This window comes from Rhineura floridana, chromosome 3 (genome assembly GCF_030035675.1).
Source record: "Rhineura floridana isolate rRhiFlo1 chromosome 3, rRhiFlo1.hap2, whole genome shotgun sequence".
NCBI lineage: Eukaryota > Metazoa > Chordata > Lepidosauria > Squamata > Rhineuridae > Rhineura > Rhineura floridana.
The window spans coordinates 222,136,607-222,208,695 of record NC_084482.1 but is presented as its reverse complement, the minus strand read 5'-3'; the positions used below and the strand labels follow the sequence as shown (position 1 = coordinate 222,208,695).

General features: G+C 43.4%; 2 protein-coding genes across 2 annotated transcripts; one reads left to right on the top strand and one right to left on the bottom strand.

Annotated features, from left to right (window-relative positions):
- Positions 1-8,499: 8,499 nt before the first annotated feature.
- Positions 8,500-19,652, top strand: LOC133381759 (zinc finger protein 436-like). The gene is made up of 2 exons (XM_061621178.1): positions 8,500-8,588; positions 16,933-19,652. Exons 1-2 carry the CDS (start codon positions 8,546-8,548, stop codon positions 18,081-18,083), a joined length of 1,194 nt encoding a protein of 397 aa, XP_061477162.1. The 5' UTR covers positions 8,500-8,545; the 3' UTR covers positions 18,084-19,652.
- A 36,534-nt stretch (positions 19,653-56,186) lies between these two features.
- On the bottom strand, positions 56,187-71,038 carry LOC133379028 (vomeronasal type-2 receptor 26-like). The gene is made up of 3 exons (XM_061613638.1): positions 70,298-71,038; positions 68,013-68,139; positions 56,187-57,085 (listed from the first exon to the last, which is right to left on the bottom strand). The coding sequence occupies exons 1-3, from the start codon at positions 71,036-71,038 to the stop codon at positions 56,187-56,189; spliced, it is 1,767 nt and encodes a 588-aa protein (XP_061469622.1).
- Between the last annotated feature and the right edge of the window lie 1,051 nt (positions 71,039-72,089).

Genomic DNA, 72,089 nt, shown 5'->3' with positions numbered 1-72,089 from the left:
ATAATCGGGCTTGGCTCCTTTAAACTACTAGGATGCTTGGGTAAGGTACATGTTATGTCTGCACCATGAAGCTTTTTAACCCCATGATCTACAGTCATTAGGATTTTTACTTCTGTAGACAGACTAGTGAAGAAATCCTTCGAGAACCCCAGGGTATTCTGATCAATATTGAGATGAAGTGGCACTAATGACACTCGTAAACAACACTCTTGTGATCTGCCCAACTCAGGACACACCTGCAATGCTTTGACTGTCAACATATTAGAATGTGCCTTTCTAAACATTTATTCACTACAGTAAAGGTATAGAAATTTATTCATCTGAGATATATCCAAACGATCTCTGTTCTCACGATCTTGAACCACAACCACTTGACAAGAGACTGGTTGCTTTAACAAGTTGACCTCACATTCTGATTCACCAGATGGATATACTTCAGGCTTGAATCTCACCCTGCTTAATTGTATTTCCATCAAGAAATCTGGGTTCCTTCCTCTTTCCCCACAGAATGTATTACACCCATGCCTTGTGGATGTATGAGAAGGAAAACTCAGGAGACTAATGTAGTTTTTAACCAAAGATGTAAGTTGTACATTTCCGAAGTCCTTCCCCCCATAAAAGTACCAAATGGGTGAGGTTTCTTTCACAACATAGCACACAAATGGAATAGGAAATCTTAGTAGAGCTTTTGATTTCCCCCCACTTTTCCCCACATGTTCACAGTGGTTCTCCCATTCATTAGGCAACCTCAGCCTGTACAACACACCATTCTCCCACACAGTTTGATCCCTCTGAGTTTCTGTAAAGAGAATTCTGCTTTGGAGGGCTTTTTCCTTCATTACATTCAAACTGCTATCATTTTTCAGCTCCTCTCTGAACTGCTGTGTCTCTGTGACAGACCCCATTTGTAACAATGTTTCTTTTGCTCTAGGCATACTAGCAGTTGTTATGGCAACCTCAGGCCCAATCACAGGTTCCACCCTGTTTTCTTTAGCCTCTGACAAAATGGCTTCTGCTGCTTTGCCAAGTTGTTGTCTAGTCACCACATAATTTTTTCCTCCTGCCCCTATAATATCTCTGCCCAGAATCACAGGTTCTTCTTGCTGAGCATTGATACCCACTTTGTACATCTCCTCCTTTCCCCTCCATTTTAGTTTTATTAGGGCCATGGGAATGCTTTCTGGTTCGCCTCTTACCCTTTGGATTACCAGCTTTTCCTGAGGTAAAATTTCTTCAGATTTTATTAAATCTGGCCTCAGTAAGGTCTGAGCAGCACCAGTATCTAGCAAAGCCCAATATTTTGCCCCTTGCACACATACTTCTTCTCTCAAGCTTGAGTCCAAATCTTGGACTTTTGACCAGCTTATTTGACAAAACTGTATGTTTTTCGGTTCTCCCTCTCTCAGTTCACTCTTTGCTGTCCTTCCTTGAACAGGATTACTGAGGGGGTTTACACTCTCACATTGAAAATGCAGATGGCCTGGCTTCCCACACCGGTAACAGATTTTCTCCTCTGTTTTAGGGAACGCAGACCCAAACTGAGGTGTCTTGTGCCCTTCTGGTTTTATTTGAGGGTTTACTCTCTGTGGTGCCACATCTTTTCTGCCATTGTTATTTGGTCTAGCTTTAAAATCTCTTAGTAGTTTTGCCACCCACCCAGATCTGTTTGAGGCAAAATGATCGGCCAGCTCCGCTGCTTCTGTTACAGTATTAGGGGAACGATCTTTCACTAGCAACCTAATTTCGGGCGGCAATTGATGGTACAACTGATCAATATCATGAGGTTTTTCACCTCTTCCACAGACTGAGCTTTTCCACTTGTCAGCCATTTCCCAAATATGTCCATCAGTTTTGCCCCCAGCTCCACAAAAGACCTCCCTGTCTGTATCTGGCAGTTTCTGAAAAGCTTTCTAAAATAATCAGGCCCCAGTCTGAATCTTTTAAACACTGCTTCTTTGAATTCAGCATATGTTACTGGCCTGTCTGAGGGGAAGTACTGATACACTTCAGCCAATTCCCCTTTAATCAGATTTGATAAATACTGCATGTATTTATCTTCAGGTAGCCCCCACATCTGAGCTGCCTTTTCAAACGTTGTGAGGTAAATTTGAGGATCTTGACCAGGCTCATAGACAGCAAAGTCCTTTGGAGTAATTTTTATTTTTGCTCCATCTCTCTTTCCTTGTTTCATCAGAATGAAACATCTCTCTTTCTAATTTTAACCTTTCCACTTGTATCTCAGTATCCATTCTCAACCTTTCAGTCTCTAACATTCACTGCTTTTCCTTTTCCTCCACCTCCATTTTAAATCTTTCCACCTCCATTCTCACTTTCACCATTGCAATCTCTCTGTCCTTATGTTTTTCCTCAGTTTCCTCTCTCAATTTCTCAGCCTCCAATTTTAATTTCTCTCTTAAATACTCCACATAAGCAGCATTACTTAAACACCCCTCTGGGGTCTCCTCTCCTGCAGGTTCTTTGGTTTGGATTGTCATATATGTTATTAATGCCACTCTCAATTCATCCACCCCTTTACCCTCATGAGGTAACTGGAACATTATACATTTTTCCACCAGCTCCTCTCCTCATCTTCATGAACTCAGCCATGTTTCTCGGAACTCACTCAATCTTTGCCACTCACTCACAAGTAATCTTTATGTGTTATTCCTTTACAGTCACACCACTATTTAGGGACTTTTGTTCGTATCCTCTTTTGTTCGTATCCTACCGCTACAGCCACCACATGTGACCTCCTTCCCTGGTTCTCCCTGTCAGGTTCCCACCTGCTTGTGGCTACTGCCTTTCACTAGGCACCACCAGGGACACCACCAGTCCAGACTGTCCTTTATATGGTTTCTCACTCTGCTCTAGCACAGTTCTCACTAGATCCCACTGCTAGGCAGCAGCACCAGTCACGTCCTGTAACTAATACTCCTAGAGACTTTGCCTCAGTCTCTCTCTAGCTGGTTACTTTTGCAACTGAGTGCTTATGCTGTTCCCAACCCCTTTGTATCTTTATATAAAAAGCAAACAACTCTGGGTTGCTCTGGATACTTGACTTGTTACAATTTCTCCCTTCACCGCTGCCACCATTAGATACAGTTTCTGTTCAGCCTTGGTAATTACCTTGCCCTCCCTTCTGGTCTGTATATTCCCCAGCCAAGGATCAGGCCTTTGGTAGACCAAATAAGTATTTATTTACTAATAACAGGAAATAACAAGATTACTTTAGGGATGTTTCACAAGCGTATGGTTTCATATACGGTCACTCTTTATGTTTCTGTTCATATATATCCTCTTTAAATATCAGCCAAATCCAATCCAAACTTCCCTCAGAACTCTGCCAACCAACTCATCAACCTCTCTCCAACCGACTCTCTCACCGACCTTCCAACCGACCCCCTCTCTCTCCTCCCTCTTCATCACTCACAAACCTCCATTTATACCTTCAGCCAGCCAGCCACTCAGCCAATCATCATCCAGCACACTTCAGCTTCTCACCCATGTACTCCTCTTTTCTCTCTCTGTCAGTTACCATACATCACCCAATAGACCCGCACTAACCATATTTACAGATGCTAACTTACAGGAACATCACAGGCACTACCAAAGAGATTTCTGGGGGTGAAGTTTTTATAGGTAATAACAAAATAAACCCCAATTTATGCATTTCAATTAGGAACTTTGACTTGTGAAGTTTACAAAAAAAACCAAATCAATTGAAATACAATATTTTCAACATGCAAAATAGTTGTGTAAACTAAATAACAGTGACCAGGAAGTAAATGTATATGCCCCCCCAAACACACACAATATTCCAGCTCCCCATTGGCTGGGTTACATTAGTAAGGGTCTCATTCGGCTTCCTGGGCTTTGGAGAGCCAGCTCACTCCCCTCTCTGCTTCTTCCCAAGTCCTGCAAAGGCCCAGGCACACACCCTAGATGCACAAATAATGCCCAACACCTACAGAGGCTGCCTCGGGGGGGGGGATATCCCCCATGCCTGACTCGGTTTGTTGCCACCTCCAACAGTGAGGCAGAGCATTGCTCTCAAGAGCCTTTTCCCCCAGTGGTTTGTCTAATGCTCTCTTCTCTTTTTGGAGACATATTTTATTGATTTTTCGGTAGTCTAATTTTCTTTTTAAAGCCACTCAACTGGTGGCCAACACAGCCTCTTGTGGGAGCGGATTCCATAGTCTAACCGAGTGCTCTGTGAAGAAGTCCTGAATCTTCCAGCACTCGGCTCCAGTGATAAACTTCTCCCAGTCCACTTCCTTCACAACATGCATAATTGTATATACTTCTGTCATGTTGCCTCTCATTGGCCTTTTCTCTAAATTAAAAAGTCCCAACTTTGAAGCCTTTCCTTGTAAAGGAGTTGCTCCATCCCCTTAAAATACAGCAAATCACAAAAACAAAAGCTTTTGCCCATCTAGGCCCATAGGGCTTTCCAGGCTAGAAAGTTAGACAAACTCCCTTCCTAAATGAGAGGGGGGGCTTTTGAAGTCTCCCTGCATGAAGGGAATTCCTGGACAAGGGCGCCCTCCTCTATGCAAACTCCCTCACTGTCTTGGGGCAGGACCCATTTTTCTCTCAAGCAGTCAGGCGGGGTCTCTGGAATAGGGAGGCGCTGCATCCTGGGCAGCTAGAGGCATCAGCACAGACATGAAGGCACACACCTCTCTTCCTGCCACTGGTCTGTTATCATTATGTGATAAGGTGATGCTCGGAGAAGCCCCCCCATCAGTCTCCTCTCTTCTGGCCACTAGGGGGCACTCCTTCCCACTATCATGGATTGTTTACAAGCACAAATTTAGGATATTGAAATCCCAACCGGGCAGCAGAACACATGAAAAGAAGGATCTAGATGACTGAGTCTGTTTATCACAAACTGAACATGAGACAGCAGAGTGATAGGCTGCATTAACGGAGGGGAGCCCAGATCACAAGTAGTAATGATAATTCCACCCTACTTTAAGCAGGTCAGACCACATCTGGAGCTGCCCTCAGAGCTGTCCAGTCACGGGCCTCACATTTTAAGAGCAGCATTGGCAAACCGGAGTGTATCTACAGGAGTGCAAACAGGAGAGTGAGGGGTGTGGAAACCACAAGGAGGAATGGTCAAAAGAGTTGGGCATATTTAGCCTAGACTCCCACCTTTCCCAACCTTTGGGTGCCCATATGTTTGTTATTTATTTATTTTATTTGTATCCCGCCCTTCCTCCCAGCAGCAGCCCAGGGCAGCAAACAAAGCACTAAGACACTTTAAAACATCATAAAAACAGATCTAAAAATACATTAAAACAAAACAGCATTAAAAACATTTTTTTTAAAAAAACTTTTTTAAAGGGTTAAAAACATTATTGAAAACCTGTTAAACAATTCTGACACAGATGTTGGACTGGACTACATCTCCCATAAGCCCTAGCCAGCATGGCCAGTGGTCAGGAACGATAGGAACTGTAGTCCAGCAACATCTGGGCACCCAGAGGTTGGGAACAGCTGGGAGAAGAGAAGATTAAAGGGAGACACAATACTCATTCTCTTCTGCTCCAGAGGTTAGGTGACTACAGCCAAAGTGTGGATATTGCAGAGAATCAGATATCTGGCTAAAGATTAGGATAAATTTCCTGTTTGACAACAAAACAGACTGCCTTAGGAGGGTGTGGATTGTCCTTCATTGGATATACATTCTAAACTTAATATGATCTTAATTTATAAATCTCAATGGCAATTTTATTAATGTTTTATAATTGTACTATATATATATATTTTTTCCACACTTGCTCATATTTTAATTGTGATTTTATTTGTTGTACACCGCCCTGAGAGCTTTCTGCTATAGGGCGGTCTAGAAATGTAATTAAATAAATAAATAAAATAAATATATTTAAGCCCAGTCTGGGCGGACATCTGTCAGGGATGCTATAGTTGCCTCCTGTATTGCAGGGCCAATTATGTTGTGCAAGAAGTTAGAGCAGATGACCTCCAAAGTCCCTTCCGTCTCAATGATCTGACAAAATGGCTCTAACTTAAGCAAACATACACCACAATAAGGCTGAAATAATCAGAAGTGCGCCCAGTTAAACACTAAGAATTACATCTAACAGAAAGGATTAGCCAGTTGCACATCTGAGACTCTGTTGTGTTTGTTTCATTGTGCATGTTTTCTGCAACATTAGTAGTAGTAGCAGCAGAATCATAGAATTCCAGAGTTGAAAGGAGCCTATAAGACCGTCGAGTCCAACTCCCTGCTGAGAGCAGGAATGCAAACTAAAACATACCTGGCCAGCTGCCTCTTGAGGGTCTCCACTATTGTGGAGCCCACCACCTCCCTAGGTCATTGGTTCCATTGTCATATGGCTCTGACAGTTAGGATGTTTTTCCTGATGTCCAGTAGAAAACTGGCTTCCTGCAACTTGAGCCCATTATTCCGTGCCCTGCACTCTGGGACGACCGAGAAGAGATCCCGGCCCTCCTCTATGTGGCAACATTTCAAGTACTTGAAGAGTGCTATCATATCTCCCCTCAGTCTTCTCTTCTCCAGGCTAAACATGCCCAGTTCTTTCAGTCTCTCCTCAGAGGGCTTTGTTTCCAATCCTCTGATCATCCTTGTTGCCCTCCTCTGAACCCGTTCCAGTTTGTCTGCCTCCCTGAAGCGCAGTGTCCAAAACTGGATGCAGTATCCAAGAGGAGGCCTAACCAGTGCTGAACAGAAGGGAACTAGTACTTCATGCAATTTGGAAACTACACTTCTGTTAATGCAGCCTAATATAGCATTTGCCTTTTTTGCAGCCACATCGCACTCTTGGCTCATATTCTGCTTGTGATCAACAATTCCAAGATCCTTCTTGCATGTAGTACTGCTGAGCCAAGTATCCCCCACCTTGTAACTCTGCATTTGGTTTCTTTTTCCTAGGTGTAGAACTTTGCACTTATCCCTCCTGAATTTCATTCTGTTGTTTTCAGCCCAATGCTCCAGCCTATCAAGGTCCCTTTGAATCTTGTTTCTGTCTTCCAAGGTATTAGCCGTCCCTCCAATTCTGTATCATCTGCAAATTTGATAAGCATTCCCTGCCCCTCTTCATCCAAGTTATTAATAAAAATGTTGAAGAGCACTAGGTTCAGGATCAATCTGTGTGGTGCCCCACTCATTACCTTCCCCCACTTTGAAAAGGAACCATTACTCTTTGAGTACGATTCTCTAGCCAATTGCGGATCCACCTGATAGTTGAGGTGGACAAACAAAAGCACTAAAAACACTTTAAAACATAATAAAAACAGTATTTAAAATACATTAAAACAAAACAACTTTAAAAACATTTTTAAAAAGCTTTCAAGACATGTTTAAAAAAAGGTTTAAAACATATTGTGTGTGTTTTTTTAAGGGTTTAAAAACATATTAAAAAGCAATTCCAGCACAGAAGCAGACTGGGACAAGGTCTCAACTTAAAAGGCTTGTTGAAAGAGGAAGGTCTTCAGTAAATACCAAAAAGATAACAGAGATGACACCTGTCTAAATTCCAAACAGTAGGTAAAGTTCTGTTTCCTGTGTTGTGCAGAACGGACCTCCTGATAAGATGGTGTCTGCAGAAGGCCCCCACCTGCAGAGTGCAGTGATCAACTGGGTGCATAAGGGATAAGACGGTCTTTCAGGTATCCTTGTCCCAAGCTGTGTAGGGCTTTGTGCACCAAAACTAGAACCTAGAACTCACCCAAGTAGCAAATGGGCAGCCACTGCAATTCTTTCAGCAGAGGGGTGACATGTTGGTGATACCCTGCCCCAGTGAGCAGTCTCGCCGCCACATTTTGCACCAGCTACAGCTTCCGGACCAACCTCAAGGGCAGCCCCACATAGAGCGCATTACAGTAATCCAGCCTGCAGGTTACCAGTGCGTGGACAACAGTGGTCAAGCTATCCCAGTACAGAAATGGCCACAGCTGATTCAGATGTTACAGAGAAACAGAGCTGGGTATCATCAGCGTACTGCTGACACGTTGCCCCAAAGCTCCTGACGACCGCTCCCAAGTGCTTCATATAGATGTTAAACAGCATGGGGGACAAGATGGTACCCTGCGGCACCCCACAGCACAGCTTCCAGGGGTTGAAAGACAGTCACCCAATGCTATTTTCTGGGAGTGACCCTGGAGATAGGATCGGAACCACTGTAAAACAGTGCCTCCGATACCCATCCCACGAAGTCAGCCCAGAAGGATACCATGCTCAATGGTATTAAAAGCCGCTAACAGGAAAAAGAGTTTAGGCTACCCTAAGCTGTCCCTTCGAAGCTTTTCTTAAAAATGTGCCTGGCATTTTTTATTTTTATTGTGCAGAAGGGTCACCGGCCAGAAAGGGGCTTCCCGCCTCCCCTCGCTCTCCTTGCAAAGTAGCCAAGGAGCTTCAGCCACTTTGCTCTCTAAGGGTTAACAAACGACAGCAGAGGGGAAGGAAAGAGCGCAACGGAGGGACGTCCTTTTCCTGCCCCGCCTCTCTGCAAGAAACGGAGGCTGGAAGCGCCGGAGGAGCCTCTCTTCGTGTGCAGCGATGTTGGCGAGCGGGGTTGCGCGGGGGGAGCCTCGAAAGAAAGGTATGCAATGGAGGCGGAGGGGAGGTTGGAAGAGGTCGAGGAACCCCTCATAAGCGCCCCCTCCCAACTGACCCTCCAGATCGGAGGATGCAGCTCTGCCTGGGGCCCCTCTGCCTCCTCCCTTCAGCTGGGCTGGCTGTGTTGGGGCCAGATCGAAGCATCCCTCGGGCACATCACGCCGCTGGATTTGGTTCCCAGTTCCCAATTCCTTATTTGCTTGAAAGTTCAAAACACTAAAAAAGAAGAAAATTGGCAGCTGCAGCAACTTCAAGCCAAAGTTAAAATGTCTGTGAACCCCAAAATATATGTTGGGGTACCCTGTATGATATATCGCTGTGATCGGGGGACTCTCCCCGTCAAGAATAACAATACATTTATGCAATCAAAATCATCAGGCTCCTGATATTATCATAAATGCATAATGATGTCATAAAATGATAAAAAATAAATAACTGGGGGTGCCCACCCCAAAATCTGCTCTGGGCCAGGGCAAATCATATACCCCAGGAAAGGGGAGGGTGTCCTCTAGGAGATGCCAGTGCATCCCATGTGCCCCAGAGGTTCTGCCAACCGCAGTGCACGGATGAGGGCATCTACACTAAACCAAAATAGACAAAAACATGAAGGAAAAAAATAAGTAACTGGGGTGCCACCTCATGATCAGCTCTGGGCCAGGACAAATCATACATCCCAGGAAAGGGGAGGGTGTCCTCTCTAACATACCAGTGTGTATAAAAAAATTAATAACTGGGGGTCCACAAGAAAAAACATTCCAGGCAGTATGCAGTAGCATCTCCTGGGACGTATGATTTGTCCTGGCCCAGAGCAGATTGTGGGGTGGGTACCCACAGTTACTTATTTTTTTCTGCCTCTTTTTGTTGCTTTTTTTTTTTTGCATGGATGCCCTCGTGTGTACTCTGCGCCTAGCAGACGCTTTGGGCCAGGCAGCATGCACTGGAATCTCATAGAGGACACCCAATTACTAATTCTTTATGATTTTATGACATTATTATGCATTTATGATAACCAGCTTCAGCACTGTGGGAAAATCTGTGTTTTTGATGATGATAATAGTTCCATAGCGAGGTTATTCTTTCAATGCCATTCTCCCAGCCCTCCCAGTTGCCTGTTCTGTTAGAATTACGGTCACCGTTTAATTTAGGGAAGCAGAAACGTGGCCCTGTCCTTCTTTTGTTAGGGTAGCTTGGCAGACAAACTGTTTAGCAAGTGACTTTTTCCTGAAATGGGTGCAAATTGGTGGGAGCTACTTCCGCTCCCTCTTCCTACATGCCAGGTGTAAGTTCCCTACTAAATCAGAGGGCATTATCCAGTTTCTCCACACCATGCACCTTTATGGCACGTTCACTTATGCACTCTGAGCGTAAAGTTGCTCGCCTGCGTAGCAGTCTTGATGACCCCTCCACATCTACTGTAGTCCCCAGTGAGGTGTCCAGTGCAACGTCTGCTGCAACTTCTTGGGAACAGTTTCAGTTGATGCGACGTAGACAAGGTGCTTGCGATGATGCGGCCAGCAACGTGTCCTCTCGACCCTTGCCCTTCTTGGCTTATTAAAGCTTGCCAAAGGGGTTTGACCGAGTGGATCCAGGGTGTGGTCAACGCATCATTGCAGGAGGGAGTGGTCCCAGCCACCTTGAAAGAGGCGGTGATCTGACCACTCCTGACAAAGCCCACCCTGGACCCATTGGTTTGTGACAACTACCGACTGGTTGCAAATACCCCCCTTTTAGGGAAGGTGGTTGAGAGGGTTGTGACGCAGCAATTGCAAGTACTCTTGGATGAAACAGATTATCTTGACCCATCCCAGTCTGGGTTCAGGCCTGGTTATGGGACTGAATCGGCCTTGGTTGCCCTGATGGATGACCTTTATCGGGAGAAGGACAGGGGGAGTGCGACCCTGTTACTCTTACTTGATCTCTCAGCGGCTTTTGATACCATTGACTATGGTATCCTTCTGGGCCGACTTGGTGAGCTGGGTATTGGAGGCACTGTTTTACAGTAGTTCTAATCCTATCTCCAGGGTCACTTTCAGAACAGCATTGGGTGATTGTCTTTTGGCCCCTTGGCAGTTGTGCTGTGGGGTGCCGCAGGGTACCATCTTGTCCCCCATGCTGTTTAACATCTATACGAAGCCCTTGGGAGCGGTCATCAGGAGCTTTGGGGCAACGTGTCAGCAGTATGCTGATGATACCCAGCTCTATTTCTCTGTAACATCTGAATCAGGAGAGACCGTGCAAGCCCTGGACCACTGCCTTGACTTGGTGGTGGGCTGGATGAGGGCCAATAAACTGAGCCTGAATCCTAGCAAGACAGAGGCACTGTGGGTTGGTGGTTCCCGAGTTTGGATAATTGGTCAGTTGCCTGCTTTGGATGGGATTGTACTCCCTCTGAAAGAGTGGGTCCGTAGCCTAGGGGTGCTCCTTGATCCATCTTTGTCACTAGAGGCCCAGCTGACCTCAGTGGCTAGGAGTGCCTTTTACCAGCTTTGGCTGGTAAGATAGCTGCGACCGTTTCTGGACCGGGATAGCCTGACCACTGTTGTCCTAGAACTGGTAAATGCTAGGCTGGATTATTGTAACGCACTCTATGTGGGGCTGCCCTTGAGGTTGGTCCGGAAGCTGCAGCTGGTGCAAAATGTGGCGGTGAGACTGCTCACTGGGGCAGGGTATCACCAACATGTCACCCTGCTGCTGAAAGAATTGCACTGGCTGCCTTTTTGCTACCGGGCCAAGTTCAAGGTTCTAGTTTTGGCGTACAAAGCCCTATACAGCTGGGGACCAGGATACCTGAAAGACCGTCTTACCCCTTATATACCCAGTCGATCACTGCACTCTGCAGGTGGGGGCCTTCTGCAGACACCATCTTATCAGGAGGTCCGTTCTGCACAATAAAGTAAACGGACCTTTGGTATGAACATAACATAAGAACATAACAAGAGCCTGCTGGATCAAGCCAGTGGCCCATCTAGTCCAGCATCCTGTTCTCACAGTGGCCAACCAGGTGCCTGGGGGAAGCCCGCAAGCAGGACCCCAGTGCAAGAACACTCTCCCCTCCTGAGGCTTCCGGCAACTGGTTTTCAGAAGCATGCTGCCTCTGACTAGGGTGGCAGAGCACAGCCATCACGGCTAGTACCCATTGATAGCCCTGTCCTCCATGAATTTGTCTAATCTTCTTTTAAAGCCGTCCAAGCTGGTGGCCATTACTGTATCTTGTGGGAGCAAATTCCATAGTTTAACTATGCACTGAGTAAAGAAGTACTTCCTTTTGTCTGTCCTGAATCTTCCAACATTCAGCTTCTTTGAATGTCCACGAGTTCTAGTATTATGAGAGAGGGAGAAGAACTTTTCTCTATCCACTTCCTCAATGCCATGCATAATTTTATACACTTCTATCATGTCTCCTCTGTCCCGCCTTTTCTCTAAACTAAAAAGCCCCAAATGCTGCAACCTTTCCTCGTAAGGGAGTCGCTCCATCCCCTTGATCATTCTGGTTGCCCTCTTCTGAACCTTTTCCAACTCTATAATATCCTTTTTGAGATGAGGCGACCAGAACTGTACACAGTATTCCAAATGCGGCCGCACCATAGATTTATACAACGGCATTATGATATCGGCTGTTTTATTTTCAATACCTTTCCTAATTATCCCTAGCATGGAATTTGCCTTTTTCACAGCTGCCGCACACTGGGTTGACATTTTCATCGTGCTGTCCACTACAACCCCGAGGTCTCTCTCCTGGTCGGTCACCGCCAGTTCAGACCCCATGAGCGTATATGTGAAATTAAGATTTTCCCTGGCAGAAGCCATGCTGGCTCTGCTTCAGCAAGGCTTGTTCTTCTATGTGCTTAGTTAATCTAGCTTTAATAATACTTTCTACCAGTTTTCCAGGGACAGAAGTTAAGCTAACTGGCCTGTAATTTCCGGGATCCCCTCTGGATCCCTTTTTGAAGATTAGCGTTACATTGGCCACTTTCCAGTCCTCAGGCACGGAGGAGGACCCAAGGGACAAGTTACATATTTTAGTTAGCAGATCAGCAATTTCACCTTTGAGTTCTTTGAGAACTCTCGGGTGGATGCCATCCGGGCCTGGTGATTTGTCAGTTTTTATATTGTCCATTAAGCTTAGAACTTCCTCTCTCGTTACCACTATTTGTCTCAGTTCCTCAGAATCCCTTCCTGCAAATGTTTGTTCAGGTTCAGGGATCTGCCCTATATCTTCCACTGTGAAGACAGATGCAAAGAATTCATTTAGCTTCTCTGCAATCTCCTTATCGTTCTTTAGTACACCTTTGACTCCCTTATCATCCAAGGGTCCAATTGTCTCCCTAGATGGTCTCCTGCTTTGAATGTATTTATAGAATTTTTTGTTGTTGGTTTTTATGTTCTTAGCAATGTGCTCCTCAAATTCTTTTTTAGCATCCCTTATTGTCTTCTTGCATTTCTTTTGCCAGAGTTTGTGTTCTTTTTTATTTTCTTCATTTGGACAAGACTTCCATTTTTTGAAGGAAGACTTTTTGCCTCTAAGAGCTTCCTTGACTTTGCTCGTTAACCATGCTGGCATATGGCGGCAGCTACCCTGTGGAATTCCCTCCCCTTAAATATTAGGCAGGCGCCATCTCTGCTATCTTTTCAGAGCCTTTTGAAGACTTTCCTCTACCAACAAGCCTTTTAAGTTGAGACCTATCCCAGTCTGTGCCTGTGTTAGAATTGCTTCTTAATATTTATTTTAACAATACATCTTTAACCCTTTTTGAAAGATGATTTAAAGCTTTTTTTAAAAAGCTTTTGTTGTTTTGTTTGCTCAACGTTTTGTTTTAATATAATTTAAGGTCTGTTTTTATGATGTTTTAATGTGTTTTTAGCATTTTTGTTTGCTTCCCTGGGCTCCTGCTGGTAGGAAGGGGTGGGAATATAGATTCATTATAAATAAATAAATAAATAAATAAATAAATAAATAAATAAAGTTATAAAATACACCCCTGTCTCACACCCTTTCCGATTGCGAACCACTCGATTTCTCCATATTTTGTCCTTACAACAGTCTCTTCTGTTGTCATTACGTTAGTCTTTTTGATGTTCAGCTGTAGTCCTGCTTTTGTGCTTTCCTCTTTCACTTTCATCAGCATTCGTTTCAAATCATTACTGGTTTCTCCTAGTAGTATGGTATCGTCTGCATATCTTACCTTATTGATGTTTCCCCCTCCAATTTTCACACCTCCTTCATCTTGGTCCAATCCCGCTTTCCATATAATAGGTTATGTGTATAGATTATATAAATAGGGTAAAAAAAAATACACCCCTGTTTCACACCCTTTCCAGTTGGGAACCAGTCTGTTTCTCCTTATTCTGTCCTTACAGTAACCTCTTGTCCAGAGTATAGGTTGCGCATCAGGACAGTCAGATGCTGTGGCACCCCCATTTCTTTTAAAGCATCTCATAGTTTTTCATGATCTACACAGTCAAAGGCTTTGCTGTAATCTATAAAGCACAGGGTGATTTTCTTCTGAAATTCCTTGCTCTGTTCCATTATCCAACGTATGTTTGTGATATGATCGCTGGTGCCTCTTCCCTTTCTAAATCCAGCTTGGATGTCTGGCATTTCTCATTCCATATATGGTAAGAGCCTTTGTTGTGGCTTCTTGAGCATTACTTTACATGCATGGGATATTAAGGAAATAGCTCGATAATTACTCTGGGATCCCCTTTCGGTGGAATTGGGATATATATTGAACGCTTCCAGCTTGTGGCCTATTGTTTAGTTTTCCATATTTCTTGACAAATTTTTGTCAAAATTTGGACAGCTTCAATCTCAGTACCTTGTAGCAACTGTATTGGTATGTCATCTATCTCTGGTGATTTGTTTCTTCCAAGTATTTTAAGAGCAGCTTTCACCTCAATGTCTGGTTCTTCATCAAATGGTCCCTCCATGAATGATTCTGTTATCCTTGCATCTCTTTTATACAGTTCTTCAGTGTATTGCTTCCATCTTCCTTTTATTTCATCTCGGTCAGTCAGTGTGTTCCCCTGTTGATTATTCAATATCCCTACAGTGGGTTTAAATTTCCCTTTCATTTCTCTAATCTTTTGGAATAGGGCTCTTGTTCTGCCCTATTTGTTGTCCTCTTCTATTTCTATACAATAACTATTGTAATAGTTCTCTTTGTCCCTATGTACTAGTCGCTATATTGTTGCTTTTAGGGTTCTGATTGTGTTTCTATCTCCTTTTGCTTTTGCTTTCCTTCTCTCTTTAACCATTTTAAGAGTTTCTTCAGTCATCCATTGAGGTCTTTCTTTTTAACAAGAGGTATGGTCTTTTTGCATTCTTCCTTAATAATGTCTCTGACTTCTTTCCATAGTTCTTCTGGTTCTCTGTCAACTCAGTTTAAAACCTCAAACCTGTTCCTTATTTGATATTTATATTCTTCTGGGATGTTATTTAAATTGTATTTTGGCATTATGATTGCTTTGTTGTTCTTTAGCTTTACTCAGATTTTCGATACAACCAGTTCATGATCTGTACCACAGTCTGCTCCTGGTCTTGTTTTTGCAGAAAGTATGTAACTTCTCCATCTTCTATCCACATGTACAGTCGTCTTTTTGGTTGCTCAAAAAATGTGTTTGCAAGAAACAAATCATCGGCTTCACAGAACTCAGTAAGTCTTTCTCCTGCTTAATTTCTGTCTCCTAAGCCCCATTTCCCCACAATTCCTAGTTCCTCTCTGTTCCCAACTTTTGCATTCCAGTCCCCCATGATTATCATCATATCTTGTTTAGGTGTGTGATCAATTTCCTCCTGTACTTCTGCATAATATCTGTCTAATTCTTCTTCTGCAGTTGTTGTTGGAGCATAGACTTGGATGATGGTTATGTTAATAGGTTTCCCGTTTAATTTCATTGATATCACTCGCTCAGCCCTTACATTGTAGCTCCTAATTGCTTTTGCTACATCACTTTTCACTATTAAAGCAACCCCATTTCTTCTTAAATTCTCATTTCCTGCATAAAATATTTTGAAGTTGCCTGATTGAAAATCTCCCATTCCTGTCCATTTTAATTCACTCACACAAACTATTGTAATGTTGATGCATTCCATTTCTTGCTTGACAATTTCTCACTTTCCCTGGTTCATGCTTCTCACATTCCATGTTTGTATTGTGTACATCGCACAACTCTGGACTCTCCTTTCGCATCTGTACACAGCAACCTCTGGGCTTCCTTTTGGCTTTGACCCAGCTGCATCATTAGTCACAGCGCTACTTGTACTTGTCCTTTGTTCTTCCCCAGTAACTCACTGAGTGCCTTCTGACCTGGGGGTCTCATCTTCCAGCACTATCTCATGTTGCATTTTGGATACTCTGTTCATAGGGTTTTCATGGTAAGAGATTTTCAGAGGTGGTTTACCATTGCCTTCCTCTGAGTTTGGATGCATCTTAGTCTGGTGTCTCAAGCTTTGACCATTTGGCCTTGGGTGCCCCTGCTAGGAGTCTAGCTTCTTGGTCTAGTCTCCTGATGACATTGTTTTTAGCTTCTTCAGCACACTCAAACCCCCTCACCATGTTAAAGTGTGCATCCTAGAGGGGGTTGCCCATTAAATCTCATGGATATAACTTACTCAGACTTTGCATTATAGCTCCTAATTGCTTTTGCTATGTCACTTCTCACTATTAAAGCAACCCCGATTCTTCTTTATCATTTCCTGCATAAAATATTTTGTAGTTGCCTGAAAATGTCCTATTCCCATCCATTTTAATTCACTCATGCCAAGTATTGTGATGTTCAAGCGACTCTCTTTTCACATCTGTGCACATCAGCCTCTGGGCTTCCTTTCGGCTTTGATAGCTGCATCATTAGTCACAGCACTACTCATACTTGTCCGCTGTTCTTCCCCAGTAGCTCACAGAGCGCCATTTGATCTGGGGGTCTCATCTTCCAGCACTGTCTCGTGTTGGAGGTAACAGAGAGCTAATATTTTGGGAAGGAGGGAGGGGATGCGAGCTGCCCTCTGACAGTTCACAGGGCCATGTTGCTGTCAGACAGGATCCATTCTAGGTTTGTACATTCCAGCTGTGCATAAGTACTGGGATGTCCACCTTCAATGGAGGGACAAGAGAGCAGAGTTTTGTTACACTTGTCTGTCTCTGTGTCTCTTTTCACAACCTGTTACCAAGCACCTACTCCTAAACTAACTCCGTACAAGGCCTCGAGCTTTGACAGTTAAACTCTGATATCAACAGAGCTCCTAGATATATGTTTTCAAAGTACAAATAATAATATATCCACATAATTTCTCCACAGCATTTTATCACCTTTTCTTTTCATTCCATCAGAATACATCAAGGCTGAGGGAGAACCATCTGAAGTATCACTGGAAAAAGCTGAGGAGCAAGTGCAGGAGCAGAAACTGAGGAGTCAAGATGGAGCAAAGAGACAAGAGGAGAGACAGACTCACACAGGGGACAAGCCTTATAAATGCTTGGAGTGTGGAAAGAGCTTCAGAATGAGTGGCTACCTTACATCACATCAAAGAACTCATACAGAAGACAAACCTTATAAATGCTTGGAGTGTGGAAAGAGCTTCAGGTGGAGTAGCAACCTTACTTCGCATCACAGAACTCATACAGGGGACAAACCTTATACATGCTTGGAGTGTGGAAAGAGCTTCAGGTGGAGTTGCCAGCTTATTATACATGAGACAACTCACACAGGGGACAAACCTTATAAATGCTTGGAATGTGGAAAGACCTTCAGTCGGATTAGCACCCTTACTTTGCATCAAAGAACTCACACAGGAGACAAACCTTATACATGCTTTGAATGTGGAAAGAGCTTCAAGTGCAGTGGTGCCCTTACGGTTCATCAAAGAACTCACACAGGGGACAAACCTTATAAATGCTTTGAGTGTGGAAAGAGCTTCAGTCACAGTAGCACCCTTACTTCGCATCAAAGATGTCACACAGGAGACAAACCTTATAAATGCTTAGAGTGTGGAAAGACCTTCAATCAGAGTAGCACCCTTACTTCGCATCAAAGACGTCACACAGGGGACAGACCTTTTCAATGCTTTGAGTGTGGAAAGTGCTTCAGTGAGAGATATGACATTACAGTGCATCAAAGAACTCACACAGGGGACAAACCTTATAAATGCTTGGAGTGTGGAAAGAACTTCAGTCGGAGTAGCCACTTTACTTCGCATCAAAGACGTCACACAGGGGACAGGCATCAATGCTTGGAGTGTGGAAAGAGCTTCAGTGAGAGATACAACCTTACAGTGCATCAAAGAATTCACACAGGGGAGAAACCTTATAAATGCTTGGAGTGTGGAAAGAGCTTCAGTCGGGGTAGCCACCTTATTTCACATCAAAGAACTCACACAGGAGTCAAACCTTATAAATGCTTGGAGTGTGGAAAGAGCTTCAGTGAGAGATGCTCCCTTATGGTGCATGAAAGAACTCACACAGGGGACAGACCAGTGCTGTAAACTGTCCAGACAGCTTCGGCTACTGGGGCGGCATATAAATAAATAAATAAATAAATTGGGTGGTAGATAAATAAATAAATAAACAAACAAACCTTAAGAACATAAGAAGAGCCTGCTGGTTCAGGCCAGTGGCCCATCTAGTCCAGCATCCTGTTCTCACAGTGGCCAACCAAGTGCCTGGGGGAAGCCCGCAAGCAGGCTTATCAATGCTTGGAGTGTGGAAAGAGCTTCAGACAAAGTAGCCACCTTACTTCGCATCAAAGATGTCACACGGGACAAACCTCATACATGCTTGTAGTGTTGAAAAATGTTTCATCAGAATGGCTACCTTCAGTCACATCAAAGGATCCGTACAAGGGAAGGGATGTATAAATGCTTTGAATGTGGAAAAAGCTTTAAGCAGAGTTCAACTCTTTCTGTGCATCAAGGGATCCATATGGGGAAGCCGGGCTACCAACAGGATTTTTATGGGTAGTTTCAGACCCCTGACAATCTTCTTCTCTTAGCTTAACCACAGACTGTTCCACTTCCCTTCACCTGCTAGTTTGGTGGCCTATCAGTTTTTCCTTTGTAGAGACAGAGAGGATTTTGCTTTTCCAGAGATGGGTGAGCATCCAAGATGGATGCTGAGGCCAAGGTGGCTGCAGAAGCCAAAATAGCCTCTCAGTTGTCCAGTTTCCCCCCATCATATCCCCCCTCTGGCAGTTTCTAGCTGCCAAATTCAGTATTCAATTAATGGCATTTCATGTATTTGTTTATCTACTTCTGCTAGATCCTCCCCCTCTGTCCTTTTTACCTCCATGTGTGTCATTCGAACATCAGTTTTTGTGATGGGCTTAGTAATCTTTGTCACACAGCGTCTAATACAATGTAACACCAACTGGACTATTACATATATGTGCACGAGCAAGCATAATCCCATTATAATATATTTTAGCAGAGATGGGAGTCAAGATGGCCGGGTCAGTTGCAGGTCACTGTTGTTGTGCTCTGGTACTTATCTCTTGAAACTCCTTTAGCAGCTGTTTTTCTTCTTCTATTTTAACTCCAATTTTAATTTTAACTTCTTCACTTTCATCTGAAGCAGCCAGAGTGTGGGAGAGATTTGTTTTTGCCTCAGCTTTTGACTGTCTGTTCTTGCTTTGTGCTCGACATGAAGATTAGTCCTCGCAGTCTACTCCGGCTGGTGAGAGGTTTGACTTTGGGACAATACAAGAGCCTAGCTTTACTAGGCCATCAACAGAGCTAGCCTCAGATTGGCTATAGCAGAACACATGCCAACCACAAAGGACCTACAACAGATGGTTGTGGCTGAACCACAAGACAAACCTGAGGCTGAGCTCATTGACCACTATATGCAGAGACAGATCCTCAAGTTTGATGGTAACATCCCAAACTTGAGACACAAATCTACCTCTGCTCAAACAGAAGCAACAGCACCAAATCTGAGACACAAATCCACCTCCGCTCAGACAGAAGCAACAGCACCAAACCTGAGACACAAATCCACCTCCGCTCAGATGGAAGCAACAGCACCAAACCTGAGACACAAATCCACCTCCGCTCAGACGGAAGCAACAGCACCAAACCTGAGACACAAATCCACCTCCGCTCAGACAGAAGCAACAGCACCAAACCTGAGACACAAATCCACCTCCGCTCAGACGGAAGCAACAGCACCAAACCTGAGACACAAATCCACCTCCGCTCAGACAGAAGCAACAGCACCAAACCTGAGACACAAATCCACCTCCGCTCACACAGAAGCAACAGCACCAAACCTGAGACACAAATCCACCTCCGCTCAGACAGAAGCAACAGCACCAAACCTGAGACACAAATCCACCTCCGCTCACACAGAAGCAACAGCACCAAACCTGAGACACAAATCCACCTCCGCTCAGACAGAAGCAACAGCACCAAACCTGAGACACAAATCCACCTCCGCTCAGACAGAAGCAACAGCACCAAACCTGAGACACAAATCCACCTCCGCTCAGACAGAAGCAACAGCACCAAACCTGAGACACAAATCCACCTCCGCTCAGACAGAAGCAACAGCACCAAACCTGAGACACAAATCCACCTCCGCTCAGACAGAAGCAACAGCACCAAACCTGAGACACAAATCCACCTTCGCTCAGACAGAAACAGCAGCACCAAACCTGAGACACAAATCCACCTCCGCTCAGACGGAAGCAACAGCACCAAACCTGAGACACAAATCCACCTCCGCTCAGACAGAAGCAACAGCACCAAACCTGAGACACAAATCCACCTCCGCTCAGACAGAAGCAACAGCACCAAACCTGAGACACAAATCCACCTCCGCTCACACAGAAGCAACAGCACCAAACCTGAGACACAAATCCACCTCCGCTCAGACAGAAGCAACAGCACCAAACCTGAGACACAAATCCACCTCCGCTCACACAGAAGCAACAGCACCAAACCTGAGACACAAATCCACCTCCGCTCAGACAGAAGCAACAGCACCAAACCTGAGACACAAATCCACCTCCGCTCAGACAGAAGCAACAGCACCAAACCTGAGACACAAATCCACCTCCGCTCAGACGGAAGCAACAGCACCAAACCTGAGACACAAATCCACCTCCGCTCAGACAGAAGCAACAGCACCAAACCTGAGACACAAATCCACCTTCGCTCAGACAGAAACAGCAGCACCAAACCTGAGACACAAATCCACCTCCGCTCAGACGGAAGCAACAGCACCAAACCTGAGACACAAATCCACCTCCGCTCAGACAGAAGCAACAGCACCAAACCTGAGACACAAATCCACCTCCGCTCAGACAGAAGCAACAGCACCAAACCTGAGACACAAATCCACCTCCGCTCACACAGAAGCAACAGCACCAAACCTGAGACACAAATCCACCTCCGCTCAGACAGAAGCAACAGCACCAAACCTGAGACACAAATCCACCTCCGCTCACACAGAAGCAACAGCACCAAACCTGAGACACAAATCCACCTCCGCTCAGACAGAAGCAACAGCACCAAACCTGAGACACAAATCCACCTCCGCTCAGACAGAAGCAACAGCACCAAACCTGAGACACAAATCCACCTCCGCTCAGACGGAAGCAACAGCACCAAACCTGAGACACAAATCCACCTCCGCTCAGACAGAAGCAACAGCACCAAACCTGAGACACAAATCCACCTCCGCTCAGACAGAAGCAACAGCACCAAACCTGAGACACAAATCCACCTCCGCTCAGACAGAAGCAACAGCACCAAACCTGAGACACAAATCCACCTCCGCTCAGACAGAAGCAACAGCACCAAACCTGAAACACAAATCCACCTTCGCTCAGACAGAAACAGCAGCACCAAACCTGAGACACAAATCCACCTCCGCTCAGACAGAAGCAACAACACAAGGTGATCCCCTAACTAAGCGATGGCTCTCCATGATTTGTCAGGAATTAGGTCTCATTAAAAACTTCCTCTCAGAAAGTAACAATTTGTCAACAACAATGGCCAAGAACTATAGAGTTTCAGGGAGGGGACCCTGGACAAAAGAAACCGAAAGCTGCAGCACTCCGGTTGGGATAACCAAGAAAACAGCAGAAACCCATACTAAAGATGCCAATAAAGGGGGCCTAAAAGGGGAGCGCATGAAACTAAAGCAAAGTAAGAATATTAAAAACATTAAAAAGAGGGAGAAAAAAGCCAATTGTTGCTGGAATAAACATTTAGAGAGGCTGGTTAAACTAATAGACAGCAAGATGAACCCAGATCCTACTAAGACCGCCCAGACAGCTCATAAGGGAAAAAAGAAAAAGAAAATGGGAGCAAATAATGCTGCCAGCCAGCAGCCGATAGGTGAGGAAGAAGTCGGGGGTGAACATCAATCAAAAAATAAAGTCAACAAGGCACCTAAGCTGGAAGAGAAGCAGGACCCATGGGCAAATGCACACAGCGCTAATGCGGGAAAGTATGATGTTGATCCCTGCATCCCTAAGTTGGGCCCCACACACTATCGCACGGAGCCACAGCCAGTTAAACAAATGAGAAATAGCTGGAATTTAGTGATAATACCACAAAAACCGGCACTCGTTAATTACCCTAAACCAAACGGCTTACTGACACAGCTGGAGTGCACGCTACATCTTCTACACATTTTAAACAGAGTGATGTCAGGAACGCTGAGTCCAAAGGATATAACTCTTGTTGAATACCTATACTTTAATGGAATTAGAGCTTGGGCTATAGTCACTTTTAAAGACTGGGATACAGCCAATTACATCTATAGAGCCAGGGAGGCTTTCTCCAAATTTAATCTAGAGATCACAAGGTTTTTTGTAAATCAGCCCCCCCAGCTCCCTTATGTGGTGTCCCAGCTGATTATCATAAAAGTACTGTTGACATGCACTGTTCTGAACACCTTATTGATTTAAACCAGACTCCACTCTGCTTCATCTTACACTCAACCAAGCTCCCAGGGATTATTTTTGAGAGACTCAGCCCCCACCTGCAGCCTACAACAAGCCTCCATCCAAAGTGCTGAAACCTTCGATGCAGAGGAGAAAGCCTTATTAAACTCATTTTGGATGTTGCCTATTGTTGACCAGGCAGAGATTTTGAATAGACTTGATTTATTAAGAAGCAGACTAAAGGAAAAACAGTTTTGTCCGATAGACAACATTATAGATCCAAAGGAGAGGAAAGAGAAGCACAGCCACCTGGCTGTAGACAATATAAGAGCCGGCAAACATGACGTACCCCAACTAAGAAAAGAACTTGCAGTTGGGGTATCTGCTAGCAAAGAGAAAGAAGAGATAGGAGAGGATATTTTAGTAGAAATAAACCCCACGGTAACAGACACACGCTCATACCCAGTCAAAGGAGATCACAGTGCACCAGCTAAACATATATATCTTGGTTCAGGACATGACTTACCTTCTGCTCAGTTGGAAAGTAAAATCAATACTGACTGACATAATGGCCCACACAGAATACGGACGGAGCTTACTTTAGAACATCCTGAACAACCATTAACATTCCAAAGGATTCTCTCAGTCCTCACCTGGAATATTGCAGGATGGAAATCAAAGACCAGAGATAACTCCTTCATCAACTACCTACTTAATTTTGATATTCTGATGCTACAAGAGGCCTGGGCCTTAGATGACATAGAATTAAATGAATACACCATTCACCAGCTATATGCCTCCCACAGCGATAAGAAGGGCAGGCCTAGGGGTGGCTTAGCAATACTGACCTCTACTAGATTTTCTGTTTCAATCACTAATCTTCCCTCCCTGGATCAACTCGCAATAGCAGTGATGATTAAACTAAAAAGTGCCAATATGATACTTATAAATGTATATCTCCCCCCCTCAAGGTCCCCGGTCTCAAATAAGACTGAGATGGCAAGGCTTAAAAACCTACATTGGAGATTTATTACAAACCACCTCCAACATGCAAGTGCTTATTGGGGGAGACTTCAATGCCAGACTGGGGTCAAACAATAATGACCTTTATGCAGACCATCATGCATGCCCTCCAAAAAGGCCCTCCTCTTCCTTGATAAATATATGCCAATCTAAAGACAAAACTTGTAATTATGCAAGGACTTCAGCTGGCCCAGATGACACAATGAATGGACCTGTGTATTCTAAATGGCAGTGTAATAGGTGACACCCCAGGAGAATTTACATTCTGGTCAGGTGACAGGATGAGTGTCATCGATTACGTAATTTCCTCCCGCAACTTGCTGAAATTTGTGGTCCAATGAGATAGTCGCCCAGACAGTGACCATCTTCCATTGGCCCTGGCTTTAAAGCCTTTAGACTGGCACATGTTTGCAGTAGCCGCCTTCCAGCCTAATATGGAGGCTAACATTAGAACCACTAGGATCAGATGGTCCCTGAGGATCGAAAGGGCCTTTATACAGCTTCTGTGCACTGACCAACTCCACATGATCTGCTCTTTGATCATTGCCACAGGCCCAAATCAGGGGATCTTAGATCATTACGACATACTTGTTAAAGAGCTAAGGGACCACCTAACAGCAAACTGCACAGAGAAACCATGAACCAACCAACTCAGATCTAAGAGCTGGTCCCCGGTCCCCAGGAGCCAAGCCAATATTTTGGCAATTCTTTATAGGCTTTATCTGCACAGACCCAATAATGTCCTACTACAGCTTCCCGTAGGCCTTTGTGGAAGGGGGAAAGACCATGTTTTTCATGGTTGAACTTACTAACTTTGGTAGTAGGGGCCAGCTACTCCCCGCCAAGGGACACTACCACCTGGATCATGAGGGTTGCTAGTCCCGTTCTGAAAACACGCTCCCCAATCATTCAGGTATTTGCAATCCCATACCTGATGAGCACCAGAATTGGCAAAGGCAGAACAATGGATCATGTTATCTATAGAATAGTTACAGGAAGCATGAAAATCATGATAACGTTGGCAGAAAGTGGGATTCTGGGTGTAGTTATAATGGAGAATTTTATATATCCACACATATAAACATAGATATTAGAAGGTATAAGATTATGAAATATAAAAAAATCACAAGGAACTAAGCAAAAAGGCCCACAGGCCTATGAGACCTGAAAATGCAGTCTCATAGAGAAGCAAGTTCAGCTTGAACTTCTCAACTCATGAAATGAAGCAAACAGGCCTGTGTGTGTAATTAACCGAATTAATGAGTATATTGTTCGGAAGCAAATGAGCATGTAATCCATGATTGATATTTTAAACCGTTTGATCCTGGGAAACTAATTATTACTGAAACAGTTGGCAATCATATATATTTTATTCTTTATTTTGTAGAGCTATGACTCCGACTAGTGGAAAACTTTGTAACATTACTGTAGCCCATCTGGGTTGGTGATCACTTGTGGCCGAGTAGGATTTTCTTCCAAGATGATTTGGTTGGAAGACGCCTGTGCGTGAATTTATTTTATGTGGGGAGATCAGTGCACGACGATCAACACACAATCTTGACAGAAAAAGACTTTGATCCAATGGCATGGGTACCACGACGATTGGAAGTCTTTTATCTGCTGCAGCCTTCATCTGCCTTCACAGCCGTTGTAACATACACATTGTTATCCTCCTCCTGTTCTGCCATTGAGGACATTCTAGCTCATCTATAGGCAAAGATAATGTATAGTCAATGCAGAATGTATAGCTGCATTTAATCTGAAGGTCTGTATCCCCTTCAGGGCCCCACCATTTCTTAGGTATTTAGTTACAAGAAAATAATATGCTGAGATGGCATGACTTGATGCTTTGCTATAATCAATCATTTATGTAACCTCATCATTGTGCTGGTAAACATGTATGCTATGAAAGTATCTCTTGTGCCCAGTGTGGTTGTTCAGACTGACACCAGCTTCTGCAGGGCTGTGTCGTCTGTCCCTCTTTTATTGGGTGCACCTGTGTGTGTGTAACTTACTCAATAAATTTTATCTCCTTGTAAGGTGTGTTTCAGTCTTGATAGGTAGAATACAAACCTGGTAATTGGGCTGTTAGGACTCAAGACCAGCTGCCGCTCTTCTAGGTCCTGGATCATGGGAAAACTTTGTCTCACTTGCATCAGGTACAGAATTGGTTGGTAGAGGTTCAGAAGGAAGGCCTCTGGGTTCAGCTCAGCTCAACTTTCTTGTGCTGTGACACGTGTCCAGTTGTTAGCACCTTGATGGCAGAACGGGCCGTCAGCATTGCTAGATATGGACCTTGCCACCAATCAACAGGGAGAGTGGGATGACCAGGTTCCATGACGGGCTCTGGAAAGGCCTCTTTGGCCTATGAATGCAATGTTCTAACAGCATCAATGAATACACCACAGTACTTCAACAAGGCTTCATCCTCTTTAACATGGAAGGAAGAGAGAGAAAAGGTGGTGAATAGGGCATGCACATGGGCCACGCCATCAGAATCTCGTATGGAGACAACCTGTGTTTACGGTTAGCCATGTTGGGAGTGTGGCAAAAGCCATTGCTGTTTTTTGTTCTTATGCTTATGTTAATATAAGGGAGATAGAGTGAGGGTCCTCCAGCTGGCTAGGCTTGCCTACCTTTACCTGTGCTGTGCTCTGACTTGTCTTCCTTCCGTTGCAGACCGATTTGTCTTAGGGAAGCTTATCTGCCCCTCCTCCTTCCTCCCTCTCTTCTTCTCCGACTATCTTCTCTCCCTCCTGAGCTATGAGGGCAACTCCCACATCTGGGCATTGCACCTCCAACGTAGTTAGAACTACGTATGCCTTTCCTATCTACTATGTATTTCTATAAATAAAGTAGCTTTTCTTATTTTACTAAGTCTCAAGCCTCAATGATCTCGATGCAAGGTAAAAGCCTGCTTCTAAGGTAAACAATCACACCCCGGCACACAAAAACATCTCAGACTGCTGTTAAACTCTGCATTATTATTTAGGTACAAAGTCATTTTACATAACAACAAGCAGTACTTCTGATGTCTGAGAGCTAGTGTGGTATAGTGGCTAAGGTGTTGGACTACAACCTGGGAGACCAGGGTTCGAATCCCCACACAGTCATAAAGCTCACTGGGTGACCTTGGGCCAGTCACTGCCTCTCAGCCTCATGAAAACCCTATTCATAGGGTCGCCATAAGCAGGGTCGGTTACAAAGGGCTCACAGCAGTCTCTTTGGACTTCTCCCTGATTTAAAAAAAAACAATCAAAGTGATTCATGGAAATTAAGTACCCTTGCACTTTTCCTGCCAGCTGTGGGGTACAGTAAGTTGCTCAGCCCCCTTCTGGAGTTTGAGGAGGTGGATGGTGCCTCTTGTTTGAATTTCCCAAATGTATCTTAAGGCTTAGAAACTTGTAATTTTTTTGTTTTTTAAAAATTAAACATGGGATTTGCTTATGGGCAGCTTTTGGGATGCCTTTCTTTGGCAGGCACTTGAGTAAAGAATGGAGCTTTGGGATTTGTGGGACAACCCTCCCCCCAGCTGGGGATCAGGTGGTGGGGAGATGCAGGACTCCTGGGTTCTCAGCTGACCAGGGACATGCAATCACAGAGCCTGTTCTTCCCCCTCTCCTGTCTCTTCACACCCCCGCCGACCCCCAGATTCCAAGGCACCATCTCCCATCCCTGAGACAATGGAGAACGTGCTCTGTGCCCTGGGCTTGCCCGTTGGCCCTCTGGGCATCATCACTGGCACCATCTGTTTAGTTTAAATGAAATAGGAATCGTATGACTGTGCCCGTTGGCCCTCTGGGCATCATCACTGGCACCATCTGTTTAGTTTAAATGAAATAGGAATCGTATGACTGCGGCCCTCCGTCGATCCCAATAGCCTTCCTTCAGGGATCCATGTTCTGGTAACCTCTCGTTTGGATACCTGCATTTGCATTACACATCGGGCTGCCCTAGGAAACAGTCCAGTAAATTCAGCTGGTCCAAAGTGGGGCAGTAAGGTTATTAACAGGGACTCAGTTTTCCATTGTGCTAATGCCTTGTTTAAACTGACTCCCTTTGCCTATGGGCAGTGTTAGAATAGTCGTGATCCATGGCCCAAGAGAACATCATCCTGCTGTGCTTGCTAACTCTGCATGCATAGGTAGCTGGGGTCCAGCTTTAAATATGGAGCAGGCCTTCTGGAGTAACATTTCTGGTCTGCTGCCTGACATCACACTGAAATCTGGCCTGAGCCTGGACAATGAAAATAGGTTTGGAGACTGAAACGGAGGGAGCTCTAATTGAGTTTTTTCTTTACCACACACCACCTAGATGCACTTCAGCAGTGGTATAGTGGTAACTTTTGAATAGCTCCACTTATCATGACAGCCCATAGCCACACCCCTAAGGGGGGGTCCATAATCACTCCCCTAAGGGAAATGTAAAAGTGAAGGCAGCTGTTGATTACACACACACACACAAAATAGAGCTAGCCCAAGATTGTTTTGCTGCCTGAGGTGATGGGAAAGAGAGTGTCCCCTTCCATTCCATTTACAGAAACTGACCAGACTGGTAACTGAATTTAATTTAACATTGGTGACAGGACAGCATGCTCCATCATACCTGAGGGCAAAAGGCTGGCTTAGAAGGTACAAGGTATACTGTGTGGCACGTGTCCAAAATCTCACTCTGTCCTGTTCAGAGCGGGATTCACGAGGCTGAGATGCAGGTGCAATCAAATCTTGTTTTATTAAAGTAATGGATACATCAAAGGCAGTGCGCTTCATAGAAACCTCTAAGCTAGCTCACTAGAAGTCCCTAACTGCACTCTAGATATGCTCTGCAACATGTGAAGAAAGTTGACTCAGCAGCTCAAGCCAGACAGCTGCAGTCTTAAGTAGGGAACGTTTTAGATCGTAGTCTCCGACTCCTTCGCAAGTCCTGCCTCTGACCTGTCCGCTTCTCGTGGCGTCAAGAGCAGGGTGTGTGCTTCCAACGGCTCATCTGAAAGAACCAACTCCTTAGCAACTGGCTCGAGGTTGTGGGGTGGTGACACGCTTGAGGCATCCCGAGAGCCGCTTGGTAAAGGGGGAGTCAACGCGCACTCTGAAACATCTTCCAATGGCTCATCCAACCTGCCTGGGGGTGGCGCGCTGGTGACTATCCCACCTTTGGCTCCCTGTCAGGTTCCCACCTGCTTGTGGCTACCGCCTTTCACTAGGCACCACTCTCAGGACACCACCAGTCAGGATCATCGTTTTTATTTTTTCTCACTCTGCTCTAGCACAGATCCCTCAAGATCCCACTGCTAGGCAGCACCACCAGCCACTCCCTGTAAACAATACTGCTAGAGACTCCACCTTAGTCTCCCTATGGCTTGTTACTTTGGGCTCATCCAAACGTAGCGGGATAATCCATAAGTCTATAACCCAAGTCAAAGCAATAGGTTCAGGATCCATTCCAGAAATCATCCCGTCCCCATAGGAAGCATGATTTTAGTTCCTATGTGGGGAATATAACATTTGGATCCCACAAAGTAACTGAAAGGCTGCATCACAGGTGCCCCAAAATGATTTATTTGTCTTTCCTCATTGCTCCGTTCCCTAATAGCACACTTCCCACTTTAGTGTATTTTAACACCAAGTCATTAAACAAGTTCATTACTAGCCATTTACCATCTTTTTAAGGATGAAGAAGCAGGAACAGCACTCTTCAGTTTAGGGTGCTAGCGTGAAACACTGCAATATGTGTAGGATTGTCTGTGCACCAGGCTGTTTTATTATTTATTGATATTTAACAATGTTTTATTGTTGGGTTCTCTGCTTTTACTGATGTATTTCTTTGTCATTCCTTCAACATCGAAGACCCTCCTCCGAGTGCCTACTCATAGGGAAGCTCGGAGGGCGGCAACACAAAAAAGGGCTTTTTCAGTGGTGGCTCCCGAATTGTGGAACACCCTCCCAGAGGAGATACGCCTGGCGCCAACGTTACTATCTTTTCGGCGCCAGGTTAAAACTTTCCTCTTCGCCCAGGCATTTTAATTATTTTAACCATGTTGTATATATTGGAAGTGTTTTAATTCTTAATATTCTGTATTTTTAAATTGTGTTTTATATTGTATATGTTTATGTATTTCTAATGTTGTTCTTGTTCTTGTGAACCGCCCAGAGAGCTTCGGCTATGGGGCGATCTATAAGTTTAATGAAATAAAATAAATAAATAAATAAATAAATTATGATGCTGTTATGTTTTATGTACCTCTTAGAGATTTTGCATGTTAAATGGTAAATAAATGGTATATAAATATTTTTAATGATAAAAGTGCTCAGAGTGGCATTTCTGGATCTATTCCACATCACTGGGTGACAACTGACTGCCTCTTATGTGAATCCTCCCTTTTTGGTCCTTTCTGAAAGGAGGGTTTCCAGGTGCATCTCTGCCATAGTTGGTACTATGGTACCTGCAAAGCAGATATTGCTAGAAGACTAGTACAGTGACACTTTTCCTTGTGGCATCATCAGACCATAATCTCCATATTAAGAGACAAGAGAGAACTCTCACTGAGAGAGCTCGAAAATACAAAGTTCATCCAAGAATACAATTGAAAATGACAGACTGTGTTTAACCACAGGCTCCAAACACATGTAAAAGAGAGGATGGACTATAGTTTAAAGCAGGGCTGAGGAACCACTGGTCCCTGGGACAGTTATGGCCTCTGGAGCCTCCCCATCCAGCTTGTAAAGGCCACAGTGAGTGAGAATCATTATGTGTGAGTGCTCGAAGCATATGTATCGCTGAGACCTGTATGGTGCATCTGGGAGGCCCAGATCTGACTCAAATCTGCCTACCTGTGTACTCATTGTGACATCAACCCAGACTGGGGTAGAGGGAGGAGGACAAAGGAGTTCCAATCACTGGGAAAGTCCTCTCTTTTGGAACGGCACTGGAGCGCCTGCGTCTGGTGTTGGGCATAAGAGACAGACTAGGGATGCTGTTGGTGTGGAAAGGCCATTTGTGCAGAAAGACCATTCACCAATAGAAAATGTCACTTGCTTCTGCCTTTTTTTCTGGTGCCTCCTTCCTTACAGGAATAATTTCATGTTTTCTTAAACTCATCACTTGATGGCTGAAATGCCTTTTGTGTATTCTAGCATGTCAGTTTCTAGAGCAGCCTTTCCCAACCAGTGTGCCTCCAGATGTTGTTGGACCACAATTCCCATCTTTCCTGGCCATTGGCAATGCTGGCTGAGGCTGATGGGAGTTGAGGTCCAACAACATCTGGAGGCACACTGGTTGGGAAAGGCTGTTCTAGAGTAACATGTTTTCTTTGAAGTTCTGATTTTAGCACTGCTTGGGTCCTACATAATATCATGACCAGTTCCTCCTCCTCACCTTGCAATTACTAAGCTTTCCAATTGTAAATTCAATCAAACAGGACATTAGATATAAAGAGCATCTAAATGTAGAAATGGCTGCAGTTGCCATGACAAAATGCACAGAGAAGGACTGTGTGAAGGTCCACTGTAAATCGTTGCACAAACATTCCCCTATGGTAAAAGTTAACATAGATCCAAATTTTACCTTTGCATCATCTGCCATGGAGATCCATCTTGAAAGCCTGGACCTGATTGTTGCTGGGACTTGGAGCTTATCTTGCTTGTGACATCATACATGACATCATAATGACATTCTTTATTCAGCCTTCTCCGTGCTAACACACAATGGCCAGTTTTGACAGTAGTATGGATTAAGTTCAAAGGTCACTCTAGAACTGGGATTATGGCAGTTTAGAACTGATAGAAAATGACAAATGATGCCTGAAAGTTCCTTGAGGCCCTGGTGGAATTATTGTAAAAGTAAAGAAGATCTATAATGGATTATATAGCTTGACGGGCAGGTAGTGGTTTCACCTTTTTTTCCCTTCATACTTGGAAAATGATTGGATATAGCTAGAATCACACTGCATCATAGATTTCCAGAGATCAAGAAGAAATATAAGCTGGAGTATGTTGTTCCCTTTTCTTAGTATTGTTTGTCAAGTTTTTGATGCTGAATGAAAACCGAACACTATTTATTCTCTGCAACAAGAACAATGCCGCAGTGAGGACCCTCAGATAATTTTCACTTTAAGGCAGAACACTGTCGCTAAATGCTCTAACCATTGAGACATAACTTCAGTCTTTGTATCTGGATTTTAGATCTCCCATATTTATCTTCATTTCTATAGATACAAGATCAACTGGATGGATGAAAAATTATATAGCCAAGCAAAGGTAATTAATGGTGCAGTAAGATTTTAATAAACCAAAAATGGGTTAATCAGCATAGATGGGTACATTTTTACTACTGATTAGTGAAAAGAGATCAGTCAATTTGGTTTACTCAAATATAGCCTTGATAAAAGTTCTAGAGGCGAACAGTTCCGCAAGCCAAATAGAAATGTCTAGGTAGAGTCATGAGATAATTTATTGGGAGACACCAAAATGTAATTTAGTGGTGAACAAGCTGTGGAGCTCTCATAAGAAAATAAGAAGAGCTGGATTAGGCCACTGGCCCACCTGGTTCAGCATCCTGTTCTCACAGTGGCCAACCAGATGTCTGTGGGAAGCCTGCATGAAGAAGCTGACCTCAGGAGCACTCTTCCCTCCTGCGACTGGTATTCAGAAGCAGAGAATAGCATAGCCATTGTGCTCTCCAGAACTCTTCAGCAAATGGATTTTAAGCAAAGAAAGGAACTGAAGGGGATTGTGGGCAGAGCAGCCTTGATGCTAAAGTTGCAGAGTTGGCATTTTGTTCCAGTCTCAGAATGGAGGTACAAGGAAATTGTAGACATAACTGGGCTGGACTCTAAGTGCTCCTTGAAGGCTTCAGGTTAAACCTCAGTTAGTTGCTGATCTGCTCTTTTTGGAAGTATTAAATCCAACCAATCAAAAAATAAAACCCTGGGACTGTAAGACATACTGTATGTTTCCGAAATTGCTTTAAAAGACATTCCATTTTGAAGCAAAACATTTGTTACTTCTTAGTTTCTTGTTCTTTCCTAATGCCTCCTCCAACTCTGATAAATGGGCACCCAATAATCTTTCACCCCAAAGACAATGGTTTATAATTTTACTGCTATTTAGTTTCCAAGGGGACACTATGTGCTGTCCTTGATGTCATTCTGGACACAGCCAAATGACCATTTTGCACCCCTAAATAGCCAGGTACGTTAGCAGCTGATGAAGGCAGAAGCTGAAACGTTCTGGTAGCACAACAGAAACCTCTGTATTGTTCATCACAATTATGGAGAGAGAGAGAGAGAGAGAGAGAGAGAGAGAGAGAGAGAGATCCTTACATACATACATACACAGAGAGAGAGAGAGAGAGTATACACACACATACCGTACATACATATACAGACATTTCTCCTTATGCTTGCTGATGATGCATGTGAAAAAATGTTTCATAAGAATCAGAATTCTGCTTTTGTTTTAGTTGTTAGATGCTCCTTTGTGTTCAGGTCAGGCCTCAGGACAATAATGTAGCACTTGGGAATGAAGATGCAGCCCAGGAGCCCAGCACTGGAGGCCAAGATGGAGAAGACCTGCACGGCTACCATATATTTCCCCTTCGTGCTCAGGTAGGTGGGCACAAAGGAGACCCAAACACTGCAGAAGACCAGCATGCTGAAGGTGATCAGCTTGGCTTCATTGAAGGCCCCAGGCAGCTTCCTGGCTAGGAAAGCCACCGTGAAGCAGATGGCAGCCAGGAAGCCCATGTAGCCAAGGGCAACATAAAACATGGCAACCAACCCCTCATTGCATTGCAGGATGATTTCTCCAGGGTGGGAGTACATGTCTGAGTTTGGGAATGGGGGAGAGGTCCCCAGCCAGACAGTACAGATGACGACTTGGATACTGGAACAGGAAATGACAATGGAGTTGGCCAGACTTTTCCCCAGCCATCTCCTCACTTTGTTCCCTGGCTTTGTAGCCAGGAAAGCAAGCACCACAGTGATGGTTTTTGCCAACACAGAAGAGACTGCAACCGAGAAGATGATGCTGAAGGCTGTTTGTCGGAGAAGGCAGGTTGCTTTCCTTGGCTGACCAATGAAGAGGAAGGAGGACAAAAAGGAAAGCAGAAGGGAGATGAGGAGGATGTAGGAGAGGTCCCGGTTGTTAGCTTTGACTATTGGAGTTTCTAGGAATTTAATGAAAATTCTTAATACAAAGCCAGTTATCAAAGAGAAGAATAGGGCCAAGGAAGTCAAGAGGATCCCCAGAAGTTCTTCATAAGCCAGGAAGGTGATCTTCTTGGGGACACATTGATTGTTGGCCTTGTTTGGATATTGATCTTCTGGGCATTTGGTACAATGCTCTGCATCTGCAAACAGCATGAGTAATATTTAACATATATCCGTCTTTACATCTTAACATTTACAGAAAGAAATACCAAAGAAGGTCACACTTTTTAAAAAAATGAATAAAAATCATTACTACTTTGCCTATGACCTAGGTAATCAGGAACTGTTGTTAAGAGGGAAAATCTGGGGATATCTGTGTGAATCTTTGCCCTCTTTCCCAAGTGTGAGCCTTTCCACTGGAGTCACCCACCTTCCAGAGGGGAGATGGTCCCTTCCCCGCAGGGAACACAGTCGTAGCAGCAAAGTGGCTTTCCTTCCTGAACCACCTTGACAAATCCAGGCTGGCAGCTTTCTACACACCTGGAAGGAGGCAGAGTCTACGCATAAAGACAAGGAGAAATAAGTGAAATGTATTTTAGCTAATTTATCTGTGGGGACCTCCAGTCACAGATTAATTTAAGAGCATAAGAAGAGCCTGCTGGATCAGGAAAGTGGCTCGCCTAGTCCAGCTTCCTGTTCTGACTGTGGCCTCCCAGATGCCTGCAAGCTGGACATGAGTGCAAAGAGCACTCTCCCCTCCTTCAGTTTCCAGAAATGAGTATTTGGAAGCATATTGCCTCCATGGAAGCGGAGTAGAGCCATCATGACTAGTAGCCATAGAGCGCCTTTTCTCCATGAATTTGTCTAATCCACTGTTAAAGTCATCCAAGGTGGTGCCCATCACTGCCTCTGGTGGGAGTGAATTCCATATTTTAACTATGTGCTGCATGAATAATTACTTTATTTTGTCTGCCCTGAATCTTCCAAGATTCACTATTGGATGCCCAAGTGTTCTAGCGTTCTGAGAGAGGAAGAAAACATTTTCACATGCTGTGCATCATTCTATACGTTTCTATCGTGTTGCCTCTTAGTTGCGTTTTCTCTAAACTAAAAAGTCCCAAATTTTGCAATATTTCCTCAGAGGTTCCTCCATCCCCTTGATCATTTTGGTTGCTCTTTTTGAACCTTTTCCAGCTCTACAATATCATGTTTGAGTGAGGACACAAGAGCAGTGTACCACTGATTTGAACTTGAAGCTTGTATCTAAGCTTAAACCTGAGGAACTTAAAGAAATGCATTGTCACCTGAAGTCCAGGTGATGCTTGAAGTGCACCATGCTATATGATAATGAAGGGCTGGGCCTCCTCTGTTGTGGCACCCCAAATGTAAAAAATTATTTGTCTTCTACATAACCCACCATGGATTCTGATAAATACCTAAACTTTTGCAGGAACTTGCCGCAATGCAGTGGCTTTGATGCACAGCAGAGCTGGTGAAAGACCTCCATTGGAGATCTGGGAGAACTGCTGAACACTGGAGTTGACAGGCATTTGAAGGCCTCCCCACACATAGCATGGTACACTTGTCAGAGCTTAAGGGATGGGAAATACAATGAAATTAAAGACATGGTTTTTCCCCCACCTGATTGAGCCATTTGGGCCACACAATGGCCTCGTGGTCGATGGTGAGCTGTAGGCCTGGGGGTTCTTGTCTGTATAATCTCCCAAATTTCACCCTAAGGATGGTTTTATTGGGGAGCACCACCAAGTTCACAACGTCCAAGTCTGCTGCCAGTTCCCCATTCTCATCCAAATACACTCCATGCATGGAAGAATTGTAAAACTGGGAGTTTCCCAGGAAATGGTGGAGCTAGAATGTGAGAGAAAAGAACAGCATTTAGAAGATGGGAAACGACACTGTCTGTCCAATTCTGCCCTCTATTATGATTGTATGTCTCTGAATTTGGGCTGGTTGCAGACTCAGGTAGCTGTGTGTCTTTTCAACATGTTTGCAAAGGGCTTAGTTTCATTCTTGAGTATCCTCTGTCTGCTTTAGCAGTTTGGAAAGACATATAAACACTCTCAGAGCTAGTCCTGGTCTTTCTCTCAGGTGGAAAGCCAGGGCAGTCACTTCACATAGTACATTCTTGGCATTTTTAAGGGGCAGCAAACTGTCAGTTGCAGGTCATGTGCAATGCAATCCTAACCATGTCTACTCAAAGGTAAGCTCCATTTAGCTTGGAGGAGGGAGAAAGATTCCACAGCGCAGCTAGGTAGGTGCCAAAGTCAGACCTTGGTCAGGAGACACAAAGGCTTAGTGAGAGCCTGTGCAACACCATCACCGTTGCCCAAAGGGTTTACTCCAATGGGCCACTGCAGGCAAAGGGCAGGGCTAGATCAGTGATAGGGGTTGTGTCCTACAAGGCCAATGTCAGAGGGTATAAAGAGGGAAAAGCTCACAGTCTCACAACTGGGTTTCCCAAACTTCACCTCCCCACTACATTTCACATTTAATTCCAATTCTAATTCCAAGCCAATGATTCTAATTCCTAGACAATGATTCTACAATTGTACAGTCGATTGTCATGTTCAGGAGAGACGTCTTTGATAGGAAAGGAAATACCTCCCATGGATGTAGCCTTTGAACTTCCAGCCTGTCCGTCACCCACCATTTAGATCTAGATGAATAAGCAACATCTAAGGCCCGTGCCATGGCTTGGACAGTGTTGTAAATCTTGTAGCAGTCTAGAGAAAGGATTATTTCCAGATCATTTTGTGGCAACATCTCTAGATTGTCTCTCTCTGTGCATCTTGTCCAGCCTTTTACCGAAAATGGATGCTTTGAATATGAACACTTAAAAGCTTTCTCCCGAAACTGCTCAATGGCAGAGAAAAAGGCCAGAAAATCATTTCTTGTCGTTTTATTTTTCTCAATAAAGAAGGAAAAAATACCATGGATGTGTTTCAAAGACATGCGATCTTGGATTAGGTCCACTGAGATGTCCCACATAGCTGTGGTGATCAAGACTTTTCCTTCAATGGGTCTTATGACCTGGTCAAATATTGTTTCTAGAATTAATATTCCCAGTGAGACAGAATTAGTCTCTAAATAGCAGACAAATACATTGACTTGTCCCCACTTTAGGAATGGATGAGCATTGATCCTTAGTTTCTTTGTGTTCATTCGTGGGAAGGTTTCTGAGATGGCAACACAAATGCCACTCCTGAGGAGCAGAGGTGTCAAGGTCTTCATGAACCTCTCTCCATTGTCGGTGTCAAAAGCAATGAGACCAATGAACGTCCATCTGAAGTGCAGGAGCAGCTTGACTATCCCTGGGTACTGGGCTTCTTCTGTGGGGACCATCCGGTAGAAAAAAGGGAACTGGGTCTTATCACTCAGAGCAGGAGAGACAAAAGCATAACTGACCTGGCAAGAAAAGGAAGAATCATGACTTGCTTTGCTTGAGATGAAAGCCCAATTTTTTCTTTCAGATCAAAACCCAAATATTTTTCTTGTAAAAACAAATATTTCCGTACACTTTCCCTGACCTATAAGATCAGTCCTTGGTCTATCTATATTATACAGCCATGAGAGTAGCTGTATACTATAGACAGCATGGATTTTTCACATTCTACAATGTTAAATTGAAAATACCCCATGCCATTCTGATGCTTCCCATAAGCTCATTTCAAAACAAAACTTTACAAAATTAATAATCCTATAGGTATGTTCTTAAACTGCAAGGTTTTTTTTGCCAATTAGTGAATCAGTTCTTTTAATTCCTGTTTTATATGCTTCTATATGCTTTTACGCACCTTTTACTGGTTTATAATAGTAAACAGATTATAAATGCTTTAAATAAACAAATATAACTACCCATTACTTAGCGGCACAACAGAGTCTCTCATCTAATCCCCTTTTACACACACACACACACACACACACCACTCAGACAGAATGGTCACATCCACACCATACATTTAAATACCTTTAAAGTGCATGGATCCCTCTCCAAGTACCCTGGAAACTGTAGTTTGCTGTGAAGGGTAAACTACAGTTCCCATACATCTTTTGGGGGAAGCCATGTGCTTGAGATGTGAAACAAATGGGCTTTTACATATATAATAATAATAATAATAATAAAATTTTATTTAGCAGACGCCCATCTGTCCGACTAAACGGACACTCTGGGCGACGTACAATATAAAATACAATATAAAATACAATCTCCTCATATACATAATCATCACATTATTAATATCATAACATCTCATCTAAAGACCATCTTACGTTAATACAGTGTAAAACCTAACCCACCCCAGAGATCCCATAGGCCTGCCTGAAGAGCCAGGTCTTCAAGGCTCGGCAAAAAGTCAACAGGGAGGGGGCATGCCGAAGGTCAAAGGGAAGTAAGTTCCAGAGGGTGGGGGCCATGATTGAAAAAGCCCTCTCCCTGGTCCGCACCAACCTAGTTGTCTTATTCGGTGGGACCGAGAGAAGGTCCTGTGAGGCTGATCTTGTTTGGCGGCATATTTGGTGATACTGGAGGCGCTCCTTCAGATAAACTGGGCCAGAACCGGATAGGGTTTTAAAGGTTAAAACCAACACCTTGAATTGGGCCCGGTATACAACTGGCAACCAGTGTAATTCAATCAACACTGGGGTGATATGATCACGGCGGCGAGTCTGCTTTATTAAGCGTGCCGCCGCATTTTGTACCAGCTGGAGTTTCCGGACCGTCTTCAAGGGTAACCCCACGTAGAGCATATTACAGTAGTCTAGTTGAGAGGATATATGGCGTGGATGTGACCATTGAGACAGACTGTGGGTGCTCAGAATCCCCATTTGACACAAAGGGAAGGGAGGGCACGGGAGGGCAAACCATGTGGCCATTCCTGCTCTCCTGCTCTGTTGCCTAAAATGAAGCCTGTGACATCACAAGACATGTCATTACGTTATCCAGGTTCGGATGATTATTATTTGTCAATGTATGTCCTTATTTGGTAAGTAGAGGAGCACAAAAAGGGAATGTTAGGGAGTGACTCTTTGGTGTGAATGTTTCTGATTGCTTGTTGGATTCTCTTGTTTGGAGGAGGGAATGAGTGAGGGTTTGTGTTTAAAATAGACCAGAGGTTTTGTCATTTAGGGAGTTGGTTTTATTCAGGTGTTTGGATAGATTGAGTAAGAATTGGGGTCAAGGGTGGAGGTTGTTCTGGGAAGGATGGAGATTTAGTTAGATAGAGTAGTGCATTGATATATTGTATCAGAGATCATTTCTATCTTTAAGGCAGCCTTTCCCAACCAGCGTGCCTCCAGATGTTGTTGGACCACAATCCCCATCTTTCCTGACTATTGGCAATGCTGGCTGTGGTCCAACAACATCTGGAGGCACGCTGGTTGGGAAAGGCTGCTTTAAGGTATAAAAATGCATATATGCAAATAATAAAGTATTATTTTGTTTTATATTGTCTCATGGTCATGCCTATGTTTGCTTACAATATACCAATAAACCAAAAATACAGTAAATGGTACTGAATCTGATACTCTCGATCTCCAGTGTCTCTTAGCAAATTCTATAAAGCTGTTTCATAAGGGTATCCCTTGAACTAGAGGTTTGCCTCACATACAACCTAACAATAAATATAATCACAGTAGGTTTCGGGTATCCAGGATCACCTGGAGATAAGGGTGGGATGCTGTGATGTGCCCAGGCTGCGCACATAAATATTGCACATAAAGGTTGGGAGGTGATTAATAGCCTCTGCACATGTGTAAAAGATAGATCTTACAGTGCATAGAGGCAGACCTGCCCCATATCTGCTGCAGGAAGGCAGGGGTTGGTGAGTGGGGACGTCCCAGAGGCCTTGCTGGTTATCGACGCTCATTGTTCGTAACTCCCTTTTTTATTCATTAAATAATGAAATGAGGCTTAAGGCTGCAATCCTAAACATATTATTCTCTATGACCCCAGGGTCACCTGTGGGACATGAACTGCTGGTGACTGAGCAGGAAAAAAAACCTTTGTGTCACAGTGGGCACCTTGATGATGATGTTGACTCCTTGTATGAAAACAACTGAAAATAAAACTGCTGCCAGTATCTATTTGTTGGTCTGAGGTTTTTTATTTACTTGGTTCTACTTACAATGTAGCACTCCGACCAGGGAGACCAGGGTTCGAATCCCCACCCAGCCATGAAGCTCACTGGGTGACCTTGGGCCAGTCACTGCCTCTCAGCCTCAGAGGGAGGCAATGCTAAACCTCCTCTGAATACCGCTTACCATGAAAACCCTATCCATAGGGTCGCCATAAGTCAGAATCGACTTGAAGGCAGTCCATTTACATTTGCTTACAATACCAAAGCAAATCATTTCTCATTTAATATGTCTATAGCAATAATAATTGCATCAACATTCTTTGATTCCAATACAAAAATGGTATCCAGTTCTTCTGTATGATCTCCATTTTCTGAATTGTTCCCTCCCATGTCCCCGGTCTCTCTTATTTTGATGAGGATGACAAAATTTGATGCTACACAAAACCTGCCTGCAAGCGCAGCACCAACTTCACAATAACCTTCACTGTGCAAGCCTCATTGTGTGAAAAAATAAAAATGTGTCTGTCCACCAGAAACAGCAAAACTTCTCTGAAACAAGTTGCAATATTCTTTAAAAAACTGCTATCTGTCTCCAGTCTCCTTAACATACACACCACTCACTTTTTGGATTCTCTGGTAAGGATGGGGGAGAATATCTGCTAAATCAGACCTGGTACCAGATTCTGAATTCAGCAGTTCATTATCATTGCGGACGGGCACCAATTTCTTGCAGTGGATGGCAGCTGTAATAGGCATGGATTTTGCAGCCATGGCTGCAATGGGCAAGAATCGGGAAGAATGATGCAATGTGATCATCAAGCGGATCGGAACCATGCAGCGAATCCCACCCCTATTCTCTGGAGAGATTGCAACATGAAATTAGGCTCAACCAGCAAATCCATTCCTACCTGAGGGATTTTATAGATGCCCAACAAGCTTGAAATCTGGATGGAGTTTTGAGTGTTAGCCCCTTCAAAAACAGTCAACAGGTTATTCCGTCCTCCACAGCTGTAGTTTGGAACATTCGCCTCCCCTGGAGACAGCAGGTCTAACAAAGCATCGTAAGTCACCCTTCCACTAAAAAAGTTCTCATTGATGCTGTAGCCCAGGGTGATGTTGGGTAAGAGTCTGGGATTCTGGTTGATCCCCTGAATGGCAAGCAAGACGGACAGGAGCTTCCAGTAATCTGTGCTTGCTTTCCTGCAAAAATATACATAATACATAACCATCCTGCATCCATTGAATATATGAGATACAACTTTTAGTTTTTGATGTGCTTTTACAGACAATGGAAAGCTCTGGATTTAATTTTAAGAAGTTATGCTAATACTAAGCCAAAGCCAAAGCCACAAGCTCAACAGCCAATTCTCACTTAGTGACGTGTATGGGGAGCGGAACAGCTTTGTCAATGAATCAATAGTCATTACCCTCTGAAAAGCACAAGGCAGGTGATCATTCTCGTAATGAAATTAGGAATGCACAGCCCTTCATAGAACAATAGCAGACTAAAGGTTCATTAAATTATAGGGAACATTTACTGCCATCTATGTGAATTATTATTAATGTGAATTATTATTCATAAATAATATGAATTATTTAGATGATGGGGTCACTGGAGGTCAAAATGGAGCATTCAGATTCTAAATTAGGCAGGTATTAAGTGAACAAATAATTTCTCTTTCTCTGTGTTGCAGGAATGAGAAAGAGGGGAGAGTTGGGGACACTTGATTCGTCATAGTGTTTTGTGCTCTTAACATGCTCTGCATCTCATCTGATTTCAAATCTGTTGATAACAAGACAGGATTTATCAAAGCTTTGCATCCTTGAATACCTGGGTTAAATAAAAGGAACAAAATTATATGAGCCAGGAGTCTGAGAGTGATATAATTTTACTGCATTTTTATAATTATTAGCATTTACATTCTTTAAGGTGAGAACTCCAGGGGTGCACTGACATTTTGCTTCCTTGGAAAGAGGTTACTCCTGGAGGTTTCTGACTGATATATGGTTTATTTATTTGTTGTAAACTGCCCAGAGAGCTTTGACTATGGGGCGGTATACAAATGTAATAAATAAATAAGTAAATATTTACACAAATTAAACCAGAACTATCACTAGAAGCTAACATGATAAAACTGAGGTTACCATACTTTGGACACATAATGAGAAGACAGGATTCATTAGAAAAGACACTAATGCTGGGAAAAACAGAAGGGAGTAGAAAAAGAGGAAGGCCAAACAAGATATGGATTGATTCCATAAAGGAAGATACAGACCTGAACTTATAAGATCTGAACAGGGTGGTTCATGACAGATGCTATTGGAGGCCGCTGATTCATAGGGTCGCCATAGGTGGTGATCGACTTGAAGGCATATAACAACAACAACTGTACACAGGCTAAACATTTGTATTCACCCTCCATCTGGTCCACCTTTCCATTCAGTTTTGGGGGAGGGGGACCCAAGGTCTTTCATCACTCCCCAGAAACCCTGCAATTCTCTGACACTTCGCTCAAACTCCAGAACTAAAACTTGCAGCTTCCTCTTGTAAACCCAGATGACCGTGTCTGTGTAGGGGGGAAGAAGACTAAACCTTTGCTCCCATTCCAAATAACCCCATCCATTGAGCAAGCTCTTCTCAGCAAAAGCAGCATAGCTGTGCCACTCTGTCACAGCCATCATCAAGATAATATTCCTGTAGTTTTTACATTTTGATGGCTTTTATTTTTACTCTGTAGTGTGAGAGGATTGAGGGAGTTGGTTTGAATGGTTTCTTTGGATCCCCTCCAAGCCCATGATTATCTGTCTTTAAGATGAAGTCTGTGGTGGAAGGAACTGCAAAAGTGGACAGGACAGTCTGTTTGTTGAGTTAAAGGTCCTAGCCAGACCTGTGAAGTATCCTTTTGGCATGTCTAAATAACTGGTCAAGTATAGATGTGTTAACATAGAAAGAATTAGCTAGCTGGGCAGGGCTTCTTCTTACCCCAACTGACCTCTTTCAACCTCCTAGCAATGGTTGGAGTGACTCACCCTATTTCCAGCATTCCTCACATTTTATTTTATTTATTTACTATTAAAATTATATTCTGCCCCTCCTCCCAGAAGGAGCCCAGGGAGGCAAACAAAAACACCAAAAACACTCTGAAAATATCTTTAAAACATAGCACTTTAAAACATATTAAAACAAAATATTTTTTAAAAAATTCATCAAACAAATTCAGAAAGGGAAGAGGCACCAGAGATCATATCACAAACATACGTTGGATAATGGAACGGAGTAAGGAATTTCAGAAGAGAATCATCCTGTGCTTTATAGAATGGAATGCTTTAAAAGAAATGGGGGTGCCACAGCATCTGGTTGTCCTGATGCGCAACCTATACTCTGGACACGAGGCTACTGTAAAGACAGAATATGGAGAAACCGATTGGTTCCCCATCAGAAATGGTGTGAGACGGGTGTATTTTATCATCCTATTTGTTTAATCTATGTGCAGAACATATATGGAAAGTGGGATTGGACCAAGATGAAGGAGGTGTGAAAATTGGAGGGAGAAATATCAATAACTTAAGATATGCAGACAATACCATACTACTAGCAGAAACCAGTAACAATTTGAAACAAATGCTGAAGAAAGTTGAAGAGGAAAGCAGGACTACCACTGAATGTCAAGAAGATAAAAGTAATGACAACAGAAGATTTATGTAACTTTAAAGTTGACAACGAGCATGTCAGGCCACCACCTGCTAGGATGATTTCTGGAGTTGGTTTGAATACTGGTCCCAACCAGCATAGGGTTTTGTACACCAAAACCAGGACCTTGAACTTGGTCCAGTCACTAACGGGCAGCCAGTGCAATTTTTTCAACAGTGCAGTAATGTGTTGGCGATACCCTGCCCCAGTGAGCAATGTGCAGCAACATTTTGCAGCAGCTGCAGTTTCGAGACCAACCTGAAAGGCAGCCACACATAGATTGCATTAAAGTAATCCAGCCTGTAGGTTACCAGTGCATGGACAACAATGGTCAGGCTGTCCCAGTCCAGAAACAGCCACAGCTGTTTCCCCAGCCAAAGATGGTAAAAGGCACTCCTAGTCATTGAGGTCACCTGGGCCTCCTGTGAAAAGATGGATCCAGAAGCACCCCTAGACTATGGACCTGCTCTGTTCCATTTTCTTGGCCCCTTTGTCTGACTCATATGTGCTCTGTACCGGAGTTTCTCCCCTTTGGGTCCCCAGAAGTTGGACTAAAGCTCCAATCATCCCTGACTATTGGCCAAGATGACACGGGCTGATAGGAGCTGTACTCCAAGAAGTCTGCTCTGTATTCCTGTGTTATCACAGACTGAAGATCAAGTGACATCTGAGAGGAATGTTTTTAGGACCCACCCTGTCTTTCATTGATTTTCAAGATGCATTTTAAATGGCTGTAACCTGGAGGAGGAGGAGGAGGAAGAGGAAGAAGAAGAAGAAGAAGACTCACACAGAGAGAAATACATTCCCATGTACAACCTAAAATCACACACCTTCCCATCTGTAATCATTGGAAATACATATCACCCTCCCCCCAAAAAACTCTCCCTCCAAGCCTTCCTGTCTCTCTGGGCTGCCTCCCCTCTTGCCATTCTCCCCCCTAATCATTACTCTGCTAATTCATAGAATACTGGAGTACTACTTACATAGAATACTAGACTACTAGAATCATTTACTGACTTAATAGGCAGCCATGGGAGAGACTGATCAGTAAAAAGCGGGCAGTTGGGGGATGGTCTGGGCTTTTGTATTTGCAAAACCAAGAAAGAACCACTTTCTGTTCACAAGACCTAAACAAAAGGTTGATTATCTTTCTCCTGTATGTTACAGTTATAGCAGAAAGGCACGATTGTCCTATGTTATGATAAAAACCGGAGCATCTTAAAAGGCAGGTTATGCATTTAATGGTGCCTTAGAACTGAGGCATCCACAAAGTCTTTCCCCGAAGACAAAACAGGACAGGGATTTGTTAGGAGCAAGAAAAAGGCTCGTCATTGGGGATAATAATAATCAATAGTGAGTGAAGCGGCAGTAACTCCATGGCCATAATATGACTTACTGATCAAAGCTGACAGAGGGAGACTTGTTGAAGAGGTGTGGATGAAGCAAAGCTTCTGTGGCAGAAATGACCCCACCAATGAGGTGGTCTCCTCTCCTGTAATAATTGTGTGCATCTGTCTGATCCCTCTCCAAAGTCAAGAGGCATTTTGCATTCAGCATCCCACAGTCTGCATTAGGCACTTGCAGCAGCAGCAACAGCAGCAGCAGCAGCAGCACCACCACCATCCTGTGTCTGCCTGGAACAGCCTCCTCCCTTGTGACTGCTTCCCCTCAACTAATCTGAAGAATTATTGGATGAAGCCAAACTCTTTCCACAAGGAGTTTCTAATGCTGATGGAGCCCAGCCAAGACTTCACACCTGAAGGAGATATAAGCCAACCTCACATTCAAATAGTGCTCTCTCATTTGCCCTAAGTCTCAGCCCATCCTCTCAATGGCTCAGGAGACAATTATGCTTCAGTTCTTTCTGGTTCAGATGCAAGATATCACTGTACATTGCTTTCAATTCTGATGTTTATTTTAGTGGTCTCAAAGGCAATCTGTGGCAAATTCTTGGAGCTTTGGTGAGAAGATGAAAAGATCACTATAATTTTGATAATTATAAGGGGAAGAAACATCTCCTCTAACTCCATCCATGGTTGAACGATTGGAGAAAAACATATTTGCAAAAACTCCCAGATGTGACTCTAAACTCTGAGATGGATAACAGAAGGAACAACTGAACATGTCTAACCTTGATGCAAAACCACATTCACAAGAGTTAGGATCAAGATTTCCTTTTAGAACAGTGGTGGGAAAACTCTAGCCCACAGGCCAGATTAGGCCTGCTAGACTCCCCATTTGACTCACAAGGCTATTTTTGGCCAAGCCACGACCACATGCCCTACACCTAATGTCATGCGTGGGTCAGATAGACACAGCTGGTCCAAAGGGGGTTTGCATGATGGGGAATTCTTTATATACAAGCAATATATACAAGCAATATATTGCTTTATATACAAGCAATTTTTTTATAAAACTATGAGGTTTTCATAGTTTTCATAGTTTCAGGGAAGTTGGTACCATTTCCTCCCACAGGTGTCCAAGGCCAGGGTAAAGAGGTGTATCTTCAGCATTCACCTAAAACTGTACTATGAAGTTGCCAGACACACCTCAGAGGGGAGAAAGTTCCACCACTTAGGAGCTGCCACCGAGAAGGCCCTCTCCCTGGCCACCACCACCACAGAGCTCTTGAAGGTGGTGGAACTGCGAAAATAGCACCCTCTGCTATCTCAACACTCAAAAGAGTCTGTAGGGAAGGAGGTGGTCTCTCAGATATTTGGGACCCTAGTCGTTTAGGGCTAATGTGAGCACCTTGAATTGGGCCCAGAAGGGAGATCTCTCTTAGGGAGTGTGGGAGACTGCACTTCTGGAGAAGTTGGAGCAAAAGGTCAGAGCAATGCTGAGGGGGAGCTACCATGAAGGACTTCAGAGCTGTGTCTGGAGTAACCTCACTACTTATGCTGCAACATCTGAACAGAGCTGTAGGTCACCCTCAGCACATGGGAACTTGTGGAAGGATTATCTCGGATGACAAAAAGGGACTCATCTTCCCTTTCGATGTCAAAGATTTTGCCTTGTTAACTTGCTTATGTAATATTGACTCTCTCAATGGTTGTCACTGTTACTCCTTTGCATTTATGTTTACAAAACAAACAAGCAACATACAAAGACGTTTGGGGAGGGGCTAGGAAACTGACAGGGTAATGCATTAAAAAGTGTGGGATAAAATTAGTTGATGGGAAGACGTGTATCCTCTATGCAAGCAAATTAGGTTGAATGATCATTGCTGTATTCCCTTTAAACAAATTGGAAAGGATGCTCAATGAAGAGCGGCCGTTGCATAACCCTCTGTGCAATCCAGATGAATGCTCAATAAACAGGATTTCAGGAGGGGCCCAAAATCTGTTCTGAAAGAGAGGACGTTTGCTGGAGGCCCAAGTGAGATTGCCCCCTCCTCAGAGTAACTTTGCCCATGCCTACTAGTGGCTACATTCCTCCAGATGCCAACAGAGAGGCAACCTGCCTTGCACCCCAAAACACAGAAGGGTCCTACTGGATGGTTGCTGTGATGTCCTGGGGTGTTCAGGGGAGAGGTTGCTTCTCAGAGACCCTCCTTCATCCCAGAGTAAACATTCCACTTCCTTCCTTTGCAGACTGTCCTTGGCCCCTTCCCAAGCCAGTAGACCATTGTGCTCCACATGAGATTGGCAGTGGTCCCTAATCATGCAGTCAGCCTTGGTGCTGAGCCAGGTGCTATAGATCCTATCTGGGTTGGAGACGACACTCCCACAGAGGGTCCCCCACAGCCAGACTTCCCTGTCCTTCCACATTTGCAGTGATGCACCCAACCACCCGCTCATTAGATCCTTGTCCATCTTGGCTTATTAAAGCTAGGGTAACTGAATGGGTCACAGGTATAGTAAACTTAACTTTGAATGATTGGTGTGATGCCCACTGCCTTTAAAGAGGCGATGGTGCATCCCTTTCTTAAAAAGCCCAAGCCCACACTAGATGTAATGGAGTGTAACAACTATAGACCAGTCACCAAAGCCTTTTTCTTGGCATTGGTGGTGGTGGTGTAGGTGGTTGTAGAGCAACTGCAGGTATTCCTGGATGAGACTGATTATCTAGATCCATCACAATCTGGATTCAGACCTGGTTTCAGAACAGAATCAGCCTTGGTAGCCCTGATGGATGACCTTTATCATGAGACAGATGAGGGAGTGTGACCCCCTTACCTCTGCTCAATCTCTCAGTGGGATTTGATACCATTTTTCATGGTATCCTCTTGGACTGACTGTGCGGGATGGTATCGGAGGCACTCTATTGCGCTAGTTGCACTCTGACCTTCAGGGTCGTCTCTAGAGAGTAATGCTGGATGAGTATTCCTCAGCCCCCTGGCCCTTGGGCTATGGGTTCTCTCCCCATTGCTATTCAACTTTTTTTTTGAAGCTGCTGGGGTGGTCATTGGGAGTTTTGGAGCAGTGTCAGCAGTATGGTAATGATACACAGCTCTATTTCTCCATAACATCTGAAACAGGGGAGGCTGTGAATGCTCTGGATCGGTGTCTGAATGCTGTAGTGGACTGGATGAGGGCCAATCAACTGTGCTTGAATCCTGGGAAGATGGAGGCTCTTTGGGTAGGTAGTTCCCATGTCCAGGAGATAAGCAAGTACCTGTTCTGGATGGGTTTGCACTCCCTTTGAAGAAAAGGGTCCATAGCTTAGGGGTATTACTAGATTCATCTATGTCTCCGGAGGCCCAAGTACCCTGTGTGGCTAGGAATGCCTTTTATGAGCTTTGTCTGGTTCATCAGCTATGGCCGTTCCTGGACAAAGATAGCCTGACCTCCACAGTCCATGCATTGGTAACACCGAGGTTGGTTTACTGCAATGTGCTGTATGTGGGGCTGCCTTTGGCTGTCCTTTGTTAGCTCCTGCTGGTGCAATGCTGTGCCCAGTCAACTGATGGGAGCACGTGACACCACTCTTAAAACGTCTGCCCTGGCTGTCCATCTGCTACTGAGAAAGGTTCAAGATCCTTGTTTTAATTTACAAAGCCCTGAACAACTTAGGTCCAGGGTATCTTAGGTACCACCTGAACCCTTATATCCCAGCTTGATCACTCAGATCATCTGCAGAAGTGGCCCTGATGAAATCAAGCTTTCAGTGTCATCAACCCAGATCTCAGGAATGGTCTGCAGGTGCCTTCTGTTTTAACTTTGAGCACATGCTGAAAACCTTTCTGTTCTGCCAGGCTTATGCAGGCAATTAAGAAGATTCCTTTTTGCAACAGTTGACTTCTGTTTTTATTGTATTTTTAATGTTTGTATCATGTTTGTTTTAACTTGCTGTAAACCACTTTGCTATTTTTAATGAAATAGCAGTTTTGTTGTTGAAAATGAAATGGACTGCCTTCAAGTCGATCCCTGCTTATGGCAACCCTATGAATAGGGTTTTCATGGTAAGCAGTATTCAGAGGGGGGTTACCAGTGCCTTCCTCTGAAGCTGAGAGGCAGTGACTGGCCCAAGGTCACCCAGGGAGCTTCATAGCTGTGTGGGGATTTGAACCCTGGTCACCCAGGTCATAGTTCGACACCTTAACCACTACACCACACTGGTCATGTGCCTTCAAATCGATTACGACTTATGTTGACCCTATGATTCAGTGACCTCCAAGGGCATCTGTCATGAACCACCTGGTTCAGATCTTGTAAGTTGAGGTCTGTGGCTTCCTTGATGGAATCAATCCATCTCTTGTTTGGCCTTCCTCTTTTTCTACTCCCTTCTGTTGTTCCCAGCATTATTGTCTTTTCTAATGAATCATGTCTTCTCATTCTGTGTCCAAAGTATGATACCCTCAGTTTCATCATTTTACCTTCTAGTGATAGTTCTGGTTTAATTTGTTCTAACACCCAATTAGTTGTCTTTTTCACAGTCCATGGTATTCACAAAGCTCTCCTTCAACACCACATTTCAAATGAGTTGATTTTTCTCTTATCCACTTTTTTCACTGTCCAGTTTTCACATCCATACACAGAGATTGGGAATACCATGGTCGGAATGATCCTGACTTTAGTGTTCAGTGATACATCTTTGCATTTGAGGACCTTTTCTACTTCTCTCACAGCTGCCCTCCCCAGTCCTAGCCTTCTTCTGATTTCTTGACTATTGTCTCCATGACTGTGCCAAGGTATTGATAATCCTTGACAAGTTCAACGTCCTCATTGTCAACTTTAAAGTTACATAGATCTTCTGTTGTCATTATTTTAGTCTTCTTGACATTCAGCAGTAGTCCTGCTTTTGTGCTTTCCTCTTTAACGTTCATTATCATCATGGTCTGTGGGTGGGTAGGAGGTGACAAGGGAGGAGGTGGAGAGTGAGACAGGGTGGAGTGAAGAAAACAATCATTTAAAAAAAATGGAGTGGAGGGGAAAAGGAGCCAGAGGGCAAGAACATGGATAAAGGAGGAGAAGGAGCATCAGCAGAATGAAGATAAAGAACTGTGGAGGTGAAATAGAACAATGTGTGTTTGTGTTTTGTGTGTGTGTGTGAGAGAGAGAGAATACTGTGTTTGCACTTGGCACACAACGTGGCCTCCACCACCCTCTCTGGCTACTGTGCTGCATTTGCAGTATTTTAACTTTTTGCATCTCAGGGGAAAATGTTTGCTTGGGTGAGTGTCCCTTAGTTGGTGGCAGGGCAGGGTCCGGGAGATGGTTAAGTGAGAGAGATTATGCTTGCTTGCTGGCTGGGGGGGGGGGGTTGCTCTTGATTTGACACGCAAATAATAATAATAACAATAATAAATAAAATAATAATACAATTTTATTTTTGAGTCGCCTATCTGGCCGAGTGAACGGCCACTCTAGGCGACGTACAACAACATAACAAAATGCAATATAAAAACAAGAGGACCACGGTCAGTAGTTATCTAGATCCCTCTTCCAGTTAAAAACAACATTAAAACTAACCCACCCCAGAGATACCATAGGCCTGCCTGAATAGCCAGGTCTTCAAGGCTCGGCGGAAAACTGTCAGGGAGGGGGCATGACGCAGATCGAAAGGAAGGGAATTCCAGAGGGTGGGGGCCACAATCGAAAATGCCCTCTCTCTGGTCCGCACCGGCCTCGCTGTTTTGACCGGCGGGACCGAGAGAAGGTCTTGTGTGGCTGATCTCGTCAGGCGGCATAATTGGTGATGCTGGTGGCACTTCTTCAAATAAACTGGGCCGAAACCGTATAGGGCTTTAAAGGTCAGTACCAACACCTTGAATTTGGCCCGGTAAACATCTGAGTAGTGGCCTCTGCCTCCCTCCCCACCTCCCTTGCCAGCGGGGGGACCACCATTGCTATCTTATGGATAAAAAGAATTATTCTACTATCTCTGTATGTGTTTTTATTTTTAATGTTGTTTTAGGCTACTTAGATGTGCAGCAGCCAAGGCCAGCACCTTGTAGGTGTTGTTTTAAAAAAGTAACTGAAATGTAACTGTAGTGATTACTTTTGAGAAAAAGTAATCAGTTATTCTCAGAGCAATTGTAATTGTGACGGTAATTACTACTTTTTGGGGCCATGTAACTGTAATTTATTACTTTTTAAAAGTAATCTTGCAAGCTTTGCATCAAAACAAGGTGTTTGGAGCACTAAAGAATTGATGGAGTTTAGTGTTTTTGAAGCCATGAGCAAAGGCCTGATGCAGAAAGAGGGACAGGGAGGGGACCCCTTGCAGCTGATGCAGGAGAGGAGTAAGGGATACTGGGAGACCCCAGCTCCACTAATCACCCTCTCTCTCCAGTAAGGTCAGCAAGAATGCTTTCCAACTTGGGCACCCCTTGCTCCACTTGAAGCAGCCATCTGTGGTTGGACTGCATCTCCCATCAGCCCCTGACAGGAGGGCCAACAGTCAGGGAATATCAGGCCTAATTCAAGGTGCTCACATTAGTGTTTAAAGCCCTGAACCACTTAGGCCCCAAATATCTCCAAGAATGTCTCCTTCCCTTCAGACCCTCCCAGGGTATGAAGATCAGCCTAGCTGGGCTTCTTGGTACTTTCACCACCCTCAGACATTCAGGGGATGGTAGTCCGGGAAAGGAATTTCTCTGTGGCAGCCCCTAAATTGTGGAATTCCCTCCCTACAGAGCTGCATCTGGCACATTCGCTATACAGTTTTTGGCAAATGCTAAAGACCCACCTCTTTACCTTGGCCTTTGGTGCCTGAGATGGATGTTTTCAAAACTCACCCTGTTCTTGTGACTGAAATGTATTTTGGCTCTTTTTAACATTGAAATTAAGATTTTGTAGCCCACCCTGGGACCTATTGGTTTTACAGGGTTGCCAGGCTCAGGGCCTGAGACTGATCCTGTATCTTTAGGAGAAGAGAAAGTCAGCCAAGTGCAGGTGTTCTTGCAATACTGTAATGGGAAAAACCACAGGGTGGAATTCTCCCTTCCCCCTGCACAACTTTTAAAGATACAGAAGACCTCTTGGTTGCCAGGCCCAGCCTCCAAGAGGTCTTCTGTATCTTTCTACATTTGGGTGCCCTTTCTCATCTATGTTCAACTTGTGTCTGAGGACAAACTTGAAATTTAAGTTAATAAAGGAGGAGGTTGTTGCAATGTTAGGTAGGGCCAAAGCCATTTTGGGCTTTACTGATTAAAATCAGAACTTCAAAGGAAATGTGTTGCTCTCTAGAACACATTTGGTTTCTTGGCTGTTGTCTTCTTCATGTAGGAAACTCCGGCATGGGACCACAATACCTGGTGGAGCGCCTCTCCCAATATGAAACTACCCGTACACTGCGCTCAACATCTAAGGCCCTCCTCCGAGTACCATCCCATCGAGAAGCTCGGAGGGTGGTGACTAGAAATAGGGCCTTTTCGGTTGTGGCTCCCGAACTATGGAATGGTCTCCCCGATGAGGTGCGCCTGGCGCCGACGCTGCTATCTTTTCGGCGCCAGGTGAAAACCTTTTTATATTCCCAGGCATTTTAATGCGTTTTATTATATGTATTGTTGTATTTTGCTGCTGTTTGATTATTTTTGTTTACCTTTGTTGGCTTGATTTTATTGTATTATTGTATTATTGTATTTATATATTCCTGACTGTTTTATTTTATGTACACCGCCCAGAGAGCCCTTGGGCTTAGGGCGGTATATAAATTAAATTAAATAAATAAATAAAATTATGCTGACAGCATGATGGTTCATCATCATCATCCTTCAAAGTCTTATCTAGCAGTCAGGAAAGTCTAGCACACAGTTCCAAGCAGATGGCACAGAAATGAAACAGGCTTGTACATTCCTTCCATTTGTGGGCTTGAAATTTGCTGTAGTTGCTGGTTCTGAAGGCCTAAAAGGGTGCAGGTTAACAACATTCATCTAAGTTTTATTTTGCAAAGTAAGGAGTCTTACTGCAAACATATAGGAGACAATTTCATGAGGCATAAAAAGTTTTCAAAAAGTGATAATTCCTACAGGGAGTTGCAAAGTGTCTTGGAGACATACAATGGCTTTCTGAAGCCCATGGCATTTAAATGAGTGGTGGATTACAGCAGGAGTCCAATGGTATCACTAGGTTCCTCAGATGGCAGAAATAGACTCCCGAATCCAGAAGGAAAAATCTCACACTAAAGGTCACCTCAGTGACTAGATACTTGTTCAGAAGAAACACTGGCCATGCCTTTTTATTCTGGTGCCTCCTTCCTTACCGGGATAATTTCATGTTTTCTTAACCTCATCACTTGATGGCTGCAATGGCTTTTGTGTAAGAAGGAATACATATTGCACCAATATGTTCTAGTGTGTCCATTTTACCCTTTAGGGTAACATGTTTCCTTTGAAGTTCTGATTTTAGCATGACTTGGGCCCTGCATAATATCATGACCACCAGTGGCCATGCTGGCTGGGGCTGATGGGAGTTGTAGTTCAAAAATGTAACCTTTCCAAGCTCTGATGACCACCACCTCCTCCTCCTCTTATCACTTTGCAATTACTAAACTTTCCAATTAAAACGTTAAATCAAGCAGAGCACCCAAATATAGAAATAGTTGCAGTTTCCATGAACAAATACACTGGGAAGGACATATGAAGGTCCACTGCAAATGGTTCCCCTACCTTTCCCCATAGTAAAAGTTAACCTTGTCCTAAATTTTTTACCTTTGCATCATCTGCCTTGAAGATCCATCTTAAAAGCTGGACCCAACTGTTAACTGTCTTTCATATTGCTGAGACTTGGAGCTTACCTTACTGTGACATCATACATGACATCATAATGATGTACTTTATTCAGCCCTCTCCATGCTAAAACCCAGTGGCCAGTTTTGACAGCAGTGTGGATTAAGACCAATGCTCACGGTACAACTGGGATTATGGCAGTTTAGAAATTAATTAATTTATTTATCAAATTTATATCCTGCCCTTCCTCCCAGTAGGAGCCCAGAAATTATAGAAAATGGTAAATGATGCCTAAAAATCCTTGAGGCCCTGATGGAATTATTGTAAAGGTAAGGAAGATCTATAATTGATCATGTAGCTCAGTGGAGGGTAGTGATGGCTATCATTTCACCTCTTTATCGTTTCACACTTGGGTGCACGAATAAAATGAGTGGATATACTGAGAATCATGCTGTATCACATTTTCAGAGATCAGGAAGAAATGTTAGCTAGAATATGTTGTTCACTTTTCTTACTATTCTTTGTCATGTTTTGGATGCTGAATCAGAACTGAACACTATTGATTCTCTGCCACAAAAGCAATGCCAAAGTGAAGACTCTCAGATAATTTTCACTTTAAGGCAGAACAATGTCACTAAATGCACCAAGTATTCAAACATAACTTCCGAATTTGTATCTGGATATGAAATGTCCATATCTATCTTTCTTTACGTAGATACAACACTAACTGGAAGGATGAATAAATTATATAGCCAGCCCAGATAATTAATGACATGAGAAAGTTTCTAATAAACCAAAAATGGGTTAATCAGCATATGTGAGTACATTTTTAATATTGATTAGTACAACCTTGATATAAGTTCTACAGGCAAACAACTCTGCCAGCCAAACACAAATGTCTGGGTAGATTCATTAGATAATTCATTGGCACCAACCAAAATGTAACTCTTTTGTAGGTCAAAAGCATTCTCCACTCCTGCCATTGCCAGCAACTGACATTCAGAAGCACAGAAGAGCATAGCTATTGTGCTCTCCAGAACTCTTCAGCAAGAGAGTTTATTATTATTATTATTATTATTATTACACTTACTTACTTTTACTTACTTACTTACTTACACACTTACTTTTACTTACTTACTTACTTACACACTTACTTACTTTTACACACTTACTTACTTTTACACACTTACTTACTTACACACTTACTTACACACTTTTTGGCCAAAAGGCCCCCAAAGTGGTGAACAAAATATTATAAAACATATTGCAAAAAAGAATTACATAAGAAATAACCAGTAAAAAATGTAAAAAATACAATGCAACAAAAACAATGGAAATGCAATGCAACAAGAATGCAACAAGAACAGAGGGAAACCTTTTCTCCTTCTCCCTGTTCGGCGGCGGTGGCAGCAGCTTGGTACTGTTCGAGGGCGAAGAGCTCAGTGTTGCTCAGAGAGTAAGACATGGGGTAGCGGATGGCCAGTGCTGGATTTATGCACAAGCTAAGTAAGCTGCGTCTTAGGGTATCCAATTATCAGGGGCCCTGGTGGCTCGGGAAGAGTGCAGGCCATTGAAGAGCTCCTGCATTTGTGGCTGGAGCCCCTTCCAGTGGCCGCCCTTGCTGTCGAGCCATTGGTGGTGGAGGAGGGTTTGGGGGGTGGCTCGCCGGTGATGAGGTCGGGCACCTCGAAGATGTCCAGTGCCTCCTTGGCATCACGGTGCAGCCAGTAGGTCATCCAGCAGCTTTGGTGGCAGAGGACCAAGGAGTATTTGTGAGTCTCTTTTCTTGCATTCCACAAATCATCTCAGCAGCAATCTGCACTGTTTTAAGCAAAGAAAGGAACGGAGGTGATTTTTTTGGGGGGGGGGTGTAGAGTTCCCTTGATGCTAAAGTTGCAGTCTGCATTTTGTTCAAGTCTTAACATGGAAGTACAAGAAAATGTAGATATTACTGGATTGGACTCTAAGTGCTCCTTGCTGGCTTCAGGTTAAACTTTGGCTAGCTGATGAATAGCTCTTTTGGAAGTATTAAATCCAATCAATCCAACAACACAGAGACTGTGAGACACATTTATCAAATACAGCTTTAAAAGACATTCAATTCTGAAGCAAAACATTTCAGGTATTACTTATTTTCTTGTTCTTTCCTAATGCCCCCTCCAAATCTCATAAACAGGCACCCAATAATCCTTCACCCCAATGACTTTTATTTATATAGCACTTGCAAGCTACAAGTGGAATTAGAATTGAATTTCTGCACTTTGGGGAGTTTTGCACTTTTTCTGTGCTTTCCACCATGTTCCATCTACTCTGCTAGGCATGACATTGACACGTGAGCAGGGAAGGATGAAGTACAATTCCTATCAGCAGCCATTTTTATGCCCTACCCCTTCAAAGTTTATTCATCAGTTACTTGATTTGTGACACAGTTCATTTCCAGCCTAGTCTCCTAAATGATGTCAAATTTAAAAAAGAACTCATTCAGGACGCATTTAAGACTGGAATTTCTCTAGCAGGAACCACAAAAGTAGCCAGTGTCTCCCACAGAATAATTTCACATAATCTGAAACACCAAAGACGATTGACCTTGTGCTTGCTAAAAAATGCATGTGAAAAAATGTTTCTGCTTATGTTTTTGTTGTTAGATACTCCTTTGTATTCAGATCAGGCCTCAGGACAATAATGTAGCATTTGGGAATAAAGATGCCGCCCAGAAGGCCAGCACTGGAGGCCAAGATGGAGAAGACCTGCACGGCTACCATGTATTTCCCCTTTGTGCTCAGGTAGGTGGGCACAAAGGAGACCCAAACACTGCAGAAGACCAGCATGCTGAAGGTGATCAGCTTGGCTTCATTGAAGGCTCCAGGCAGCTTCCTGGCTAGGAAAGCCACTGTGAAGCAGATAGCAGCCAGGAAGCCCATGTAGCCAAGGGCACCATAAAACATACCTACAGACCCTTCGTTGCATTGAAGGATGATCTCTCCAGGTTGGGAGTACATGTTTGAGTCTGGGAATGGGGGAGAGATCCCCAACCAGATGGTGCAGATGACAACTTGGACACTGGAGCAGGAAATGACAATAGAGTTGGCCAGACTCTTCCCCAGCCATCTCCTCACCCTGTTCCCTGGCTTCGTGGCCAAGAAAGCCAGCACCACAGTGATGGTTTTTGCCAAGACAGAAGAGATGGCAACTGAGAAGATGACACTGAAGGCTGCTTGTCGGAGAAGGCAAGTCACTTTCCTTGGCCGGCCAATGAATAGGAAGGAGGACAAAAAGGAAAGCAGGAAGGAAACAAGGAGGATATAGGAGACGTCCCGGTTGTTGGCTTTGACTATTGGAGTTCTGAGGAATTTAATGAAGATTCCGAACACAAAGCCAGTTATCAAAGACAAGAATAGGGACAAGGAAGCGAAGAGGATCCCCAAAGGTTCTTCATAAGCCAGGAAGGTGACAATCTTGGGGACACATTGATCTTGGGCTTTGTTTGGATATTGATCTCCTGGGCACTTAGTACAATGCTCTGCGTCTGCAAAGAACAAGAGTAATATTTAACATATATCCATCTTTTCATCTCATCATTTACAGAAAGAAATACCAAAGAAGCTCACACTTTTAAAAAACTGAATAAAAATCATTACTACTTTGCCTAGGACCTATGTGATCAGGAACTGGTGTTAAGAGGGAAAACCCGGAGGAACACATGATGTCAACAGGGAAAGTATTCCACGTGGTAAGCACCACAGTGGAGATTGCCCTCTTTTGCATAACTTCACACAACTGGAAGCAAGTGTTCCTCAGTTTTTAAAAATATTTGTGTCCGTGTTTCATTTTTGGACAATAGATGCTTACGTGTAATCAATATGTGTGGTTTGGCTTAATTTCTAAATAAGAGGCATGAAGTCAGTCTTGTCTGAAAATAAATCTTTGCCCCTTTTACATGAAAGGTCTTCCCCTCTCCACAGATGATGATGATTTTAATTTGTATACCACTTTAGTTATGAATGGACCTTGAACTTCCTCAGGAGCATACCTCACTAGAAATGCAAGTTCCCCTATTGAGAGTGTAGCAGGATCTTTCACTGGAGTTACCCACATGTCACCCCCGGAGCATGTATAATTTTACCCTCAACCCCAATGACACATACCCAGAAAGTAAAATAAAGTTAACAATGAGCAGCTTTCTAATTATTATTCATTCAGCAACACTATATAGACTAAAGCAAAGAGACTAACCCTATGAACACTTTCACATTAAGCACACCCACACAGAAAGAAAAAAACAGAAAGAAAAAGGCCCAGATAGTTGCATATACCTTTCCTGGAGAGTTGCTGCAAGACTAAGGCTGAGAGACAGAGACTTTCTTATCTAGCCGAATGAGCCAAAAGCTCCGCCCTTGTGCAACCAGTGCTAGATTTGAAAGATCTCACTCAAATCCTTAGCTCTGAAGTTCTGCAAATTGTCCAAAAGATGCTAGGGTGCATTGGTAAGAAAAGCAGCTGTTGGAGCCCTCCAGGAGAGGAACTGCTGACCCCTCCCAACCCGTCATGTTTTATACCTTTTTCTAACTAAACTGACCCCAATGTAAATGTGACCAGGAAGATGTGAACCAACCCATTTCCTGATAAGTTCCCAGATAATATGAGATATGAAATTGAGGAAGCATCCAAACTAGGAAATGTGGTAGTAATGGGTGACTTCAACTACCCGGACATAGACTGGCTGCATATGTGTTCCAGTCATGACAAAGAAGCAAAGTTTCTAGATATTCTAAATGACTATTCCCTAGACCAGTTGGTCATGGAACCGACCAGAGGGACGGCAACCCTGGACTTAATCCTCAGTGGGGACTGGGACCTGGTGCGAGATGTAAGTGTTGTTGAACCGATTGGGAGCAGTGACCACAGTGCTATTAAATTAAACATACATGTAACTGGCCAATTGCCAAGAAAATCCAACACGGTCACATCTGACTTCAAAAGAGGAAACTTCACAAAAATGAGGGGATTGGTAAAAAGAAAGCTGAAAAACAAAGTCCAGAGGGTCACATCACTCGAAAATGCTTGGAAGTTGTTTAAAAACACTATATTAGAAGCTCAACTGGAGTGCATACCGCAGATCAGAAAAGGTACCGCCAGGGCCAAGAAGATGCCAGCATGGTTAACGAGCAAAGTCAAGGAAGCTCTTAGAGGCAAAAAGTCTTCCTTCAGAAAATGGAAGTCTTGTCCGAATGAAGAAAATAAAAAAGAACACAAACTCTGGCAAAAGAAATACAAGAAGACAATAAGGGATGCTAAAAAAGAATTTGAGGAGCACATTGCTAAGAACATAAAAACCAACAACAAAAAATTCTATAAATACATTCAAAGCAGGAGACCATCTAGGGAGACGATTGGACCCTTGGATGATAAGGGAGTCAAAGGTGTCCTAAAGAACGATAAGGAGATTGCAGAGAAGCTAAATGAATTCTTTGCATCTGTCTTCACAGTGGAAGATATAGGGCAGATCCCTGAACCTGAACTAACATTTGCAGGAAGGGATTCTGAGGAACTGAGACAAATAGTGGTAACGAGAGAGGAAGTTCTAAGCTTAATGGACAATATAAAAACTGACAAATCACCGGGCCCGGATGGCATCCACCCGAGAGTTCTCAAAGAACTCAAATGTGAAATTGCTGATCTGCTAACTAAAATATGTAACTTGTCCCTCGGGTCCTCCTCCGTGCCTGAGGACTGGAAAGTGGCCAATGTAACGCCAATCTTCAAAAAGGGATCCAGAGGGATCCCGGAAATTACAGGCCAGTTAGCTTAACTTCTGTCCCTGGAAAACTGGTAGAAAGTATGATTAAAGCTAGATTAACTAAGCACATAGAAGAACAAGCCTTGCTGAAGCAGAGCCAGCATGGCTTCTGCAAGGGAAAGTCCTGTCTCAGTAACCTATTAGAATTCTTTGAGAGTGTCAACAAGCATATAGATAGAGGTGATCCAGTGGACATAGTGTACTTAGACTTTCAAAAAGCGTTTGACAAGGTACCTCACCAAAGGCTTCTGAGGAAGCTTAGCAGTCATGGAATAAGAGGAGAGGTCCTCTTGTGGATAAGGAATTGGTTAAGAAGCAGAAAGCAGAGAGTAGGAATAAACGGACAGTTCTCCCAATGGAGGGCTGTAGAAAGTGGAGTCCCTCAAGGATCGGTATTGGGACCTGTACTTTTCAACTTCTTCATTAATGACCTAGAATTAGGAGTGAGCAGTGAAGTGGCCAAGTTTGCTGATGACACTAAATTGTTCAGGGTTGTTAAAACAAAAAGGGATTGCGAAGAGCTCCAAAAAGACCTCTCCAAACTGAGTGAATGGGCAGAAAAATGGCAAATGCAATTCAATATAAACAAGTGTAAAATTATGCATATTGGAGCAAAAAATCTGAATTTCACATATATGCTCATGGGGTCTGAACTGGCGGTGACCGACCAGGAGAGAGACCTCGGGGTTGTAGTGGACAGCACGATGAAAATGTCGACCCAGTGTGCGGCAGCTGTGAAAAAGGCAAATTCCATGCTAGCGATAATTAGGAAAGGTATTGAAAATAAAACAGCCGATATCATAATGCCGTTGTATAAATCTATGGTGCGGCCGCATTTGGAATACTGTGTACAGTTCTGGTCGCCTCATCTCCAAAAGGATATTATAGAGTTGGAAAAGGTTCAGAAGAGGGCAACCAGAATGATCAAGGGGATGGAGCGACTCCCTTACGAGGAAAGGTTGCAGCATTTGGGGCTTTTTAGTTTAGAGAAAAGGCGGGTCAGAGGAGACGTGATAGAAGTGTATAAAATGATGCATGGCATTGAGAAAGTGGATAGAGAAAAGTTCTTCTCCCTGTCTCATAATACTAGAACTCGTGGACATTCAAAGAAGCTGAATGTTGGAAGATTCAGGACAGACAAAAGGAAGTACTTCTTTACTCAGCGCATAGTTAAACTATGGAATTTGCTCCCACAAGATGCAGTAATGGCCACCAACTTGGATGGCTTTAAAAGAAGATTAGACAAATTCATGGAGCACAGGGCTATCAATGACTACTAGCTGTGATGGCTGTGCTCTGCCACCCTAGTCAGAGGCAGCATGCTTCTGAAAACCAGTTGCCGGAAGCCTCAGGAGGGGAGAGTGTTCTTGCACTCGGGTCCTGCTTGCGGGCTTCCCCCAGGCACCTGGTTGGCCACTGTGAGAACAGGATGCTGGACTAGATGGGCCACTGGCCTGATCCAGCAGGCTCTTCTTATGTTCTTATGTTCTTATGTTCTTATGTTCTTAATAGGTGTGATCTCTCTGCTGTAGATTCGTGATGATTCCTAAAGGTTAAGATTATCATAATCCTTATGTAAAACCGTTTCTTTGTTTGAAAGGAGTGCCTGATTCTTACTGGGCAACATTCCCCAAATTTCCATAGTAGACAGGAAGTCTGTACCCTCAGGCTTTCAAGATATGTACTCAGTAATCACAGAGAGGCTGTCTCCCAGGAATCTTTGCTGTTGCAGGCTTTCCTTTTTTTTTTTTTTTTTTCAATAATTTTTATTCAGATTTTCATAAAACATACAAGACAAAATCATAAAACATTCAAAGACAAAAAACAAAATCAAAAATAGTTAAACAAAAAGAAAAAAAGAAAAAAAAAAACAAAAATAAAAAATAAAAAGTAAAATATTGACTTCCCATTTGTCAAAGATCAAATCAGTTATAAGTCTATAATATATAACAATCCTGTCTCTTAAGTCATATTATAAAATCACTTTCCTCCAGTAGTTATCTTACTTAATCATCAAATCTCATAAACATTACTTTATTCTTTCCACAAAAAGTCAAAGAGAGGTTTCAATTCTTTAAGAAATATATCTATCAATTTTTTTTTCCAGATAAGCATATCGATTAATCCATCTCATTACTAATTATGATAATCTTATTGTCATAACCATAGTCAAAATAAACATTTCAATTAATCCATCACATCAGAATCTGTTAAGTTCAATAATTTCAGTAGCCATTGTTCTATTATCTCTATTAGTTCCATTTTCCATCTTCCATCTTCAGTAGTCTTGTTAAGTCCAGTAATTTCAATATCCAATCTTCCATTATCAGTATTCCATAATAATCTTGCTGTCAAAGCCATAGTCATATAGTAAGAGTCTGATGGGAATTACCTCTATCCCAAATATTTTCTTGCCATCCATTCTGAATAGGTTGCTGAAATACTGCTGTAAAATCATATCTCTGTTCTTTTTTTCAAAATGCACTGGGTCATCTCTTAAAAGTTTTTCCATTGTCACATGGCTGCAGTTAATTCCATAGATTTTCTCTATATTGGGCTCCATCACATCATTCCAGTCCAGAAGATTATCCATGCCATTGATAACTTTATCTCTAGAATCTTCATTCATTTCTTCAGAGATAACATTGAGTTCCAAACAATAGATTTTATTTCTAAAGTCCATAGACTCCAAATCTTGTTCCTGTTCCACGTTGGTTCCAATCTCCGGGATCTCCTCTCTCACAGGGACCCCTATTCCAGTCTCCAGGGTCTCCTCTCTCACAGGAACCCCTGTTCCAATCTCCGGGGTCTCCTCTCTCACAGGGACCCCTTCCAGGGTCACCTCTCTCACAGGGACCCTTATATCTTTAATCTCCTGCTTCATTTTACTCAATTCAATTTTCGTTATCTCAATCTCATCCATTATTTTCTGAAACATAGTTATTTTCAGATTTTCAGCCACTTTCTTAATTGCCATTTTAAAGGAAAAATATAGGAAAACCACTTCTTATTTCAGCAACAATTGGGTTAATACTCCAAACTTGGTGACATCACAGTATAAACAGTGCAGACAGCCTTATCTCTCCAATAGTTAAGTAAACAAAATGCAGTTCCCAGGATCGAAACAATTAATGGCAATCGTCAAGAAACAGATTCGTCAAAATAAAATAGACCAAAAAGAGAGTAGTCTCAAAACAGTATAATATTTTTCAAAATAAAAATCTGGAATAGAAATCCCTCTTCTGTGTATATCTTTAGAATGCAAATCCAGGACAGCTTTTTGCAACAAAAACAGAGATAAGCTATTAATTAGTGCGTAGCAGAGAGAAGTTATGGCTCCCCAGTGAGATGTCAAAAACTGATCAATCTGGCAAATCTCTTTTAAACAGCAACAATTTAAGTCAAGTAAAAGAAAAATATAGAAAGAAGGGTGCTTGCCTGTTAGTGCGTTCTCTCTTAGAAGATAAGATGAACGTTCGCTTTAACAGATAGAGCTTGCTGTTGAAAATCCGTCCCACCTTCGTCGGCTGGACCTCGTCCCATAAATTAATGAGATCTGGTCGTCCCAACAAAAATAGGCTTTGAGGTTAATCTCTTCGTTTCTCCCTACCCGGGAGAAGTTTAATCAGTCAAAAAAAAAAGAAAAAACTGACTGATATATCTGAATAAGCTTCTTTTGAGGCAGGAGCCCGTCTCAAAAGCAGGCACAGGCTAAGTCACCCTTCCCGGAAGTCGCTGTTGCAGGCTTTCCAAACTCCGGTTTACTGAGGTGAATCAAAGATTAAAAATTCCCAATATTTGATTCCTTACACTTTATACTTGAAAAAAGCCTCTAGGTGGCTTACAGTGTTATAAAAAAATCCAACAAAATTACACATCTATAACGATAAAAAACTTTTGAAAAAATTATTGTAAACATTGACATCTTTACATTGATGTTAAGCATCATCAAAACAAAATTACACATTTAAAACAATGCAAAGCATTTGAAACAAATCTTAAGCATTACTTCAATCTGAAATAACTAACATAATAAATCACAATTACTACTAGCAGATTGAAAGACAAATATACCATGAAGAGGAACGACCACACCCACCAAAACACACAAGGGTGTGTATATAGGTAGCAGCATCCCTCCCACTTCTGCTGTTACCACCCAACTTAAGCTCCCATCAAAAAATAGGATGAAACTAAACACTCTCAACCTCTGGAGCTCCCTCCTCTCACCAGGGAGCACCAACAATCATTCCACCCACATACCACAGGGGGTAACACCGTAGTCCTGAGGATAATGCAGAAATAGTGATCTACAGCAGCACAAGTTGCATGTCCATGGACTGGGATTTGAGATGCATCGGATTGAAACCATCCAGCGACTATACTTTTCTTCCCCACCAGTAAGCTGGCACACTCCATTAATGCCTTATAGGCCAGAATTTTGTGCTCAGGCTGTTGTTGTTGTGGTTGTTATGTGCCTCTAAGTCGATTACGACTTATGGTGACCCTATGAATCAGTGATCTCCAAGAGCATCTGTCATGAACCATCCTGTTCAGATCTTGTAAGTTCAGGTTTGTGGCTTCCTTGATGGAATCAAGCCATCTCTTGTTTGGCCTTCCTCTTTTTCTACTCCCTTCTGTTTTTTCCAGCATTATGGTCTTTTCTAGTGAATCCTGTCTTCTCATGATGTGTCCAAAGTATGATAACTTCAGTTTTATCATTTTAGCTTCTAGTGATAGTTCTGGTTTAATATGTTCTAACACCCAATTATTTGTCTTTTTCACAGCCCATGATATCCGCAAAGCTCTTCTCCAACACCACATTTCAAATGAGTTATTTTTCTCTCATCTGGCTTTCAACTTTCACATCCATACATAGAGATCAGAAATACCATGGTCTGAATGATCCTGACTTGGTGTTCAGTGATACATCATTGCATTTGAGGACCTTTTCTAGTTCTCTCACAGCTGCCCTCCCCAGTCCTAGCCTTCTTCTGATTTCTTGACTATTGTCTCCATTTAGGTTAATGACTGTGCCAAGGTATTGATAATCCTTGACAAGTTCAATGTCCTCATTGTCAACTGTAAAGTTACATAAATCATCTGTTGTCATTACTTTAGTATTTTTGACATTCAGCTGTAGTCCTGCTTTTGTGCTTTCCTCTTTAACTTTCATCAGCATTCATTCATGTGGGTCCAATCCTGCTTTCTGTATGATATGTTCTGCGTATAGATTAGACAAATAGGGTGATAAAATACACCCATCTCACACCCTTTCCGATGGGGAACCAATTGGTTTCTCCATATTCTGTCCTTACAGTAGCCTCTTGTCCAGAGTATAGGTTGTGCATCAGGACAATCAGATGCTGTGGCACCCCCATTTCTTTTAAAGCATTCCATAGGTTTTCATGATCTACACAGTCAAAGGCTTTGCTGTAATCTCTAAAGCACAGGGTGATTTTCTTCTGAAATTCCTTGGTCCGTTCCATTATCCAACGTATGTTTGCGATGTGATCTCTGGTGCCTCTTCCCTTTCTAAATCCAGCTTGGATGTCTGGCATTTCTTGCTCCATATATGGCAAGAGCCTTTGTTGTAGAATCTTGAGCATTACTTTACTTGCATGGGATATTAAGGGAATAGTTCGATAATTACTGCATTCCCTGGGATCCCCTTTCTTTGGAATTGGGATGTAGATGGAACGCTTCCAGTCTGTGGGCCATTGTTTAATTTTCCATATTTGTGTTGATGTGTGCGGTATTTGCTTTGTAAGCGCTGTTACATTAGAGTATAAGTGGTCAAGAAATTCCAAGAACACGACATAGTGTTAAGAGTCCATTTATTCAGGACATTAAGGCATTAAGCAGTTTTGTTTTCCCACATAGCAAGAGCTCACACAGAAAACTGCTGCTCCTTCAAGAACAAAACCCCACACACAGAAACACAGAGAAACTGGCTGCTCTCACTCCAGCCCTTATCTTCCATTGCTTAGCAACCAGATGACCTTGGCGAGCAAGTTCCTACAAAGACATAACATAAAACTCTTCCTTGCTCCAGGCTTTCAGACTTGATGAAAAACAACCAGAGGTAGTATTGCCTAAGGGTCAACAATTTGTTGACAATTTTTTGTCAAAATTTGGACAGATTCAGTCTCAGTAGCTTGTAGCAACTCAATTGGTATGCCATCTATTCCTGGTGATTTGTTTCTTCCAAGTATTTTAAGAGCAGCTTTCACCTCGCATTCTAAAAATTCTGGTTCTTCATCATATGGTTCCTCCGTGAATGAATCTGTCATCCTTGCATCTCTTTTACAGAGTTCTTCAGTGTATTGCACAGTGTATAAGAACATAAGAACATAAGAAGAGCCTGCTGGATCAGGCCAGTGGCCCATCTAGTCCAGCATCCTGTTCTCACAGCGGCCAACCAGGTGCCTGGGGGAAGCCCGCAAGCAGGACCCGAGTGCAAGAACACTCTCCCCTCCTGAGGCTTCCAGCAACTGGTTTTCAGAAGCATGCTGCCTCTGACTAGGGTGGCAGAGCACAGCCATCACAGCTAGTAGCCATTGATAGCCCTGTCCTATATGAATTTCTCTAATCTTCTTTTAAAGCCATCCAAGCTGGTGGCCATTACTGCATCTTGTGGGAGCAAATTCCATAGTTTAACTATGCGCTGAGTAAAGAAGTACTTCCTTTTGTCTGTCCTGAATCTTCCAACATTCAGCTTCTTTGAATGTCCACGAGTTCTAGTATTATGAGACAGGGAGAAGAACTTTTCTCTATCCACTTTCTCAATGCCATGCATAATTTTATACACTTCTATCACGTCTCCTCTGACCCACCTTTTCTCTAAACTAAAAAGCCCCAAATGCTGCAACCTTTCCTCGTAAGGGAGTCGCTCCATCCCCTTGATCATTCTGGTTGCCCTCTTCTGAACCTTTTCCAACTCTATAATATCCTTTTGGAGATGAGGCGACCAGAACTGTACACAGTATTCCAAATGCGTCCGCACCATAGATTTATACAACGGCATTATGATATCTGCTGTTTTATTTTCAATACCTTTCCTAATTATCGCTAGCATGGAATTTGCCTTTTTCACAGCTGCCGCACACTGGGTCGACATTTTCATTGTGCTGTCCACTACAACCCCGAGGTCTCTCTCCTGGTCGGTCACCGCCAGTTCAGACCCCATGAGCGTATATGTGAAATTCAGATTTTTTGCTCCAATATGCATAATTTTACACTTGTTTATATTGAATTGCATTTGCCATTTTTCTGCCCATTCACTCAGTTTGGAGAGGTCTTTTTGGAGCTCTTCGCAATCCCTTTTTGTTTTAACAACCCTGAACAATTTAGTGTCATCAGCAAACTTGGCCACTTCACTGCTCACTCCTAATTCTAGGTCATTAATGAAGAAGTTGAAAAGTACAGGTCCCAATACCGATCCTTGAGGGACTCCACTTTCTACAGCCCTCCATTGGGAGAATTGTCCGTTTATTCCTACTATCTGCTTTCTGCTTCTTAACCAATTCCTTATCCACAAGAGGACCTCTCCTCTTATTCCATGACTGCTAAGCTTCCTCAGAAGCCTTTGGTGAGGTACCTTGTCAAACGCTTTTTGAAAGTCTAAGTACGCTATGTCCACTGGATCACCTCTATCTATATGCTTGTTGACACTCTGGATTTAAATATGCAGCTGGAGAGAGGGACAAAACACAGCCTTCCAATTATCAGGAAATACTTCCCTCCTTGTTAAATGAGCCTTGAGTATGTACCCCACTCACACACCTGGGCCCCACTGTTCTGGTGTTCACCTGAAATGCACAAACAAGGTCACGAGGTGCACCATCCAATTTCACCCTAGGATGTCCCTAGAGGGTGCTCCTGACCCCGAGCAGGCAATCAATCCAGGACTCCAAGAGCCAAATGAATTTAGCTCCGCAGGCCAGAGCAGGCAAAACAAAATGAATGCAAAATGCAAAAAGCCCCCTCCCACAAAAAATCCTACTGAACACCTAAATGAGTAGGAGGTGGGGCTGCTTCTTAAACCCAATTGGCCAGGGAGGCCCCACACCGGATTGGCCAGCAAGGCCATGTGGTCTCACCCCCCCCCAGTAGAATAAACCACCTTCATCTCCCTCCTGAAGGGAGGGGTGGAGGCAAATGCGTCCCTGCACACAGCAGGAATGATATAATTTCCTAAATAAGTCCCAAACAAGTCCTTTTCTGAGGAAAGCAGCAAGATTATAAAAGTGAAAATATTACCAGCTGCCTCTGCTTATTGGGACAAAGCTATATGAGACCCTTGTGCCTGAAAATATAATTTGCATGTTGGAGGTCATGATGCCTCTTGCATGAAGTTTGACCGGCACTTTCTGTATGAGTGCTGTTGGATTTCCCAGTTTGGATGATATTCCCCCACTCCATGCAGGCTTCTAAACGTCATGGAATGTGACTCAGAAACTCAAAAGGAGAATGCACAGGGGAGTCATGGCCATAAATTTCAGTGGGACTACTATGAGTAAAAGGTAGCTGACTACAATCCAGAATCACATACCAGAATCACATACTTCTGAATTTCCCTTTTAAAAAGCCCTGGGTATCTGTGTGAATCTTTGCCTCTTCCCTGAAGGTGGCCCTTTCCGCTGGAGTCACTCACCTTCCTGAGTGGAGATGGTCCCTTCTGTGCAGGGAATGCAATCATAGCAGCACACTGGCTTTCCTTCCTGAACCGCCTTGACGAAACTGGGATGGCAGCTTTCCACACACCTGGAAGGAGGCAGGGTCTAAGCATAAGCAAAGGAGAGTTAAGTGAAATATATTTTAACTCATTTATCTATGGGGACTTCCAGTTACAGATTTAAGAACATGAGAAGAGCCTGCTGGATCAGGCCAATGGCACATCCAGTCCAGCTTCCTGTTCTCACTGTGGCCAACCAGATACCTGTAAACTGGACCTGAGTCCCAAGAACGCTCTCCCCTCCTGCAGCTTCCAGAAACTGGCATTTGGAAGCATATTGCCTCCAACAGTGGATGCAGAGCATAGCCGTTATGGCTAGTATCCACGGATAGCCTTATCCTCCATGAATTTGTCTAATCCTCTGTTAAAGCCATTCAAGTTGGTGCCCATCACTGCCTCTGGTGGGAGTGAATTCCATAGTTTTAACTACATGAAGAAAGATTTTCTTTTGTCTGCCCTGAATCTTGCAACATTCAACTTCATTGGGAGTCCACAAGGTCTAATGTTATGTCAGAGGGAGAAAATCTTTTCTCTATCCGCTTTCTCAAAGTCATGCATAATTTTATACTCTCATATCATGTCACCACTTACTCACCTTTTCTCTAAACTAAAACCCTCAAATGCTGCAACCTTTCCTCATAGGGGAGTCGCTCCATCCCCTTCATAATTTTGGTTGCCTTTTCTTAAACGTGTATGTCTTCCCCATAACGCACCATTGATTCCAATGAATCCATGGTATGCAGTGGCTTTGATGCACAGCAGAGCTGTCTGAGATCTGGAAGGGCTACTGAACATTGGATTAGACAGGCATTTGAAGGTTGCCCCACACAGAGCATGCTATACAGGAATACCCCTCATTAACATACGCAATGGGTCCAGAGCGAGTACGTAAACCGAAAATGTACTTAAAGTGAAGCACTACCTTTTTTCATTTATCGATGCATATACTGCACTGCAGTTGTCATATACGGGCATAACTGATGTAAATAAAGCATTTATAACTAAAATAAACACAGTAGGCCTTATTTTAAGAAAAAGTTTGTAGTTGGAAACTGATCGGGCAGTGGAGTCATGCCGTTAAGTGTCCGTTCTTGCAAAGTGAGCGTACGTAAACAGGGGCATGGTGCTGCTGTAAATATGTCCATACTCGCGAGTGTCCGTAAAGTGAAGGTCCATATAGCGGGGTATTCCTGTACTTAAGGGATGGGAAACAAAACAAAATGAAAGACATGGTTTCTCTCCTACCTGGTTGAGCCCTTTGGGCCACACAATGGCCTCCTGGTGGATGGTGAACTCTAGGCCTGCGGGTCCCTGTCTACATAAACTCCCAAACTTCACCTTGAGGGTGGACTTATTGGGAAACACCACCCAGTTCACAACATCCAAATTGGCTGCCAGTTCCCCATTCTCATCCAAATACACTCCATCCATGGAAGAATTGTAAAACTGGGAGCTTCCCAGGAAAGGATGGAGCTAGAATGGGTGAGAAAAGAACAGCATTTATAATATGGGAAACCACACTGTCTGTCCATTCTGCCCCCTATTTATGCTTCTATCTTCTCTGACTTTGGTCTGGTTGCAGACTCAAGTAGCTGTGTGTCTTTTAAAATGTTTGCGAGGGGCCTTGTTTCATTCCTGAATGTCATCTGTCTGGTTTAGTGGGTTTTGAAGATATATGAACACTCTCGGAGCCGGGCTTGGCCTTTATCTCAGGTAGAAAACCAGGGCAGCCACTTCACATAGTAAATCTTGTGGCATTTTTAAAGAGCAGCAAATTGTCACTTGCTGGTCATAGTCCAGTGCAATCTTAACTGTCTACTTAAAAGTAAGGTAAATGAAGCCTGGAGGAGGGAGAAAGATTCCACAGTGCAGCTAGTCAGGTGCCAAAGTCAGACCTTGATCAGGACAAGCAGAGACTTAGAGTGCCCCTTCGCAAAACCATCTCCATTGCCCAAAGGGCTTACTCCAAATGGGCCACTGCAGACGGAGGGCGGGGTGAGTCTAGTGATAGGGGCCGTGTCCTCAAAGTCACAATGTAAGAAGGCATAAAGAGGGAACAGGAACCAGTCTCACAAATGGATTAGTAAAAATTCACCTCTCTATATTTTACATTTTCTCAGATTATAATTTGAAGTCAATGTTTCTAGAATTGTACGATCAATTGTCATGTTCAGCACAGATGTCTGTGATAGGAAAGGAAATACCTCCCATGGCTGTAGCCTTTGAACCTCCAGTCTGTCCCTCACCCTCCACTTAGATCTAGATGAATAAGCGACATCTAAGGCATGTGCCACTGCTTGGACGGTGCTGTAAATCCTGTAGCTGTCTAGAGAGAGGATCCTTTCCACATCATCTTGGGACAACATCTCCAGATTCTCTCTCTCTCTGCATCTTGTCCAGCCTTTCACCGACAATGCATGCTTTGAATAGGAACAATTAAAACCTTTCTCCCCAAATTGCTCAATAACAGAGAAGGGCATAAAATCATTATACTTTGTCCCTTTGTGTGTCTCAATGAAGAAGGAAAAAAGGCCATGGATGTGTTGGAAAGATAAGGCATCATAGTCTAAATCCAAGGAGATGTCCCACATAGCTGCTATGATCAGGACTTTCCCTACAGTGGATTTTATGATCCGCTCAAATATTGCTTCTAGAATAAATATTCCCAGTGAGACAATATTAGTCTCTCCATAGTAAACAAATACACGGACTTGTCCCCATTTTTGGAATGGATCATCATTGATCTTTACTACATTTGTGTTTAGTCGTGGGAAGCTTTCTGAGATGGCAACACAAATGCCACTCCTGAGGAGCAGAGGCGTCAAGGTCTTCATGAACCGCTCTCCGTTGTCGGTGTCAAAAGCAATGAGACCAACGAACGTCCATCCGAAGTGCAGGAGCAGCTTGACAATCCCTGGGTACTGGGCTTCTTCTGTGGGGACCATCCGGTAGAAAAAAGGGAACTGGGTCTTATCGCTCAGATCATGAGAAACAAAAGCATAACTGACCTGGCAAGAAAAGGGAGAATGATGACTTGTTTTGTTTGAGATGAAAACCCAAATATTTTCCTTGTAAAAACAAATGGTTTTGCGTACAAGTGGTATGTTGAACACCACTTACATATTTTTAAAATATTAAGCAGATTATAAATGGTCAAAAGAAAATAAAACTGTCCGTTATGTTGTGTCACAACCATCTGTAAAACTCAGGCTCTCTTCTATTTCCCTTGTACACACACACACACACCATTTAAAGTGCATGGCTCTGCCCTCCAAAGAATCCAGGAAACTATAGTTTGCTAGGGATACTGGCAACTGTTAGAGGAAAACTACAGTTCTCATTATTCTTTTCAGGGAAGCCATGTGCTTGAAATGTGCAACAAATATGCGTTTACATATATGGTATGGATATGACCATAGAGAGAGAGCAAAAAGTGCTTCAAATCCCACTTTGAGACAAAGGGACGGAAGGGCACAGGAGGGCAACCCATGTGGCCATTCCTGCTTTCCTGTTCTGTTGCCTGAAATGTAGGTGTGATGTTCCTATATATTAGTGTATATATGGTAAGTGCTGGTTGTTTAGAGTATACATGGTAAGTAGTGAAAGAGGAGGGGGAGTGAATGGGCAATAGAATGCTTGATGATTGGCTGAATGTTTAAAATGGCTGACAGTATAAATGAAAGGATGACAGGTAAATCTGGGGGAATGTGAGGTGGTGAATGGTGGAATCTGGGGAGGAGAAGAGAAAGAGTGGATTGCTTGGTGGGGTTTGAGAGAGTTGTTTGCCAGGAGAGAGTGAAGAAGGAGGGAGGTGGAGTTCGGATTAGTATTGAGTAAAACCATATGCTTATGTGCCTTAAGAAGAAATCTTGTTAATCTTGTTAGCTTTGTTATCTGTAATAAATACTTAATTTGGTTTACCAAAGGTCTGATCCTTGGCTGGGGTTTCACAGACCAGAAGGGAGGGTAAGGTAATGACCAAGGCTGAAGGGGAAC

Coding starts and splice junctions, on each gene's coding strand:
- LOC133381759 (XM_061621178.1), top strand. CDS start 8,546: ATGTTGGCGAGCGGGGTTGCGCGGGGGGAGCCTCGAAAGAAAG. Junction 8,589..16,932: donor GGGGGAGCCTCGAAAGAAAG/GTATGCAATGGA, acceptor TCATTCCATCAG/AATACATCAAGGCTGAGGGA.
- LOC133379028 (XM_061613638.1), bottom strand. CDS start 71,038: ATGGTCCCCACAGAAGAAGCCCAGTACCCAGGGATTGTCAAGCTGCTC. Junction 68,140..70,297: donor AAAGGCTACAGCCATGGGAG/GTATTTCCTTTC, acceptor GCTTATGCTTAG/ACCCTGCCTCCTTCCAGGTG. Junction 57,086..68,012: donor GACCATCTCCACTCAGGAAG/GTGAGTGACTCC, acceptor TGTTCTTTGCAG/ACGCAGAGCATTGTACTAAG.